At 44.8% G+C, this 71,287-nt stretch overlaps 5 protein-coding genes across 6 annotated transcripts; 3 read left to right on the top strand and 2 right to left on the bottom strand.

The window, feature by feature from the left end:
• The first annotated feature begins 2,866 nt into the window (after nt 1–2,866).
• LOC109752905 (putative disease resistance protein RGA3) lies at nt 2,867–11,966 on the top strand. The gene is made up of 3 exons (XM_045233988.2): nt 2,867–4,041; nt 9,598–11,734; nt 11,819–11,966. The coding sequence occupies exons 1-3, from the start codon at nt 2,974–2,976 to the stop codon at nt 11,854–11,856; spliced, it is 3,243 nt and encodes a 1,080-aa protein (XP_045089923.1). The 5' UTR covers nt 2,867–2,973; the 3' UTR covers nt 11,857–11,966.
• Nucleotides 11,967–15,464: 3,498 nt separating this feature from the next.
• Nucleotides 15,465–16,532, top strand: LOC109752906 (uncharacterized). Its single transcript, XM_020311816.1, has one exon. It carries the CDS (start codon nt 15,465–15,467, stop codon nt 16,530–16,532), a length of 1,068 nt encoding a protein of 355 aa, XP_020167405.1.
• A 27,384-nt stretch (nt 16,533–43,916) lies between these two features.
• Nucleotides 43,917–44,758, bottom strand: LOC109752907 (uncharacterized). Its single transcript, XM_020311818.2, has one exon. The coding sequence runs from the start codon at nt 44,753–44,755 to the stop codon at nt 44,159–44,161; it is 597 nt and encodes a 198-aa protein (XP_020167407.1). The 5' UTR covers nt 44,756–44,758; the 3' UTR covers nt 43,917–44,158.
• A 357-nt stretch (nt 44,759–45,115) lies between these two features.
• Nucleotides 45,116–46,252, top strand: LOC109752908 (uncharacterized). The gene has a single exon (XM_020311819.1). The coding sequence runs from the start codon at nt 45,116–45,118 to the stop codon at nt 46,250–46,252; it is 1,137 nt and encodes a 378-aa protein (XP_020167408.1).
• A 3,829-nt stretch (nt 46,253–50,081) lies between these two features.
• On the bottom strand, nt 50,082–59,630 carry LOC109752941 (villin-3). 2 transcript variants are annotated; one of them, XM_020311865.4, is made up of 23 exons: nt 59,300–59,630; nt 57,658–57,779; nt 57,253–57,352; nt 56,865–56,933; nt 56,529–56,771; nt 56,237–56,414; nt 56,021–56,153; nt 55,727–55,889; nt 55,291–55,438; nt 55,091–55,191; nt 54,762–54,917; nt 54,344–54,412; nt 54,190–54,258; nt 53,940–54,077; nt 53,670–53,798; nt 52,716–52,863; nt 52,581–52,591; nt 52,357–52,497; nt 52,139–52,264; nt 51,982–52,047; nt 51,174–51,492; nt 50,855–51,087; nt 50,082–50,762 (listed from the first exon to the last, which is right to left on the bottom strand). In XM_020311865.4, the coding sequence occupies exons 2-23, from the start codon at nt 57,711–57,713 to the stop codon at nt 50,649–50,651; spliced, it is 2,910 nt and encodes a 969-aa protein (XP_020167454.1). In that variant the 5' UTR covers nt 57,714–57,779; nt 59,300–59,630; the 3' UTR covers nt 50,082–50,648. The 2 variants fall into 2 exon arrangements, with proteins under 2 accessions (XP_020167454.1, XP_020167453.1); XM_020311864.4 differs by lacking the exon at nt 59,300–59,630 and adding an exon at nt 59,049–59,293.
• Nucleotides 59,631–71,287: the final 11,657 nt, after the last annotated feature.

Genomic DNA, 71,287 nt, shown 5'->3' with positions numbered 1-71,287 from the left:
GTGATTTAATAACTCATTATAATGTAAAAACAATCTCTAAGTTGCTACTGTATGAAAATTTGTATAAAGGTGTATGAATACGACCTAAAATTCAAAAGAAATAGAATACGGAATAATAGTAGTAGCGGTTGTTTTCGAAAGCGCTACTAGTAATTAGCAGTAGCGATTGATTTGGAAAGCGCTACTGCTAAGCTTTAGCTGTAGCGCCGTATCAGTAGCGCGCTTACCCGCGCTACTGATAGGCCAAAAACCAGCGCTACTGCTAGGCTTTTCCCTAGTAGTGTATGCAGACGATACAATTCTATTTATGGATCATGACCAAGAGAAGGCTTGCAACATGAAGATACTACTTTCTGCATTCGAGCAACTATCAAGTCTTAAGATTAATTTCCATATGAGTGAGTTATTCTGTTTTGTAGAAGCCCAAGCTATGGAGAATCAATACACCAAGACTTTTGGTTGTGCCTGTGAACTTCCATTAACGTATTTAGGTATATTCCTATTCATTATAGGAAACTGACAATGCTGAATGGAAAGGGGTATCAGAACAGTTCGAGAAAAGACTATGTAGTTGGAAAGGAAAATATCTTTCTTCAGGAGGTTGCCTTACAGTGGTTAACTCGGTGCTTAGTAGTCTTCCTTGTATATGATGTCCCTTTTTGCTATACCAAGGGGTGTACTTAAAAAATGATTATTTTCGCTCTAGATTTTATTGTCAGAGTGACGATCAAAAGAAAAAAATACCGATTGGTTAAATGGAACATTTTGTGCCGCCCTATAGAGGAAGGGGTCTGGGAATTCATGATTCTTTTGCGAGGAGGAATTCATGATTTGGACATGAAGAATGTCACCTTATTAAGAAAGTGGTTGTTTAAGATACAGACAACTAATGGAGTGTGGCAACAGTTGATATGTAATAAGTACTTATGCAGTAAGCCTTTTACGCAAGTCATGTAGTCAACCTGCCACCCATGCAAGTCAAAGCTGATGCAGCATGGATAGGACAGTGGGTGACACGCTTAGAAAAAAATTAGAACCCAAATGTGCATTTTCATAGCATTAGGACTAACTTGACACTCCTCAAATAGTTTTAGGTCTTATGGTGTATTTTACTCTGTTTTGATTATGTCTTGCTGTGTCGCATGACCAACATGAATTATGTCAATGTCATAAGCATGTATGAGGCTGATCACGATGCTGCCTACCAGATGGACCTGTACGCGACTTCATGCAGTGCATGCGACTTATTCCATGTCCCGAGCATCATCGCCAACATAGTGTGCACGCGAGTTATTCCATGCCCCGAGCGTCATCGTCAACATAGCGTGCACGCGACTTATTCCATCTCCCGAGCATCATCGCCGACATAGCGTGCACGCGACTTACTCCATCTAGTTTGAATAAGGTGCATGTTTATACATATATAGTAGAGGTCACACCAATCTGACTCAGCGATGTAGTGGTTCATGAATCAATACAACCCAAAGAGTCATCACTTTGTTCAATATATGCAGTTCTATATGGGTACTAGTAGGTTAGTCAAGATAAACAAACCTTCATATAACATGCACGCTGTCCAGCAGTAGGTAAATGTCTGCATCCCACACTCCTCAGCTAGACATGATTGATTGTGCCAAAATGTAGCTAGGTAGTAGATAGTCGTCATATGTATTGATCTTCTTCTTTTTTACGGGTAGCAACTAGTATATGTTTTGATTAAATAACCATACAGATATGGAAGTTAAGAGATGAATATTGTCATGAGGATTTTTGTATGCAAAGTCTACTTTAGGCTTGACATACGTATACCCAGGTGGCAATTAGTCAAATATCATCCATTTTTTCTTTTGTAAATGAAAAAAAAGCTAGCCGTTGTATCGACTGCTACACATAGCCATCATTTATTGCGTACTTTTAACATGAAGTTATATAAACGCGGATAGTTGAGGGTATTATTGGTGACATGCCCGTCCCATCCAGAAATTCTTGATTAGTGGAGAACCAAACAACTTCTATAAATTTGTGATGCTAGTACTGAGTTGGGCCTCACAAACTATCATACTATCTTCTTGTTTATCAAGATGATAAATCTGTTTCTTTCCGTGTTTTCCATTGGCCACCGGATGAAAATAGTGTGTTGTTATCTCCCTCTTGGATCTCTCTAACTTTAGCGCATTAGGACCGCTTATTTTCTTATTCTCTCATCAACCACTCTCTTAGCAGCTCACGCTACCAAAGTAAGGGGATAGTGTGCTCTGCCTTTATGTCCAAGCCACTGATAGTGATAACAATCTTTATTGCTGTTCCTTATACTAGCCAACCGAGCTTTTGGCCCACTCCCAGGAGCTGTCTACGATATCTATATTTTTCAGCACCTTTCAATATATGAGTGAGGAACATCTATTCTCTTCAACAATTTTGGTAGCCACCAAATCATAAAAGCCTTCCATACAGAGGCAGAATAACCCAAACGAGAAAGCGGCATAATTAGAGACATGTCCTACCGTGCGCGCCCGACGAAACAATTTCTCTCGAGCCAATGATCTCAGAATTGTGGTATAAATAAAAAAGACCTCTAGCTTCGGAATTATCATTACTAGTTTCTTCTTGTGGTCTAATCAAGTCGATGTCACCCCCCCCCCCCCCCCCCCCTACTACCACCACCAATTCAAACCCATCTCCTTTGGATCGAGTCAAATATCATGTGTGGTAGTACAGGCCATGACGTATGAGGGAAAATAAATAATACTACATAGTAGTTGGTGTCGCTTGTCAGCTGGTGCTAGTTTTGCTGAAAAAATGAATTATATCCACGTCGGACAAGCGGCACCTTCCTTTGCTCGCACTCAAACCACACTGGTCAACTTTCTGTTTTCTACAAAGCCGTAGTACATCGGGGAAGCATAGCATACACTTGCCTTCTGAAACCTTGCTCTCCTCTCATTTGGGCTTTGGCTACTTGATTTCTTCATCATGGTGGCCGTCCTGGATGCTTTCGCGGCCAAGCTGGCTATCATCCTAGCAGGTATGGCAAAGACTGAGTTAGAGATGCTCCTGGGTGTACCTGGCGAGATCACCAAGCTCGAGGCTACGCTCGGTGATCTCAGCCGCATCACGGCCGACGCTGAAAGGAGGCGCATCCACAACCCTGACTCGGGTGCAGAGGAGTGGGTCGGGGAGCTCAAGGATGTCATGTACGACGCCGACAACATACTTGACCTCTGCCAGATCTTGGAGGGAGAAGATGCATCCAAAGCTCCTGGATGCTGGAACATCCCAATGTTGTTATGCTTCCACAACCCCGTTGCTGCACACAAGATTGGGAAGAAAATCCAAGCGCTCAACCAACGCTTGCTGGACATTGAGAAGAGGAGCACTCGCTATGCATTCATCTCCCAAGCAATCAACTCTTCATCAAGCAACTCTATTGATAGAGTTGACAGTTCTTTTATCAAAAGCAACCGCACAACTGGATCGGGCATCATCCGGTCTGATATTGTTGGAGAGAAGATCAAGGAAGATACAAGAAAGCTTGTTGATATTCTAGTCAACAAGGAAGAGATTCGTGCTGGATCAAGCAGTGACAGGTTTCCTGTTGTTGCTATCACTGGTGCTGGTGGGATAGGCAAAACTACCCTTGCTAGGATGGTTTTCAATGACACTGTGGTGAAGGATCACTTCCATAAGAGGATTTGGCTGAGTGTGAATAACAATAAAGAGGTCAACGAGATGACAGTCCTAAGAACCGTCTTATATGCTGTTGGAGGTAACCACAGTGACCTTCCTGACAACAAGGCCCAGCTGGAGAGTGCTTTGAATCTAGCAGTGAAGCAAAAGAAATTATTGTTGGTGATGGATGATGTGTGGAGCGCTAAGGTGTGGAATGAGCTACTTAGAGTCCCGCTCAATGATGGTGCTTCGGGAAGCTGGGTATTGGTGACCACAAGAAATATAGAAGTTGCTAATATGATGAAAGCACATCACCTCCACCGAGTTGACAAGCTAGTGGGAGAAGACGTTTGGAACCTGCTTAAGAAACAGGTCAGCATCAAGAACCTTAACCTTTCAAGCATATTGCAAGTTAGGAGAGGCAAACAAAGTTTAGAGTAAACACACGGAGACAACAAATGCTTCTGTGAACAACACAAACAGTAATACCTCCGTGTCCTTCAGTTTTCTCTATCATTTTAGCAATATCATAATACTCCCTGAAGCCAGGTTTTGGGTCCCCTAGTATTTGTGTCAAACTTTAACCATCTATATAATTAACAACATATCAAGTATATGCTACAGAAAGTAAACGACTGGATTTGTATTTGAAAGAGGTTTCCCCAAGGTATAATTTTTGTGACATATCGTTTACATTTTCTTACTTAAATTTATGGTCTAACTTTGTCAGGAAATAAGATAACACCTAATAAAACCAGACGGAACGAGTAACAATAAAGAATTGGTATATATTGATCATTTAGATGTTTTACCCTATTGAAATAATATAACCTCATCCCTTTTTTTGCTGGCAATAATATAACCTTGTTTTCAATTCTATATACTAGCACATATGCCCGTGCGTTGCAACAGAAGAAAAAAATAATATGCATTTAAAGTTAGTGAGAATTATATGTGAAAGCAAAACCCTGTGTGCACGTGAAAAAGGAACATTTAGCTTCTCGGCTTCGCCGGGTGTGAAGTAATCAATCCGCTATTTTTTCATTCATTGATCAAGGGCATTTAAGAGTTTTGTTACGTCAACGTACGCCAGAGAAGGCCCATGAATTATTCAATCGTCTTTTCCTTTCAATCAAGCATATTTTAAGGTATGAAATTTCTGAATATTGTACGAAACATGAACCATTTTTTAAATCCTGAACAGGTTTTTGAAAATTATGTACACTTTCAGAAAAATATGAACAAAATTTTAAACAGGAACATCTTTTCACATTCACAAATATTTGTTGAAAATACCAACCTTTTTTATGAAAGCATGGACATTATTTGAATTCGTGAACATTTTTTTTGAAACCAGAACTTGTCTTGAAAATTCATAACATTTTTCGAAAATGTGTATCTTTTATACGCGAAAATTATTTTGAATTGTGAAAAAATCACTAAACCAAAAATATTTTTCGAATTTGGAGCATTTTTAAAATGCCATTTTCTTTTTAGAAATCTCGAACAATTTTATTAACTAATAAACAAATGTAAAATTTGGAAGCTTTTTTCAAGTTCAGAATATTTTTCAAAATAAGAACCAGATTTTGGGATTCTTAACATTTTCCAAAATTTAATTTTATTGAAACTCTGAACATTTTTTGAGAATTTTGAATTTATGAAATAAATTATATAATAAAAATAAACTTTGACGGGGAAAAGAGATACGGGAACGAGAATAAAAGTAGAAGTAAAACACAGAAAATGAATAAATGGGCAGCCCATTATTGGTTGTCGTGTCAAAGTTCTGACTATTTGTCGGTGCATGCGTAAAATAGTATATTTCTAGCTGCATGAGCTGAAAAATAAGTGGGGTGGCTTTGCTCGGCCACTGCACGTGGCCCACGTATTAATTTCTGGAAAAACCTTTTTTTAGCAGACAAACGCATAAGAATTTAGTACCACCTTGGATAGAAAAAAAATTCTTTTCGGCGGTGAACCGATGAAACATTTTTCGAATTTGGAGCATTTTTTAAAAATGACATTTCTTTTTAAGAAATCTCGAACAATTTTACAAAGTAATAATAAAAATTAAAAAATGGGAAGCTTTTTCATGTTCTGAATATTTTTCAAAATAACAAAATATTTTTGGGATTATTAACATTTTCCAAAATTTGTTTTCTTATTCTGAAATTTATTTGAGAATTTTGAATTTATGAAATAAATTCTATAAGAAAAATAAACTTTAAAAGGGAAAAAGGAGATACGGGAAGGAGAATAAAAATACAAGTAAAACATAGAAAACAAAAAAACTGGGCCAGCCCATTATTGGTTGTCCTGTGCGAAGATCCAACTATTTTATCGCCCTATGCGGAAAATAGAATTGTTCCAGGTGGGGGGGCAGAAAAATAAGTGGGCTGGCTTCGCTGGGCCACAGCTGGAAAATCCTTTATTTCTAGTAGACAAACGCATAAAATTTAGTGCCACCTCGGATAGAAAAAACATTCTTCGGCGGTGAACGTTGAGAAAATTGCCGAAACACACCTTGCTTTATTAGTAGGTATAGATATCGATATAGATTACCAAAGTAACCGAAATCGTCCTTGCAAAGAAGTAAATAATAAACATTATTTCATCAAATATGTTTGTTTATAACACTGAAATGGACAGTTACTTGCAAACTGAAGCCAACATATTAAAATGAGGTCTAACTTGTGGCTAGAGTTAGTATATTTGAAGAACAATATTTTAAGTTAAGGATCCCTTGGGACTCTATCTATGCTTATCAAATTCGCTGCCTTGCCATTTTATAATTAAAAATGCAGGTGGGCAGTTTTCCCCTAGTGTTTCAGAAAAAAAATACTGATTTTCGACATGGATAGAAAAACAAGTGCTAATGCAAGGACAGATCTCGAAGCTAGACCAACTAGATTTGTAAATTTGTGGCCCATGTGTACCATGGTGGTTTTGTAGTTTGAAGAAAAATAAATTAAAACTCACGGGACACCAGTGACAATTCCTTTTTTTCGGGTTCTGTTTGCCACATTTTGCATTGTATTGAGCATATCAACCACGATTTCTGCAAGTTTTTCCTCCCCCCCATATGGACCATTCATATCTATATTATCTCCTACGCAGCATAGATACTTAGTAATATAGTTGATCCATAATTCATAGTTGCTTTGAGATTCATTCTACTTTTCTGGTTGTTGTCAAAATCTATCTCATTTCAAAATGTTCATTCGGTTTTAATGCACTTGTTCTGGATCGGTTTACTGATGCACGATAAAACATTAAGATACACTCTGGAATGAAAAAAAAAACAATGTAACGCTTTGAAATGAGACAAATTCCAAAAACAGTCCAATAAATAGCACGAATCTCAAAGCGTCCACGGACAGTGGATTTTGTGCACAGGATATTCCGTGCACGGTAGAATTGCTTTTCTCTACTTAATAATACTTGGGGAGTTGTGATATACCTTTTAGGTTGCTACCGCCGGTAGTTGTGGAGCCTAGAATATGGAGGCCTAGATCTAGTCATGTGGGGCTCACCCTTGGGTAGGCACAATGGCTTAGGTACGTCGCCGTGGCATCAGTGAGTTCCTAAGTGAATGCTCTGCTATCAGGTGCTGATGGAGGCGATGCCTATGAGTGTCATGACCCTTTTCGAGGAGCCGTTGTGGGCTCCTTGCCCCATGCTAGGGCTTCACATGAAACTCATATCTAGTCGGCGGGACCCAACGGTGATGGTGTTTTGTGGTCTTACCCTCTTTGGGGTGTCATCGTGGAGCTCAATATCTTCTATTTTCAGTGTGGTGGCCTCTTAATAAACGCTTGCGTCATGGTGTAAAGCATATACAGACTTAGCAGGGGATAGTGTTGTTCGCCAAAAAACATCTATGGGGACTCCAATTGGAGAGGTTCATGTAAGGCTTCCATCTGACTGGCAATGGCTTCCGAGGATTGCCAACAACTTCACCAGCTACAAGTGGTGATTTATGGCCCAGTCGTTTTTATTCATCAATGGTTCGCAACAATTACTCATGACGAAGGTTTTAGATCCCAGATGAAGTAAAATACTCATGGGGCATACAGATTTCCGGTTACCGAGGTAACTAGAAAATATCGGGCGGTTACCGAACAATTTTTTAGTATGATTTTTTTTAAATGCTTTTCAAATTCATCCAAATTCAAATTTTCAGAATTTTTGCTCTGTATGGCGATTTCTCGTTGGTTACCAAGATTCACGGTTACCGCTATAGCTGAATTTTCTGCCCAGTAACAAGATGCCTGCTCCTGACATTAGGATTTAAAAATAAATGCATGCCTCCGTAATGATGCTTGCATTGGGAAATATTGAGGCACTTCTTTAATTTTGCAAGGAAATAGCAAAATGCCTGTGGGTCTTTTTGATGATTAGTTATCAGGCCAACTTCTTTGAACTTAGCTAAAGAGGTAACAGTTTCTCGCTAGTCAACAAATCCTCACAACAACGTCTTGATCACGCAGCTGCCACCTCCCCTAAGAAAAGCTTCGGTTTTCTCCGCCTCCCGTCGGCACCGCCGCCCGGTCCACCTCATCTCCGATGGCCTTAGGGCCATGGTGGTGTGGTGGATCCCGACCCTTGCCGGCGGGAGGGCTCAGTTTTTAGATGTCCCTTCGAGTTTAGTTAAGATTTGTATCTTGCTCAGGAAGATGAGATGGCGACGGCTCCCTAAAGAAGGAATAAGGTTCTCCCCGCTAGCGCCGGTCCTAGTGGGGTGTCTAGCATCGTCGGGGGGCGTGTGAGGGTGTGTCTCCGGCGGATCTGTCCTCGGTGGATTTGCTCGGATCTGGTCATTGTACGTCTATGTTTATGTGTCTTCAGGTTGGATCCTTCCGATCTACACCACTCTTCATCGGTTGCGGTTGTTGTTTTGCTGCGCTGGTCCTATGGGGCCTTAGCACGATGATGACTTCCCGTTCATCAATTACAACAAGTTTTGCCCGGGTCTGGCGAGGGAGGGGTGATGATGGCGGCGCGCCTTTGGCTCACTTGATGGTCTATGGATCTTTGTAATTTTTCTTATTTTTGTGCTCGTTGTACTACCATGATTGAGGATGAATAGATCAGAAGTTTTCTCGCAAAAAAAGTTCGAGCTATATAGGATGAGACTTTTTTGGAAACAATATATGCACCACCTTCAACTCTTGCCAAAGACTAGATTACATCCCTCGACTATAAATCCAGAAAAAGTTGAGTTCATCCCTTAATACCAATCACTTCCATCCTTGAGATAATACCATTATAGTTTTGAACGACATGGCAGCTACATGCAAGTCAAATGACAAAGTGTTTGCCATATCAACTATATCCTCAAAAGATATATTAAGCATTCATGTAAACTGAAATACGTTCAATTTTTGTAAAGCTTCTAAATCAAAATAATTTTGGAAAAAAACAAAGAAATATCATAAAAGATCCAAAGTACCCATACTTAGTATTTCTTTTTAGATTTTTCATGTCTAGTTTTGTTGGATTTTCTCTTGTGCTACGTAATGTAGTAGCTTGCTCATGTGGCAGAAAATAGATTGTGATGTGGCCTGCACATAGGTGGCAGATCAGTGAAAATTATTGTGGTAGTATTATCCCACAGATGGATAATGCATGGTGTTGATAACTGCGGAACCAATATCGTTTTGGTTTACAATTATATGTTTTGTTTGTTGTCCTGTAACTCAAACTTATATAGTCATAATTAATGTTGTAGGTAGAATATTCATCTTCTATTTAAAAAAGCTATATATACGTTCTATGTAGACAAAAAAATGTTAGCAAGGGATGATGAGCACCAGAGCTGCGGAGCTATGCGGCAATGCATCAAATAAATATTTGTAGTTTTTATTCTACAAAACCCTGCCTCTCAATCGCCTTTGCCTCTCTAATATTCTAATTTTGTAACAGGTTGTTTTGAATGTTAATGACGAATCTCTTGTTGAGGGATTAAAGGATATTGGGATGGAGATTATAGAAAGATGTGATGGTTTGCCACTTGCAGTTAAGGTGGTTGGAGGACTTTTGCTAAGCAAGGGAAAAACAAGAGGTGATTGGCTTGATGTTTGTAGTAATGTTGCATGGTCAATGACTACAATTAGCGATGATGTCAACCAAGCAGTGTATGTGAGCTATGAGGAATTACCACATGTTTTGAAGCAATGTCTTTTATATTGTTCACTCTTTCCTAAGGATGTATTGATCAAGAGTGCGGATATAGTCAATATGTGGATTGCTGAAGGTTTCATACATATCACAAGTATGAAACAGCCAGAAGATCTGGGAGCGGAGTACTACAAACAATTAGTCTCACGGAATCTTCTAGACCCGGATTATCGTTTTTATGATCAAAAAGCATGCACCATGCATGATGTTATCCGCTCATTTAGTCAGTCTGTAGTGAAACATGAAGGTTTGTTTGTTGAGGAGGGGCTTAATCCAAGTTTTACTTCAGGTACTTCCAAGTTGCGGCACCTGTCCATATCAAAGAATGTAATTGAATGGGCTGCTTTTCACAAACAAGCCTCTCTACAAACATTGATATTATTCGAAAGCCCCAGGGTTGATTTAAAAGGTTTTTGGAACAACCTTTCTCTCCTACGAGTACTTAGTCTACAAGGTGTAAATGTTGTCGAGCTACCTGACTCGATAAGCAACCTCAGACATTTAAGGTACTTGGGACTTGCAGGTACAAGCATATCTGAGATCCCACAAGGAATAGGTGATCTGATGTTTATGCAGTTCATCGAACTTGCAGATTGTGTAAAAATTTCTCATGTTCCAGATAGCATCTTGAAGCTGCGAAAGCTAAGGTATATCAACTTTGCTGGCACCAACATAGCATCAATTCCCCGTGGATTTGGGAAGCTGGAAGATTTGGTCATGATATCTGGGTTTCCAACTCATTCAGATGATAATACAGATCAAGTATGGTCCAGTCTGGAAGAACTAGGGCCTTTGTCGAGACTCACAATGCTTGCCATAGAAAGTTTGGAGAAGGCATCTTCTGGTTCTGTGGCCGCTAGAGCAAAACTTAGTAGTAAAGCCCACCTAAGAATTTTGAACCTGGGATTTACTATTAGGCTAGCACAGAATAGGGAGGTGGAAGAGCAAAACAATGGGGAGCAAGAGAGAATCGAGGAGGTTTTGGGTAATCTCTGTCCTCCAACCTGCATAGAACAGCTTGCCATCATTGGATACTTTGGACACAAACTTCCCCAGTGGATGAGAATGGTGTCAGTCTTTACCTTCTTAAAGCGGCTTGAGCTATCAAGTTACGCTTGCTATGAGCTGCCTTCTGGCTTAGGCCAACTCCCCTCTCTTGACTATTTTTGGGTTGACCAAGCTCCATTCATCCAATATATCGGTCATGGTCTTCACATGCCCTCAATTGGTGGTCGGGGCATCGGCCTAGATAAGATGCTTTCTGGTGGTGGTGTTGTTGTTGCATTTCCCAAGCTGAGGAAACTTGGGTTTCAGGGGATGTTCGGACTGACAGAGTGGGAATGGGAGCAGCAAGTCCCAGCTATGACAACTTTAGAGGTGCTTACAATTGTCAATTGTCAGCTCAAGTATCTCCCTCCTGGACTTGCACATCATGCAAATGCACTGCGGGAGTTGGATCTAAGAAACCTCTCGCACCTGCTCTCCATACACAACTTCCCTTCACTCGTTGAGCTTCGCATAGTTGACAACCGAACACTAGAGAGAATCAACAACAATCCAAATTTGCAGCACATTTACATTGTTAGCTGCCCAGGGCTAAAGGTATTGGAAGATTTGCCATCACTCAAGAGCATCGAATGGGTGGATGTGACTGCTCAAGTGCTCCCAGATTACTTCCGGCACTCAAAGTTAGATAAGTTGATTGTACAATGCTACATAAGCTTGCTCAAACTGATATCCTTACAAGATGCCAACTCTTCGGGATCCGAGTGGGGAAAGATCCAGCATGTTCAGCAACTAAGAGCAACTGGGTACATATCAGCGGAAGAAACACGATATATCTCCTACACCAAGGAGCCCTACTCCTACAAAACAGACATTGGTACGTAAGATCATCGATTAAATTGTTTTCATCGTGATGTTTTCGTTCTTCCTTTAAATATATCATTTCGTTACTTGGTTGCAGAACAACTGGATGAATGTGTAAATGTGGTGGTTCAATAATAGAGAAACAATATCATGAAGGAAGAACCGTCGGCCTTTTTTACTTATGTCGTGACATATCATATTTTTCAAGCGGTGCATATGGTCAAAGGGCATGCATTTTTTTACTGGTATATGCAAAATAGCAGTGTTGTGCATCGTTCTTTTTATGTATTTTGAATTCTCCTTGTTTTGCAGTGTCTAGCTCTTAGGCCCTGTTTGTTTGGGCTTTTGCTTCTACTTTTGCAGCTTTTCCACTTTGGCCAAAAAGCCATAAAAGCTTCTAAATTGGTACTTTTGAAGCTTTTATGACTTTTGATGTATCGATATAACAATATTTAGCTCCAAAAGCCATGAAAGCTCTAAAGCACCTATCTAGGAGCTTTTATGACTTTTTGGCCAAAGTGGAAAAGCTGCAAAAGCAAAAGCAAAAGCCCAAACAAACAGGGCCTTAGTATTGCAAGTGTAGTACTGGACTCACTTTTTGTTTTCTGTCTTAAATATGTCCACAGTGGCCGGTGGCTGTGTCCACGTGGAGGCCTGGAGGGTGATCTTTCTTCAGGCGATAGCAGACACGACCAGGAAGGGTCTCTGCATGGTTTGTTCCCCGTACAACAGGGTGGACGACGCGAGGTTGTGACACAGATAGGTATAAGGATCTCCTGGACATCGCCTTTCATAACAATGTGCTCTATGGATTTACGTACTGTAGATTGTTCACATACATCTTTGAACTGCATGGCAAGCAGGTAGTGGTGGTGATGGTTAGACTGGGAGGCGCCAGCCGCCAGCTATAGAGCCCAGCATGTCGGGCCATGTAATACCACTTGGCCATAAAAAGAAGGGAGAAGGAACATTCTCGATAAACTCGTAGGTTCCTCCAAAACGTCTATCTTCTTGCAAACATGTGTAGCGATTGATAATCCAATGGTCAAAATCTGTAACTAATTAAGTTCAGGTCAGACGTCAATATGGATTGTAAGCATGTGTCTTGGAGGGTGAACAATTCAAAATTTTCAGAGACTATATATATTTTCAGAGATTCACACATACATGGCTTGATAAATATATGATCACCAAATAATAGTGTACTCAGTTTAGCGCATGATAGTTTGGGAGCCGAAGATTGTGACGATGAGTGGCTGGGAGGATGAGCGGGGAAAGATGTGCAATATATTGCACATTCTTTGAGCTCCTCTCCAACGTCGGCAAGCAGCGCCTAGACAAGGCCATGTCCGGCTTCCGGCTAGGATCTATGGTGGACGATGGATGTGAAAGACGGATAAGATAGGGGCACGGCAAATAAGCTTGCCGATGTACCAGATTGAGTCTGGGTCATGGATTTTATTTTGCGAACTAGATTTTTTGAAACCGGCCAGTTTTCGGTAATTTCCGTGAAGTCCAAACATATTGAATAGCTTCCGGAAATGTCACCTTTTATTGAATTTTAATGTCTGAACGAGGTAAAATAAAGCTTGCATGTATACATGACAAAATTAACTTATTGGCCTGGCCCCTTGAAAAAAAATTCTTGGCCTGGTGGTAGATGCGGTATCGAGACTCCGGTCTAGGTAACTAGATTTTCTAAGAGATTATAAGCCATTCTTTTTTCTTTACTTTCTGTAATATAGTTCATGAACGTAGGAGCTCAAATTTTGAAGCTCACAATTTAGTGAAGCATGCACTTACCCTGGGAGTTGGCCGCCATTTTGGTTGGGGCACCCGGGGAATCTTCCGTGCGTCCCTGTAAACATTATGACGAATTAATAAAGCTTCGTGGAATTGTCTCAGAAAAAATGGTAACTAGATTTTCTTTTTATCACTACTCCACTAAATAAAAAAAATAGGCCCACTGCAATAGGCAGGATTCGAACCGGAGCTCTCCAAAGTAGAGTACTCCGGGTGCACCAGGGATAGCAGAGGCGTTGGATGAAATATGTACTTGCATGGTGGAAGCTGAATGCCTCTATCCTGTGAAATTTGTAGAAAGCACCTCATATAAGTACAAAACAACTATAACTCTCTAATAGATTTGCTCCAAAAGATTTGCTGCCCCAATGTTGGAACAGAAAGACACGCATCTGATGTTCCTATGTACTGGTCGTTTCATGCTTATGCTTTAAGCTTCATCCAACAGATATAAATATGACAACATCTCTACAGGTCACACAGATAGGAGCATGTATTTTCAAAAATGATATAAAAGAATAAATACCGCACAAACATTTAGCGAGCTGATTTAACAAAGCTAATTGAAAGAAAATGAAAAATTATTAAGCCCCTCCCTTGCCGGAGCCAGGCAAACCTTGTTCTAGTAGATAGTCAGGAAGTCGTCGTGCTAAGGCCCCATAGGACCAGCGCACCAGAGTAGCAACCATCGCCGATGAAGAAAGTCATAGATCAGAAGGATCAAACATGTAAACACCCAAACAAAGATGAACAAAGACCGCATCCACGGAAGACCAGCACCGAAGACACTATCTTTTCCTTTACGGGTCGACAATGTAGTGATGTCCACCCGGCTAAACTCTATGGAGCCTAGTGTCTTGGGTGGACTATGTAGTGACTAGTCATTTTGTTTTCCTTTACGGGTCGATCCCCATGGATTGCCTTGGCAGTTGTTTGTACCTGGCAATGTATAATCTACCGTGAAGGGATATCCTGTGCATGCATCTTTCTGGGACATGCACTATAGTTGTGTAATATAAATGGTATAACCCATTGCACGTATCTCCATTTTCTCTCATCCACTCCATTCCTTTTCCAAATTTTTTCCATGTTAGTATTATTTATATCTTTTTATATCAGAAGTACGATTTTATGATCTCTTTGCATATTTGTATTCCTGATGACAGAGCTTGGAAATGAGACCAATGTCGATTTTGACAAAATTTGAAATATAAATTTTAAAAACTGATGAAATTGTATGAAACTAGAAACAACAATAGAAATTTGCCTAGCAGATTGTACTTAATGTATCAAAATGTCACATAGGGATTTATTGTGTGTCAATGAGCATCGAAGTGATACATGGAGAACTTGGGAACACTTGGTAAATGTGCTTCAAACACACTATTATGAGTTTGCATTTAACATTCGTTCTTATCAAGTTTCTGTATAATTTTTCGTGTTCTAGAGTACATCAGTGTGTTCCATAGAGTTTAGCATGTTGCATGAAAAGGGCATAAGTTGTCAGCATTATGCCAAAAAGGTTCAATGTGGTTCTTCATGTTCTAGACAATATCAAAATATTTCTTTCGTATCAGTGTGCTTCAATAATAATATTGCGAGTTTGTATTAACATTCGTGCTTATCAAGTTTTATTAGTGTTTGACGTGTCCTGGAGTGCATAATCATGTTTCATAAAGTTTTACCATCTTTTAGAATTGAAATTTAAACTTTTCAAAATTTATCCAAGAGTGGTATTGCTTCAAAGCTCTTATTTTAAGGAACACAAACATTCAAACCGTTTATATACTAGCCTCTCTGTTTGAAAGATAAAATGGATTCAAGCTTGAAAATCATATGATAAAAGCATGGGTGGGTGGAGCATAGCTTGAAATCTCTACCACAAAGTTGTGGAGGAAATGTGGATATGCATGTAATCGTATCTCCTTATTAATACCAATATGGCCAGTGCCGTCGCGCGCGCGGCGCCTCCCATGCCACTGCTCCCGTGGCTTCTCCTATCGAAGTACGACGGCAATATAACCAAGTCGGCTTACTGCCCTGAGGACGGCACTGTCGTGACGGTGCCCAGAAAGTCCGTGGTGTGTTGGATCATCGGCGGCCATGACGGCGGCTGGCTTGTCTACTACCTCCTGGCTCTAAGGATCGTGAACCTGTTCTCCGGCGTAGAGGTGACGCTGGCCGAGAAGCAGAGGCAGGTCGTCCGTGCAACCCATGTCCATCTTTTGAAAATTGTATTCTCCCAGGCGCCAACCTCGGGTGACTGTATCCTCGCCGCCATGACACTCAGCTGCGGCGTTGCCCTCTGTAGACTTGGTTGTACCGAGGGCGGATGGACGATACAAGGATCTCCATCGGGAAACCTTGCCGACATCACCTTCTGCAACGGGAATCTCTATGCCCTATACTATCAAGGTGTACTCGTCAAGTTTGAGATTGGCGTGAACAAGGACGGTGCGCCCATGATCACTGCTGCCTATCCGTTGGTGGTCAACCATCCTAGCAGTATAGACTATGTCAAAGATTACCACATATTCGATATGAATGGAAAGCTTGCTCTAGCCTTCAAGACCACATGGTCTATAAGCTCGGAGCCTTTCTTCAAGGTGTTCCTGCTTGTTGACATCCATGATGATGGATCCAAGGCACATTACAAGCACAAGTGGCTAGAGGTGACAAATTTGGATGACTACGCCTTATTTTTAGGGAAGACATTCTCTAAGGTGGTGCACGTGCCAGCGGATACACATTGCAACATAAAGAGAAACCGCATATACTACACCCGTCATGGTTGCTTAGATAAACACGGTGTCATCCCTAGAAGCACCGTATTCTTGGCAACCTGGAATGACAGCGACCACCAGATATACTACATGGAAGATGACATGAAGAAAGACGTGGCTGGTGATGACCTGAAGAGGATCAGGTCGATACAATACTTCATGAAGGGTAGTACCAGTAGGTCCAGTACAAATGGTGGCATGTGGGTTGTGCCTCCGGACATATAGCTAGCGCTAGTCTGGACTCTCTGGCTTTAGTGTATTGAGCTGTCTACAAATGTCGCGCTCACAAGTTATGAGCCTATGAAGGAATAATCTGCATTATTAGCTTCCTTAACCTTTAGTCCTTTCTTAGATTGTTAGTGTTTTTCTTAAGTATCGTAAGGAGTTATAGGAGTAGTATCTTCTTTCCTTGTTATAGAAAAACAGCAATCTTGGAGGATTGATCAGTGAGGTAGGAGCTTTGTCAAGAGAGAGCGGGCTTGCTGGGTTGCTGTTCACACATAAATGTTAGAAAGCTCACACGATGACTGAATGTAGTTATATTTTTTTGCGACAAAGGCACAAAGCCAAGTGTTAAGGAGCCGTACTAGGCTGGTAACAGTCTTCCAATAGTAGAGCTCTCAACTCAGTGGGGACGTCAGCAAGAAGCACCAGATGACCACATCCCCATGCTTCCTTGCATGCGCAGCCAATTCGTGAGCAAACTTGTTATTGCTCCTTAACACTTGGGAGCAGTCAGACTCAATGCAGAGAGGGCCTTGTTAGACTCGCTTCAATTCTGTCAGCCCGATTTGCACAGCCAGCGCCTAAGCCTCCTCAACTTCCTGACAATGCAACAAACTCCTGCGGACCGACAGCGCAACATTATACCATCATTGTTCCTGACAACAATTCCGACACTAGAACTTGAATGGCCTGCGTCTTTGATGAATGATGCGTCTGCATTTAGTTTTCATACTCCTGCACTCGGTGGTGACTGGTGACCACTGATTGGCCACATCAGAATCATCATCATGCACTGAGATTTTGCATTGTAGCATCCCTGTCTTCCGTCGGGAGTCTCCCTTCAGTGCTTGAGCTTGATATATCTCCTCCACAAAACAGATCACGAAGTTTTCTGAAATGGTCACAGATTCTTTACCATCCTCATGTACACAAGTGTTTTCTTTTTTGGGAAACAACAGGACTCTGCTGCGTATATTTTTTTAATTTTCAAACAAGAGTACAATGTAAAATAAAATAAACAAGAGAAAGAAAGAAAGAAAGGGCTATACACAAGAAAAGAAAAGCTAGGCTACCCTAGGGAGAAGGAGAAGAAAATACAATACAACAGCAAGGACCCAAAGGCCCATGAGGGGAGCTATCTAAAAGCTTCAGCCTAGGCTTCAAAGGTTGAATTCTTCTTCCTTGTAGCTGCCCTGTATTTAAGCCATTTGATCTCCTCCTTGAAACGTTGCCGACATATGTAAAGACTACGGGTGATGCCATTGAAGATGACACCATTCTTGTAAGTCAAATAGTCCAAGAGGCCAGAATACAATTTCTAGGCTGAAAGGAACCCCTATTAAAGTCTTTAGTGAGCAATTTCATCCTGAATTCCAGTGAAAGTTGGAGACCAACTTCGAATGAGATAAGTATAACAGAGCTTAGCAAACGAGCAGTGGAAAAAGAGGTGATCCCTGGTTTCAAGATTCTGCATGCTACACATAACACAAGAGTGGTTGGTAGACAGAAGGTCTATCTTTGAAGCATAGCACGAGTGTTGAGCCTATTGTCACTACTGGGAAAAGGCTGGTAGTTGGGCTCGCATTAGTTGCGGGTGAAGTTTAGCTCCTGCTAGGGGTTTAAAACCATGCCCGCTGCTTTGTCCTGCCTGCAATATATCGTCCAGATGAGGTATTGCAAGAGCAAAGTAATAACAAGAGAAACTGAGGCAAAGGGTAACCTGCCATTTTGTTCGGCTACAAAAATTTGATTTAACAAGAACCAAGAATACAACTTTGATTGCAGACTCATGTCAGATAATTTAACCCTGAGCGACGAGCACGAGAATAGAAGTTCAACTTGAATGTAACAAAGAAGACCAAAGAAATAATCAATCCAAAGTAGAATACAATACAATAGAAAGGAAAATAAGCTACTCCCTCCGACCCATATTAGTTGTACAAAATCAACGACAATTAATATGGATCGAAAGGACTTCATTTGAATTGGATAACATGCAACATTAACTCAACATCAATCGATAAAATCAAGACATCTTATATGAAGATACAGCTGAAAGCAGTAAGGATACAGCGTAAGCAGTGGTGCAAGCAGATTTGACGGACCAATTAAACAAGGAGAGAACATAAATGTTCCCATAGGTCCTCACGACCAGCATGGAAAAAGTGGCCAGCCAACAATGGAGAACCAGGATATCAATCTCCGAGCACTATGATGACTCCAATGCCATGAGAAACAGAGGAAAAGGGTAAGCGGCCAATTTTCTCGTCTAAACTATCACTAACTACCCACCTAGCCAAACCAAAAACAATCAAATATAGAAGTAACTTTGGTTGCTAGTTCAATTATAATCATTTTCCCAATGAGAAGGCCGACAAGAAAATCGGTGTGTCAAGCGCTCAATGAATTCGGCTAAAAATATAAACAGTTTCTAGGTACACAAACTGAGAGTAGACCACTAACATATTTTCCAGGTCAATGTGAGTCCAAAAGAATTCAAATAGTAAATAGAAATGAAACAGGGTAACCATATCCACAATACATTTTATTAATGCCTATCATCATAAAATGTGTATCAACCATGACTTTAACATAGTACCAATCTTGATTTGGGAACCTTATGACACTAATTGCTGATCTTGTAGTTGATAGTTCATACAAAAATTAAGGCCCATGGGTTATTGATGCAGTAATTCATGAGTTTCTGGATAATGCTGGGGTTGACCTATTCATCATTGATTCAGGACAAATCAATAGGATCAGAAGTGATCCACACTACTCTATTTCGTTGTTAAGGTTGTACATGTAGACACCGATGCCGTCTTCTATTCCGCAGAAGTAAAAAACACAATTGTTGTCGATAGAAAGAAACTTGTCGGCGTCAACATACACACACACCGGTGCCAAAGAAAAGTGAACGGCCAGACAAACAACTCACAGGTTCGACTGCCTTTCATTCAGTGTTCACCTTGAAAACGTTCATGCTGGGAATTGAGGGTTCATGATGAGTGAAAAGCAACATCTCCACTGCATATTCGAGGATGTAATACCCATTGTCATACACGAAATACTCTACATGGGTTAGATACGGTAGAAAATGCGTCTGGCTGAGAAGAGGTTTGATGTCCTCACGTGAGGACCAACCATCTCCTAATCTTGGGAATCAATGCCCCAAATGGTGCTTAGCACGTCCAGCAGGTTGTGCTCCACCAGGCTAAAACACTCGGCGCAAGGCTGGCCAACTATGCTGTATTGAGTCGTAGGCAACTGTGCAAGACTAGAGTTTGGTCGTATGACAATAACGGCCGTTATTGGGGATGGACGCCTTAAAATTGATGGATGAGACCATGAAAGGGTTGACAACACGCACCGTATGCCGAGCCACACCGCTAGCAAGGACGAGGAGGCCGCCGATGGACGTGACAAAGTGTTATTCGTGAAGATGTGGGAGCTCCATGTGGATGTAGCAGGTGGTGATGGTGTTGAGGAAGAGGCAGCTGTAGGAGCTTCCATCGTCGTCACTCCTGAAGCATTGCTTAGCATGACCCAACGCCATAGGTGGCAGCTAGGGTCAGTCGGCCTGGCCTTGGGGTTGTTGCTGCTGGCGTGCTAGTCATAGCATACATCACGCATGTCCATGACCAGTGACCCTTGCTTCAACCTCTAGCGTTGGGTCATGCTCCACAAGCAATGTTCTAGGAGTGACGAATACGGAAGCGCCTCCAGCTGCCTCTTCCTCAGCACCATCATCGGCCGCTACGTCCACAAGGAGCTCCCACATCTTGATGAATACCACTTCGTCGCGTCCACCGACGCCCTCCTTGTCTTCGCTAGCTGTGTGACTCAGCATACAGTGCATATTGACAACTTTCATAGGCTCATCCATCAATTTCAAGGCGTCCATCCCCGATGACGACCGTTACTGTAACGCCTATCTCCTCCGGGTCGACGACCAAACCCTAGTCTTGCACAGTTGCTTACGGCCCAATACAACGTACCTGGCCAACCTTGAGGCCGAGTGTTTTATCTTGATGGAGCACAACCTGCCGGACATACTAAGCACCAATTGGGGCATTGATTCCTAAGATCAGGGGATGGTAGGTGGTCTCGTGAGGCGCATCAAGCCTCTTCTTGGCCGGACGCATTTTCTACCGTATCTAACCCCTATAGAGTATTTCGTGTATGCCAATGGCTATTACATCCTCGAAGCTTCAGGGGAGATGTTGCTTGTCACTCATTGTGAACCCCCAATTTGCAGCGTGAGTAGTTTCAAGGTGAACGCTGAAAGAAAGGTTGTCGAACCTATGAGTTTTTCGTCTAGCCGTTCACGCTTCCTTAGCAATAGGTGTGTATGTGTTAACGCCGACAAGTCTCCTTCTATCGACAATAATTGTGTCTACTACTTCTGTGAAGGAGAAGAGGACATCGGTGCCTACATGTACTACATTACCACCGGAATAGAAGAGTGGATCACCTCTGATCCTCTTGATTTGTCTTGGATCAATGATGAATACATCACCCCTAGCATTATCTAGACTCTCATGAATTAATGCATCAATAACCCATGGGTGTCAGTACTTGTATGAAGTATGGACTACAAGATCATCAAATAAACCTCGCTCCTTTCTCATAAACATTGTCCACAGCAATGGAGGCAAGACTCCAACTCCTCAAGTCACACGGTGGCTCGTTCTTAGAAACTTAGTAGAGGTATGGAATATGTTTCGACTTAATGTAAAGTAGAGATCATCAAAACTCTTAATTATGCAGCAAAATATATGGTGAAATGAATAACAGGGTACTGACTGCTAAAACATCACAAAAGCATGTATGGCCATATGACTACCCCACAAACCAAACCCTACCATTGAAAGTACCAAGGCTGGAAGGCCATGGTCTTAAGTCCAAGTCGGCGCGACGGCCGGGCACCATGTTTAATTTCTTAGCACGTCGTTGCAACCAATATTTAGCCAATACAGTCAAGGGGTACAAGTAACTGGCACCACAAGTTGTCTAAGTCAAAAGGATTACTCATCAAACCTCGCAGAAAGTTAGGGACAAACCTCCAGTCAGCAGACCATCAATCCTTCCATCACATATTCCCAGTATTTACAATGGACAAATTTGCAGCTGCAAATTATCAAATTGCAAATGCAGAATGAGATTATTGTAAGTGCACCCTATACACTCGAGTTTCACAAATACGGTTGGACTACTAATATGAAGCAAGGGATAAAAATTTAAGGGCATTGAACCACATTTATAGTTTAGCATGACTAAAACTTGAAGACAAGTCAAGAGTTTCAGAAGTAATGTTGCCCAACACCATACAAACCAACAGTAAAGGTACACGACAATAAAGCAGTAGTAGCGGTACACAGCAATGAAATGCTGGCATTGCAGGACATTTCTGTAGATTCCTATGGGTGTGTGTGGGTGTGTGTGGGTGTGTGTGGGTGTGGGTGTGGGTGTGGGTGGGTGGGTGGGTGGGTGTGTGTGTGTGTGTGTGTGTGTGTGTGTGTGTGTGTGTGCGCGCGCGTGTGTGCGTGCGTGTGACACATTTTAAACAAGGGGCTAGAATAGCGCGTCGTTGATTAGAAATTTCAGAAACTTTGACACACACACTCACAAAAAATGGGCGTATCATGATTTAAGTCTTAACATATTGTGAGACACCACAAGTGGAGAAAATGGACTAGTTGGTACTGATTATCAATAACGCACTACAAACAATTCGTCGCAGCATATCCCAGTGACCTGATTTAGCATCCAGATATTTGGCCAGCACACGTCATAACCCTGACTTAGCATGCATATATAGTGACCGAAGAGCGTCAAAGTGGGCACTCACATCCTCTGTAAACAATCGATGGAGATACCCTCTATATTGTCGATGGAGATGTGATTGTCGTGCAGGAAACAATCGGCTTGCCCCAGCCAATGAGTTCGTTGGAGATACCCTCTATATTGCACTCATCTCCCACAATACAGTACCTGCACAAAATATGCATAACACGTAATGCACTGTACCACTTGTGTGGATTAAGCCAAAAAAAACAAGGTCAGAATATTACATGTAACGATCGACGACTTTGCTGCCGGACTTGTTGAAACGAGCAGCCATGTGCTTCTTAGCAAGTGCCAACCTGACCGCACTCAGGATACCCTGACCAAGACCAAGAGGACCTGCATAAGCCAAACAAAAGTCAAAACTTCAGCTTTGTTATACGGCATTGCAGGTCAGGGTTACTTTAAGCAAGGTAAGGGGAATGAACAAACTAGTGGTGACTTCAACTCGAGGAGTTCTTTAAGTTCTCTGGATGGTTACAAACAAGGTCAGTATTCCTCCTATATGGGAACGCCAGAGAAGCTACTAATGGGATTCGACAGATTCATACTTTAAATGTTTGAATGGTTTAAGCATCATTTAATTAGTTGCACAATAAGTTATACCGGGATCCACTATACAGCAGGTTGAATATAGAAGGGAATGCTACAAGAAAGGAAGATACTGACTATGGTGTCATCTGTATTTCGTCAACGACGCGCTCAATACAACACTTTATGTTGTTGAGTGATAAGAATTTCCTATAATATCTTTCTTGGTATGGCTTGCATGCATAAAAATTGTGTTTGGACTTTGAATCAATATTAGGTCACTCGGCATGTACAAGAGCAGAATTGCTCCTATAATATGCAGCAACAGTTACCAGAGAAAGCTACTGATGGGATTCAACAGATTCATAATTGAAATACATAAAAGCTTTCAGAATCATTTAATTAGTTGCACCATCCGATAGACCCGGATCAATCAGACAATAGGTTGAATTAAAGGGAATGCTACCACCAGGAATGATACTAGCTAATGGTATTCCGTCAAAGATGCACTGAGTACAGCATTGGATTTATGTAGCATTACTGGCTGCTAGATGGGTGGGAACAACACAACTACATACATTTGCATAAGAAAGATAGACGCTGAAAACAGCATAACTGAACAACTGGGCCATGGAACCAAAAAAATCTCACACTCTTTCCCCTTGATCTTGTCCATGGCAGTGGAGGCAAGACTTGCAACTGTGTCAATCTAGGACACCTGCTGGCTCGTTCTTCTGAGGCTGCATCTCATGCGACCGGACAACTGAAAAAGAAAAACATCTGTTAATTCTACAACACATCAGATTATGAGGCTGCATCTCACGCAACCCGACGACTGGAGAAAAAACCAGAGGAGGGTGACTAACTTGCTGTTTCTAGTGCATGCAATGAATTTAGCAGAGGAGGCTGCCCCCTTGTTTCTGTCCCCTCCCTGCGCTCGCAGATACAAGTTCATCGCCCAAAAACACAGAAAACCAACCCCGGTGCGTGGAGGTGCTCAGCGCCGACCCACGTGAATCGGCTGCGTCTTGTTGGTGATGAATCTGGCGCCGAGGAGAGGAAGACGAGCACGAGCGGATGTGCGCGCGGCAGCCGCGCCCGTGACCCGCGTCGGCTAGGTTTCGGATCGCATCCCCACTGCCGTCGTCACTGGTATGGTAGCCATCCGTAGCCGTGGTCCTGGGTCCGGCTGCGCCGGGAGCGCCATGACCGCCCTGCCCTTGAAGCCCGTGGCCTGCGTGCTCCATCTCCCTCCCTCTTCTCTTCTCTTCTCTCGTCTTCTGACGAGGAGGAGGGGAGGCGAGGGGGAGGGGTCGAGAGCGGAGGCAATTGCCGGCGGCGAGGTGTTAAGGAGGGAGCGGCGGCGAGATGTGGGGAGGGGAATCGGGAGCGGTGGGCTTGGGAGAATGCTACCTCTTGAGCACTGCATTAGTTTTTCTTTGAAGTGGAAAGGGTGATGCAGTAAAATAGCGTAAGTATTTTTCTCAGTTTTTGAGAACCAAGGTATCAATCCAGAGGAGGCCACGCTCAAGTCTCTCGCACCTACACAAACAAATAAGAACCTCGCAACCAACGCGATAAAGGGGTTGTCAATCCCTTCACGGTCACTTACGAGTGTGAGATCTGATAGATATGATAAGATAATATTTTTGGTATTTTTATGATAAAGAGAAATAAATATGCAAAGTAAAATAAAAGGCAAAGGACATAGCTAAGTGTTGGAAGATAATATGATGGAAAATAGACCCGGGGGCCATAGGTTTCACTAGTGGCTTCTCTCAAGAGCATAAGTATTACGGTAGGTGAACAAATTACTGTCGAGCAATTGATAGAATTGAGCATAGTTATGAGAATCTATATATGATCATGTATGTAGGCATCACGTCCGTGACAAGTAGACCGACTCCTGCCTGCATCTACTACTATTACTCCACACATCGACCGCTATCCAGCATGCATCTAGAGTTAGTTCATAAGAACAGAGTAACGCTTTAAGCAAGATGACATGATGTAGAGGGATAAACTCATGCAATATGATATAAACCCCATCTTGTTATCCTCGATGGCAACAATACAATACGTGCCTTGCTGCCCCTGCTGTCACTGGGAAAGGACACCGCAAGATTGAACCCAAAGCTAAGCACTTCTCCCATTGCAAGAAAGATCAATCTAGTAGGCCAAACCAAACTGATAATTCGAAGAGACTTGCAAAGATAACCAATCATACATAAAAGAATTCAGAGAAGATTCAAATATTGTTCATAGATAATCTTGATCATAAACCCACAATTCATCGGTCCCGACAAACACACCGCAAAAGAAGATTACATCGAATAGATCTCCAAGAGAATCAAGAAAACTTTGTATTGAGATCCAAAGAGAGAGAACAAGCCATCTAGCTAATAACTATGGACCCAAAGGTCTGAGGTAAACTACTCACACATCATCGGAGAGGCTATGGTATTGATGTAGAAGCCCTCCGTGATCAATGCCCCCTCCGGCAGGACGCCGGAAAAGGCCCCAAGATGGGATCTCACGGGTACAGAAGGTTGCGGCGGTGGAATTAGGTTTTCGTGGTACGTAGGTATATATAGGAGGAAGAAGTACGTCAGTGGAGCAACGTGGGCCCCACGAGGGTGGAGGGCGCGCCTGGGGGAGGTGGGCGCGCCCCCCTACCTCGTGCTCTCCTCGTTGATTACTTTACGTAGACTCCAAGTCCTCTGCATCACGTTTGTTCCAAAAACCATGTTCCCAAAGGTTTCATTCCATTTGGACTCCGTTTGATATTCTTTTTCTGCGAAACTCTGAAATAGGCCAAAAAACAGCAATTTGGGCTGGGCCTCCGGTTAATACTTTGTCCCAAAAATAATATAAAAGTATATAAATAAGTCCATTAAACATTCAAAACAGAATAAATAATAGCATGGAACAATCAAAATTATAGATACGTTGGAGACGTATCAGAGGGGAGATAAGAGGGCGGTGGTCTGGTGTGGGTGTTTCGTTGCCGCTTTTTGTTTCGCTGCTCTTCCGTTCCATTGGTCCATCAACTGTTGCCACGGATCGATCCCCTATTGAGTCGATCTATGGCCTCAATCCGTTCAGAACCAGAGACTTGGCCGCGCGATGACATTTCTTCTCAACTCACACAATAAATCAATCGAGTTGATATAAATAATATTTTTATAACCTCTGTTAAAAAACAATATTCTTATAACCAAAAGTTGTCAGTGTTTTAAAAAAATAGCAAGGACACGTACCTACTACCTTAACGCCCTCGGCTGTTTCCGATCTCCGCGTGGTTCGATCTGGCAGCAATCGGTTCTGTCAACAAGCATGGAGGAAGTGACCTCCGCGCTTGATGCCTAGTAACGCCGGCGCTCCTCTTCACCATCACTCATGTGTCGGCAAATTCGTCGTTTTGGGTGCCTCACGCATTAGGCCTTCAGGCCCCCATACTCCATGCTTCGGGGCGGCTGTGGTGATATGCCTATTGGGGAACGTGGTAATTTCAAAAAAATTCCTACGCACACACAAGATCATGGCGATACATAGCAACGAGAGGGGAGAGTGTTGTCCACGTACCCTCATAGACCGAAAGCGGGAGCGTTAGCACAACACGGTTGATGTAGTCGTACGTCTTCACGATCCGACCGATCAAGTACCGAACGCCCGGCACCTCCGAGTTCAGCACACGTTCAGCCCGATGACGTCCCTCGAACTCCGATCCAGCCGAGTGTTGAGGGAGAGTTTCGTCAGCACGACGGCGTGGTGACGATGATGATGTTCTACCGACGCAGGGCTTCGTCTAAGCACTGCTACAGTACTATCAAGGTGGACTATGGTGGAGGGGGGCACCACACACGGCTAAAAGATCAAATCAATTGTTGTGTCTCTAGGGTGCCCCCCTGCCCCCGTATATAAAGGAGCAAGGGGGGAGGTGCGGCCGGCCAGGAGGAGGCGCGCCAGGAGGAGTCCTACTCCCACCGGGAGTAGGACTCCCTCCCTTTTCCTTGTTGGACTAGGAGAGGAGAGGGAAGGAGAGGGGGGGAAGGAAAGGGGGGGCGCCGCCACCCCCCCTCCTTGTCCAATTCGAACTTGGGGGGGAGGGGCGCGCGGCAGCCCCTTGGCCGCCTCTCCTCTTCCACCAATTGGGCCCATGAGGCCCAATAGCCTCCGGGGGGTTCCGGTAACCCCCCGGTACTCCGGTATATATCCGATAACCCCCGGAACCATTCCGGTGTTCGAATATAGTCATCCAATATATCAATCTTCATGTCTCGACCATTTCGAGACTCCTCGTTATGTCTGTGATCACATCTGGGACTCCGAACAACCTTCGGTACATCAAAACACATAAACTTATAATATAACTGTCATCGAAACTTTAAGCGTGCGGACCCTACGGGTTCGAGAACTATGTAGACATGACCGAGACACGTCTCCGGTCAATAACCAATAGCGGAACCTGGATGCTCATATTGGCTCCCACATATTCTACGAAGATCTTTATCGGTCAGACCGCATAACAACATACGTTGTTCCCTTTGTCATCGGTATGTTACTTGCCCGAGATTCGATCGTCGGTATGTCAATACCTAGTTCAATCTCGTTACCGGCAAGTCTCTTTATTCGTTCCGTAATACATCATCCCGCAACTAACTCATTAGTTACAATGCTTGCAAGGCTTATAGTGATGTGCATTACTGAGTGGGCCCAGAGATACCTCTCCGACAATCGGAGTGACAAATCCTAATCTCGAAATACGCCAACCCAACAAGTACCTTCGGAGACACCTGTAGAGCACCTTTATAATCACCCAGTTACGTTGTGACGTTTGGTAGCACAGAAAGTGTTCCTCCGGTAAACGTGAGTTGCATAATCTCATAGTCATAGGAACATGTATAAGTCATGAAGAAAGCAATAGCAACATACTAAACGATCGAGTGCTAAGCTAAAGGAATGGGTCAAGTCAATCACATCATTCTCCTAATGATGTGATCCCGTTAATCAAATGACAACTCATGTCAATGGCTAGGAAACATAACCATCTTTGATCAACGAGCTAGTCAAGTAGAGGCATACTAGTGACACTTTGTTTGTCTATGTATTCACACAAGTATTACGTTTCTGGTTAATACAATTCTAGCATGAATAATAAACATTTATCATAATATAAGGAAATAAATAATAACTTTATTATTGCCTCTAGGGCATATTTCCTTCAATGCCTCGTGCACCGACCACCACATTGGGGCCACCACGCTCGCCTCAATGATGGGGCCACAAAATTTCAGGAAGAATACATGTTTCATTTTTAATACTTTGTGTTCATTTTTACATTTTCAAGTTGCAATGCCTACAGAAAAGTCTATAAAGTTCAACCCGAATAAAGCAGAATTTTGTTTTGTTTTGAATAAGATTGCATTTTCGTCTTCACAAGTGTCAAAACTGAAAGTGACACAAAACACATACGTGGTCAAAATGTTCTGTTTGTGATCAAGTCTGCAGCACTAAAGGATGCCAGCACGGATGTGAGCAAAGAGGTGAATTAGGAAGCAAAGTTTGCCCCGCTAGATGATTTGACAAATGAACACCCACGGATAAGTTGTGTTTTATACGAAAGAGAAATGTCCGAGCTCACTGTGGGATGGGTGGTACTTGGTACTATGTCGAGTTGGTTACAGAACCCTAGAGACATACACATCACCGGTATTTGAACTGGTACTGGGTCGTTGAATGAGGGGATGTGTAGGGAGGCATGCACTTATAAATTATAATGCATATCGAATCCATGGAAGCATGGTCATTGTCGTGCACAACGTCGTACCGACTGGTTGTGAGCACTTTTGGACGGTACGCCGCGCACCATACGATCATGGTATCGAATGTTATTTTATGAAAGAAACGGTCCAGCTTACTACAATGTCACATGTATCCCCACTGGTAGAAAAAGAGGCTTCCATACGCCCCCATTAATCCCCAAAACAATCGAACCGCGACCAAAAGGGTCTTTAGTCGCGGTTCGGGAGAAGACCCGCGACCAACTATCTGGGCCCAGCGCGCTCGGTCGACAGCTGGCGGACGGGAGGGGCTTTAGTCCCGGTTGGCCTGGCCAACCGGGACTAAAGGCCGTCCCCGAAGGCCTTTAGTCGCGGTTGGCCAGGCCAACCGGGACTAAAGGCCCATCCAGCTGGCGGACGGGAGGGGCTTTAGTCCTGGTTGGCCTGGCCAACCGCGACTAAAGGTCCCCGAAGGCCTTTAGTTGCGGTTGGCCAGGCCAACCGGGACTAAAGGCCCATCCCTATATATAGGACTCAGCTCACTTCACTTCACTCAGCTCACTTCACAATTTTCAGAAGGGGGTGTTGGGTTTGCTTTTGGTTCCTCCTATGCACACAAGGTGTTTGATGAAATGCCCGAGAGCCTGAAACAAACATGATATGAAGTGTCCGAGCCACACTTGAGCTTTCTCATTTATTTTTCCTCCACGATCGCGGTTAGCAACTTGAACCTTTCATGTGTCATTGATAAAATATGCATGTGTGTAGTTCATTGTTTAATTTGTATTATTTCTAGCTAGTTAGTTTAACAAATGCATGATGGTTAATTATATACTTTATATAACAATAATACAGATGAATCGACAATGGATGTACGGTCCCCGACTCTCCAGCGAGTTCACTACGGGTTTGAAAGATTTCCTCGTAGTGGCAAATGCGAACAAGCAGCAAGGTTTTATTATCTGTCCATGTGCTGTCTGTAAGAATCAGAAGGGTTACTCCTCCTCAAGAGACGTTCACATGCACCTGCTTCGGCACGGTTTCATGCGAAGCTATAATTGTTGGACCAAGCATGGAGAAAGAGGGGTTAGAATGAAAGAAGATGAAGAAGGGGATGATATCGATGACAACTATCATGATCATTTCGGTGATACTTTCATGGAGGATGATGCTGAAGGTGGGGAAGGGTTAGGTGAAGGTGAAGAAGAGGCACATGATGAGCCCGCTGATGATCTTGGTCGGACCATTGCTGATGCACGGAGACGCTGCGAAACTGACAAGGATAGGGAGAATTTGGATCGCATGTTAGAGGATCACAAAAATTCGTTGTATCCAGGATGCGATAATAGTCTGAAAAAGCTGGGCTGCACACTGGATTTGCTAAAATGGAAGGCACAGGAAGGTGTAGGTGACTCATCATTTGAAAATTTGCTGAAAATGTTGAAGAATATGTTCCCGAAGAATAACGAGTTGCCCGCCAGTACGTACGAAGCAAAGAAGGTTGTCTGCCCTCTAGGTTTAGAGGTTCTGAAGATACATGCATGCATTAACGACTGCATCCTCTACCGCGGTGAATACGAGAATTTGAATGAATGCCCTGTATGCACTGCATTGCGTTATAAGATCAGAGGCGATGACCCTGGTGACGATGTTGAGGGCGAGAAACCCAGGAAGAGGGTTCCCGCCAAGGTGATGTGGTATGCTCCTATAATACCACGGTTGAAACGTCTATTCATGAACAAAAAGCATGCCAAGTCGTTGCGATGGCACAAAGAGGACCGTAAGTCCGACGGGGAGTTGAGACACACCGCTGATGGAACGCAATGGAGAAAGATCGACAGAGTGTTCAAAGATTTTGCAGCTGACGCAAGGAACATAAGATTTGGTCTAAGTACTGATGGCATGAATCCTTTTGGCGAGCAGAGCTCCAGCCATAGCACCTGGCCCATGACTCTATGCATCTACAACCTTCCTCCTTGGTTGTGCATGAAGCGGAAGTTCATTATGATGCCAATTCTCATCCAAGGCCCTAAGCAACCCGGCAACGACATCGATGTGTACCTAAGGCCATTAGTTGAAGAACTTTTACAGTTGTGGGCCAGACCTGGTGTACGTGTCTGGGATGAGCACAAAGGAGAGGAATTTGACCTACGAGCGTTGCTTTTTGTAACCATCAACGATTGGCCTGCTCTCAGTAACCTTTCGGGACAGAAAAATAAGGGATACAATGCATGCACGCACTGCTTACATGAGACTGAAAGTGTACGTTTGGTTAATTGTAAGAAGAACGTGTACCTGGGTCATCGTCGATTTCTTCCCCGAAATCATAACGTAAGAAAGAAAGGCAAGCATTTCAACAGGAAGGCAGATCACCGGCCGAAGCCTGCGGAACGTACTGGTGCTGAGATATTTGATATGGTCAAGGATTTGAAAGTCATCTTTGGAAAGGGTCCTGGCGGACAATCAGTTCCGCGGGGAGTTGACGGGCACGCACCCATGTGGAAGAAGAAATCTATATTTTGAATGCCTGAGCAGTATGAAGGTCCCGTCTGGCTTCTCGTCGAATATAAAGGGAATAATAAACATGGCGGAGAAAAAGTTCCAAAACCTGAAGTCTCACGACTGCCACGTGATTATGACGCAATTGCTTCCGATTGCTTTGAGGGGGCTCCTACCGGAAAATGTTCGAGTAGCCATTGTGAAGCTATGTGCATTCCTCAATGCAATCTCTCAGAAGGTAATCAATGCAGAAGATCTACCACGGTTACAGAACGATGTGGTCCAATGCCTTGTCAGTTTCGAGTTGGTGTTCCCACCATCCTTCTTCGATATTATGACGCACCTCCTGGTCCACCTAGTCGAAGAGATTTCCATTCTCGGTCCTGTATTTCTACACAATATGTTCCCCTTTGAGAGGTTCATGGGAGTATTAAAGAAATATGTTCGTAACCGTGCTAGGCCAGAAGGAAGCATCGTCAAGGGCTATGGAAATGAGGAGGTAATTGAGTTCTGTATTGACTATGTTCCTGACCTTAAGCCGATTGATATTCCTCAATCGCGGCACGAGGGGAGACTAAGTGGAAAAGGCAAGATCGGAAGGGAATCCACGATATGTATGGACGGTCATTCTATGACTGAAGCACACCACACAGTTCTGCAAAATTCCAGCTCGGTGGCTCCGTACTTCGAGCAACACAAGAATATTTTACGCTCGGACAACCCGGGGAAGCCTGAATCCTGGATTAGAAAGGCCCACATGGAGACTTTCGGCAGTTGGTTGCGAAAACATTTAATGAATGACAATGATGTTGGAGATCAGCTGTACATGTTGGCCAAGAAACCATCTTCGACTATAACGACTTTCCAAGGGTACGAGATAAATGGGAATACATTTTACACCATCGCCCAAGATAAAAAGAGCACCAACCAAAACAGTGGTGTCCGCTTTGATGCAGCAACCGAGAATGGGCAAAAGGTCACATATTATGGTTACATAGAGGAGATATGGGAACTTGACTATGGACCCTCCTTTAAGGTCCCTTTGTTCCGGTGCAAATGGTTCAAGCTAACAGGAGGTGGGGTAAAGGTGGACGAGCAATACGGAATGACAATGGTGGATTTCAACAATCTTGGTTACCTTGACGAACCATTCGTCCTTGCCAAAGATGTCGCTCAGGTTTTTTATTTGAAGGACATGAGTAGCAAACCGAGGAAACGGAAAGATAAGAAAACGATCAGTACATCATGCGATGATCCAAAGCGCCACATTGTTCTTTCAGGGAAAAGAAACATCGTGGGAGTGGAGGACAAGACAGACATGTCAGAAGATTATAATATGTTTAGTGAAATTCCGCCCTTCAAAGTGAACACTGACCCAAGCATTAAGTTAAATGATGAGGATGCTCCATGGATACGGCACAATCGTAAGCAAGCAGGGACACAAGGGAAGAATTGATGTGTAATAATTTATTGTACCAAACTTTGTATTTGGTCGATGAAGTGAATGATGTATCAAACCTTTTGTCAAACCTTCAAGGGATTTTAAAATGAATTAGTTTTATTTTTCTGATTTTTTTGATATATAATTGTATTTTTAAGATTTTAAAATGAATTAGTTTTATTTTTCTGATTTTAAAAGGAAAAAGGAAGAAGAAGAAAGAAGGAAAAAGGAAGAAAAAAAAGAAGAAAAAAGGAAAAACAGAAGAAAAAAACAAACAGAAGAAAAACATAAGAAAAAAACAAACAGAAGAAAAAAACAGAAGAAAAAAGGAAAAAGGAAAAAAGGAAGAAAAAAAGAAGAAAAACAAAACAAAATAAATAAAGCAAAAAAGAAAACAAAAAACAGGCAAAAAATAAAAAATATGCCACCTACTGGGCCACCACGGCCTGAATACGACTAGAAACTCATTAATGGGCCAGGATTCAGGCCCGCAGAAGGCCCAGTAGGCCCACAGGCACATAGTGACAGAATAGGCCCGTAAGCCTGCATTTGAGAGGAGCTCGAAGTGGTGAGCGCAGCCGCGCTTATAAACCACTGTCGAAGCCTCTCGGCTAGCGAGGTGGGACTAAACATCCCACCGCACCGCGCCAGTTCCAGCACAGACCCTTTAGTCCCGGTTGGGGAGGAGGACCGCGACTAAAGGGTACCCTTTAGTCGCGGTTGTTGTCCCCAACCGCGACTAAAGGGTCTTTCTGCGCGGGAACGAAAGCGGCGCCAAAACCCTTTAGTCCCGGTTGGGGAGGCGGACCGCGACTAGAGGGTACCCTTTAGTCGCGGTTGGTGTGGCCAGCCGCGACTAAAGGGTACCTTTAGTCGCGGTCCGCCTCCCCAACCGCGACTAAAGGTGCGTCTATAAATACTGCACTTAGCAGTTTCGCCACTTCCCATTCTCCTCTCTCTCGACGCCGAAGCGCTGCCCCGACGCCGAAGCCCTGCCCCGACGTCGACGCCGACGCCGAAGCCCTGCCCCGACGCCGACGCCGAAGCCCTGCGCGCCGCCGCCCCCGTCCCCAGTGAGCGCCGCCTCCGCCCGTACCCTGCCCTTGCCCGCCGCCCGTGCCCTGCGCCCTTGCCCGCCGCCCGACGCCCTGCCGCCCGCCGCCCGCTGGCCCTGCCTGCCGTCCTCCGCGCGCCGGCAGAAGAAGAAGAAGGAAGCAGAAAAAGGAAGAAGAAGAAAGAAGGAAGAAGAAAACAAAAGAAAAACAGAAGAAAAACAAGAAAAAGGAAGAAAAAAGGAAAAAGGAAGAAAAAAAGAAAAAGGAAGAAAACAACAGAAGAAAAACAAAGGAAGAAGAAAAAAAGAAAGAAGAAAAAAAGGAAAACACAAGAAAAACAAACAGAAGAAAAAAACAAAAGAAAACAAAAAAACAGAAGAAAAACAAAGGAAGAAGAAAAAAACAAAAGAAAACAAAAAACAGAAGAAAAACAAAGGAAGAAGAAAAAAACAAAAGAAAACAAAAAACAAACAGAAGAAAAAAAACAAAAAAAAGGAGGAAGAAAAACAAAGGAAGAAGAAAAAAAGAAAGAAGAAAAACAAAGGAGGAAGAAAAAAAAGGAAGAAGAAAAAGAAAGGAAGAAGAAAAACAAAGGAAGAAGTAAAAAAGAAAGAAGAAAAAGGAAGAAGAAAAAAAGAAAGAAGAAAGAAAGAAGAAAGAAAAAGGAAGAAGAAAAAACAAGAAAGAAAAAGGAAGAAGAAAAAAATGAAAACCAAATGAAAACCAAAAGAAAGAAGAAAGAAAAAGGAAGAAGAAAAAAGAAGAAGAAAGGAAGAAGAAAGGAAGAAGAAGAAAGAAAGAATAAAGAAAAAGGAAGAAGAAGAAAGAAAGAAGAAAGGAAGAAGAAGAAAGGAAGAAGAAGAAAGAAAGAAGAAGAAAGGAAAAAGGAAGAAGAAGAAAGGAAGAAGAAGAAAGAGGAAGAAGAAAGGAAGAAGAAGAAAGAAAGAAGAAAGAGGAAGAAGAAAGGAAGAAGAAGAAAAAAAGAATTTTTACTTAAAGAATCTTATTTTTAATTCCTCCTCCTCTATGTCCCCTTAATCTTATTTTTTAATTCCTTTATACTTAAAGAATTTTTACTACATGCAGGAGTGACATATGGCGGACGATAGAACCGAGCCGCTTAGGGATCCGGAGGCTGAACGTTATTTAATGGGCATCATCAACAACGAGATTCCTTATGTGCCGGGCTCAGAATATGAGCAACAAGAGGATGTAGTCTCTTCTTATCTGAACCTTGACGGTGGAACAGAGATTCTCGATGATCAAGAAGGTGAAGGAACGGACATTGTCGACGGAGGTCAACCGTCAACAACCGACGATCTCGAATTGCAAGTAGCAACCACCTCCGGCGAGGTATATATATACATTGAGCCTCTCGTGATACAAACTTACTGAAATGTGAATACATATGTATTAACGCGCGCGACTCTCTTTCTTTTTTTAGCCCTCCGGATCGAGTACGACAAAGCGTGGCAAATCCAAGGCGATGAAAACAGGAGAAACATATGCCATTGAGTTTGTCAGTGAAACCGGCAAGCCCCTACAGCACACCTCAAAGTTTATCAACCAATGCGGAGTCGTTGTTAGAGACAACGTCCCGATCACCGTCCAGGAATGGAAGGAGCCAAAGAAGGCACGTCTTGGTTTCAGTTTTGTCGACAAGAGAACGAAAAAGGATTGCTGGAGAAAGCTTATGGAACATTTCATTCTACCTCCGGAATACAACAAAGTCGATGAATTCGGTAACGAGGTTCCGGGTGGACGTCAGAGGAGGAGGCTAGTTAAAGAGTTCGCTCTTCAGAAGATGGGCGAAGCATTCCGGAACTTCAAGAAAAATTTAACCCGTGACTATGTCAACAAGGGCAAGACTCCGGATTTCAATGGACAACATGAGAAACTGAAAGATGATTGGCCAGAATTTGTGAGGCAAAAGCAATCGGAGCATTTCAAGGAAATATCAAAAAAAATAAGGATAATGCGAGTAAGAAAAAGTTCCATCATATTATGGGGCCAGGAGGATACCGCCTTTCGGAGCCTAGGTGGCAGAAGATGGAGGAGGACCTGAGGGTGCGAGGAATCCCTCTAGGTACAGAGGGATGGGACCCAAGGGCCAAAAGCTGGTGGTACGGGCATGGGGGGTCGCTAGACCCGGAGACAGGGGTGTGTGTTCACCGGCAGAGACAGTTTGCTCCCACCCAAGCCCTTATTGACGCAATGACCCAAGCTCAAGAGGGCTTGATCAAGTTCAACAGAGAGAAAGACGCACTGACAACAGCCCTCGGGAATGATGAACACGGAGGACGTGTACGAGGCAAAGGCAAAGTTCCGTGGAAAGTAGGGTTTTCCCAGGACAATGACCCGTACTGTTACAGAAGCCGTAAGAGAAAGACGGACCGGGATGCAGATCTTATGACGAAGTTTGCATCGGAACTCATGAGTTGAAGCAGACCGTGCATGAACTAGTGAAAGAAAAATCGGCTGCAGGGCCGCATGAAGATCATGAAGCGGATCGCGGAAGCCAGCAGCGGAGAAGCAGCGTGGCTTCCACGGATGCCCCGCCTGGTGCTAGTGCACCGATGATCGAGATTCGTGCACCGGAGCCTCACTACCCCGTGGATGATGTAAAGGAGATGAAAGAATGTGATCTGCATTATCCCGTGGGGAACGTTTCCACGAAGGTAGCTAGCGGCAGTGCTTTACCCTGTACACCTGGAGCACTCCACCACAACAACCCCATTGCATATGGCTATGCTCGTGTCACGGTGGAAGACATAGTCCAAGGGTTTGAGGACCTGGAGATTGACAAACCTACACCCGAAGGGGAGAGAAGACTTGGAGATGTCAAGCGCCAGTTCATTCTATGGAAAAAGAAGTACATAGTGTTTCCAGGCGAGGCGCCAAGGCTAGCAAGTCCACCCCCCTCCGATGGTGGTGGTGGTGGTGGTGGCGGTGGTGGCGGTGGTGGTGGTCGTGGTGGTTCACCTACACCTCCTTCACGCCATTCGACGCCGTCCCCCGATCCACAACCTCCGGCGGGTACGACGCCCCCCAATCCTCCTCCGGCGGGTACGACGCCCCCCAATCCACCTCCGGCGAAGAAGCAGAAGCAGGCGGACAGCAAGGAAACCCGCTCCTGGACTATTAACCCGGACCCTTATGTACCTAAGACCACAAGGGTACCGGAGCCATCACTGAAGCCTCTCCTCCCAAGGCCTGGGGAACTTAGTGAAGCTGAAACCAAATTGGCCGCGTCTGCTGATTATGAGAAATGGAAGGCGGATATGAAGGCAAAAAAAGAGCCTGAGCCCAAGCAAGTATTCACTGAGAAGCAAAAGAAGTGGGCTAAGGATTTTTTGACGACACCGTCCCAAGCCGAGCTGAATATGCCTGACGACTATGGACATGAACTTCGTAGGCAAGCAAAAATATTGAAGGAGGAGAAAGAAGAAAGTAAAAAAAGCGGGAAACAAGTTGACCAGCTCGGGATGCAGAAGAAACAATCGATCCCCCCGCTCATAGTGAAAGCCGGTCCGAAAGAGGACCCCGAGATCATAGCAGCTGCGGCAGCACTTGGATTGACTGTAGCGGGTGCCATGAAACAAGCGTCCGAGATGGGTTTGACTCTTCGTGCCTTCTTAGGCCTTGAGGATGCGCCAGTATGTGAGATAGCATTACAATATGTGCGGAATGGGCCTCTCGTCGAGCCTGCGCGGGAAAAGAGTCTACCACCACAAATGCGAAATCTGCTACGTTGGTACAAGCAATTCATAACATGGGCCGACAAAGAATATGTTTATGCGGATGTTACAGATGAGCATCACACCAAACGGTACTCTGTAGAAGTTCATATGAGTGAATTGTTCCAGCTGTTCAATCTGCGCGACCTCGACAAATCTATGCTGAGTTGCTACGTTCTGTAAGTGATTTATTTCTACCTCATCTCGTTCTTCATTGCCTGCACTATATATATATTGTCCTAACTATATTGTTGCGTACGCTATTATGCAGATTGAAGATTTAGAAATGCAAAATAAGAAACATCCATGATGTTGGGTTCATTGACCCACATATCGTTAATGGACATGTGTTACAACATCACCCCGAAGACGTGGAGAAAGACCTGTACAAGTTTCTTAGAAAGCATCAACTCAAAAGTCATATTCTATTTCCTTACCATTTTGGGTGAGTGTTTCTCTCTTGTGCCCATTCTCTTTTGTTTACTCCATGCATGGTATGTCTAATCGATGAGTTATGCATGACTGTGCATGTAACGTGTCCGCAGGTTCCACTGGATTCTGCTAAATATTGAACTTCACACCTCCAGAGTTCTAATCATGGACTCTATGGATTCGGATCCAAAGCGTTGGGCCGACATGAGAAAAATGCTGCAAAAGTAATTATTTTCAATCATTTGAGCTCTATATCGATCGGTCTTTTTCGTTCATTTCCTAATATCAAGTAACTAATAACTGCCTTATTCATTTAATTTTCTTTGCCCTGTAGGGTTTGGAGACGGTTCTCAGAAGAAATTGTCGGTGAATTCAAACATGAGCTAGATTTCAGAAGGTTAGTTAATGTGGATAAGCAGCCACCGGGGACCAATCTATGTGGATACTATGTTTGTGAGAACATCCGAAGACACACCTCTGAGCGGAAGGCATCGGAAAGCGTGCGGAACACGGCGGATAACTTGCGGAGGAGGCTTAGTCCAGAAGCTCGCTTCCGACCAATTCAAGAAGAATTAGCAGGATTTTTCATGAGGGAAGTCATCAATCCTAAAGGAGAACAGTATACCGAGGACGAAGAAATTTATATGCATACCCGAGATTGAAACTTGTACGAAGTTGTATATGGTCATCCATCCTAATTGTGTATGGAAACTTGTTCGAAGTTGTATATGGTCACCCGAGATTGAATATATATTATATATTCCTCTTGAATTCTTCTTGTTTGAAATTTCATATACATGTATATAGTAGCGTAAAATATGTGTACTGAAACTTTATCAAAATTAAAATAAAACATAAAATATAATATAAAAGAAATAAAACACTCTAAACTAAAAAGAAACCAGGTTTAGGGGGGCTAAAACCCTAAACCTGCGGAGGAGCCCTTTAGTCCCGGTTGGCCACGAGAACCGGGACTAAAGATCCTCCGCCCCGATGGACCACGGGCGCCCACGTGGACGGGCCTTTAGTCCCGGTCAGCCACAAGAACCGGGACTAAAGCCTTTAGTCGCGGTCCGTAAGAGGCGCGACTAGGGGGGGGGGGGTCTTTAGTCGCGCATATTTAGTCCCGGTTGCACAGCCGGGACTAAAGGCTGTTGCGAACCGGGACTAAAGGGCTTTTTTCTACCAGTGCCCGCTCGTTTCTCTCGCCCAAGTATGTCGTTTGTATTGTGTTGTGTTAACAAAAATACATTTGCTTTTGTTTCACTCATTTTTGCTATGCATTTTGTCAGTGGAATTGCTATTTCACTATTATTTCTTTATTTGATTTCTTTCATTTTTCTTATCATCGCCTTTAATTCTTGCATATTTTATTTCAGTTCCGTTTACATTATGTACTTTTTGTGTAAAAACATGTGAATATTTTCGGAAGATAGATCGTGAACCTTTTCTTCTAAATGCAGTCAAATACAGTTAAACGTGCATACTGATCCTTACAATCAGCTAGTTAATTAAATATTAGGAGGAAGAAGCCACCTTCACGAAATACTCTACCGACATGATCTTCTCTTCATCATCAGTGACGTTGCTCCGGTCTTCCTTTTTATACTTAAGGTTACTGTCATTGTTCGAGATCATCAAGAATACCGCATCGCCATGGACTTCGGCATTTAAACTTCGGCGGCCATTTTTACTTTTTGAGCAGTAGATGCGGTTTCTCTCTATTTCACCACACATGTCTGCCGACACGTGCACCGCTTTGGAGAATGTTTGCCCCAGAAATAAAGCGTGGTCGGCCAAGCACGTCACCTCGACCCATTTATAGTTGTTACACGTCATCGCCCCTCCTCGACGAGCTCATACACCTTAAAGAAAGGCTCGTGACGAAGATTCCATAGAGCTTACCATTGCAGAAGGCAATGTCTATGAATTCCTCCGCTCGACATCCACCGTCGGGGCAGCCAACCCTGCATAGCGCAATGCCGCAGTTCTCAGTCATGGCAGCCATGATGCATGTGTCTGAGGTAGGCGGCTCACAGAAGACAATCTTCGAGACGACGACCGGGCCGCGGGTATCACCGCGGCCATGGTCGCGGCGCGGGCAGGTGATCCTGCGCTGCTTCTCGGAGAGCGCGACCTCGGCACATATGAAGAGGTTCACGATCCGGAGCGGCGCCGGCTCGGACGAGACGACCCAGCCACCGTCGTAGCCGCCGACGAGGCGCCTCCTGACGGCTCCGCGCGGAACCTCGAAGCGCATCGCGGCGCCGTCCTGAGGACAGTGCGCGTGCCTTGTCCTATAGCTGGCGTCGTGCGGCGAGAGGAGCAGCCACGGCAGGACGGGCACCCTCGGCTCCGCGGCGACGGCGGTGCTGAAATTTGAGATGGCCTCTAGGCCCATGTAGCAATTTCTGAAAAAATCTCTAAGGGCCCACGTGGGTTATATGGCACTAGGTGTAGTGGGAAGTTTAGTCCCATCCCGGAAGTGAAAAAGGAGTTGGACCTCCTTATAAGGGTTTCTCTTCTACATGCTATTGGAGCTTGAGAAGAGAAGAGACCCTCGCACACTCCTCCTCCCGCGCGCGGCGCCGCGCCGCGGGTTGCGGGATTGAGCCGAGCCGAGCTCACACCTACGCGCTTATTTTTGCCAGTCACTAAGGGAGAGTTCTCTGACAGCTGGGCCACGATCTGAGACGTCGGATCGTGGGCTGTCACGGACTCGGACGTGGGTCGAGGCCACGTCTCTCCACGCGGCTGCGCCTATATAAGTGTGCGGTGTCTCCTAACCCTAGCCGCCACGAACAGATCACATCTGCTTCACGCGCACGCCCACCGTCGTTCCCTTGCTGCTGCTGCCGCCGGTGACTCCATCCCGTCCGCCGCGTACACGGTCGACGGGAGAGCAGGTCTCCGAAACCACGCCCTTCTGGTTCCTGTACGGGGTGAGGGGCGAATAGGTTTTTGGGCAGCGATTACGCGACTGCTCACTTCCGATCGTCTACTTCCTCTACGTCCGCGTCGCCTTTATCATCACCATGTCCACCGATGCCGAACGTGCCGTCGCCAAGAAAGCTGAAGCTGACAAGAACGCCGCCGAGGACGCCGCTGCTGCCACCAAAGCCGCGGCCTCTGCATGGCCTACTGGAGGGTATAACTCGTTTATCCCGCTCCTACTGTTTTCTGTTTTAACCATGCTAGCGTTATACGTAGATCTTTCTGCAATTAGCGTAGTATGTGCTAGTTTGACTGAATATCAGTATGCGATTATATGTGTCAATGCCATGCTAGTGATTTACTCATGGATTAATTTAATCGAGAAATTGCCTATTTACTCAACAGGCGGCACGCCACGAACTGCAGACGGCGCGGCTGCTGGGGTAGTCGGCCAGAAAGCGGTAGATGACGACGAGGATGTCGTCGGGGAGCATTGAGAATGGCGGGCAACGCCGCCGCTGCACGGTCCTGGATGCGCCCGTCCGCCGCACGCGCTTCGTTCCCCGTTCGTCGCCGGAGGTGGCCATCCGCGTCGGCATCTCGCCAGCCAGCAATCTATCGATCACGAGGAACTAAACGGGTGAAGACTAGGGATATATATTACAGTATGTATCACGAGAGGTACGCTCGAGTCGGGATCAAATTGGATTGTAACCGGTTACGGCTTCCGACCATAACCAATACTCCTATGATAAAAATTTACTCCTATGATCAAAGAGGGAGTTGCTTTTGCACACGTATACGTGACATAAGGACATAAAGAAAAAAATTAGGCCAGTGTGCTAAGGCGCCGGTCGGCCCAATTTTCGATCGGTCACCGATTCGAACGCTTCCGGCCATCAGATCAAGTACCTGTAGTATCGTCTTTCTATAGGCGACCAACCAACCTCGTCGTTGGTCGCCGCCCTCACCCTCCTTGGAGCGTGCAACATCTGTCCTCGCCGCTTCTAGCATGGCGCCACTGTCGTAGCACCACCGTGCTGATCGTGGTAGCAGCAAGGACGCCACAACACCGGCGGCCGTTGTCTCTCGTCGGTGCCGTCTACAGCTCCGACGATTGCTTGTTGCAGCATCCAGTGTAAAGTCGCTGGCCGTAGCATCATCGCTTGCTGGAAGTAGCGTCGAAGGACGCCGCTTACAACATCTGCAATCACCCAGGGCCGGCCCTGAGGGGGGGCAGGGGGGGCGGCCGCCCCGGGCCCCTCTCGCCTAGGGGCCCCCAGCTAGCTAATGTGCGCGATGGCCTGTATGTACCGCGCACGGCCCGAAGCAGTATTTAGCACTAGGGTACAACAGGCCCGCGGGAGGAACGACGACAGCCACGCCGCCGCGAGATAAATCGCGACTGAGCGCCTAGAGATCGATCTCCATCTTATAATTCTTTCCAATCGATCTGCATCTCCGTTTCTCCTGATCTCTTGCCCTAGCTAGTTGTACCTGATCGCTAGTCAGGGGCTAGCAAGCCTCTTCTGCTCCCGTTTTCTGGAGAATGGCCTTTCGGCCGGAGACGGGAGACACCCCATCGGATGAGACGCAGCTATGCCCAGGGGTGGCCGAGTCGCTTTACAGAAGATGGCATCGTGTGATGGCTTATGCGATTTTATCATGATAAGGGGTAAAGATTTACAAAAAGATTCAGTATTCTTTTGACCTCACCAAAGGTACGTCTTCAGTGAAGATTCAGTATTGCGTCTCGGTTATTCTAATAGTCATTGATAATGATTGGATATTGTTTAGGGATATACTCCCTCTGTAAATTAATATAAAAATGTTTAGATCACTAAAATAGTTATCTAAACGCTTTTATATTAGTTTACGGAGGGAGTAGTATATATCAGAGATTTGTTCCTTGTGAGTTAAACTTGGTAATCAGTAAGATTTTATTGAGTTGGTCTAGTACCTTCATAACTTTACACTAGTTTGGAATAACCAATTTCTTCTTTAAATTTTATCACATTTATATCATCCAAGTATGCATTCAAAAATTTATTACGAAAAAATATTATGGTACTTATTCTCAAAAAATATATTAAGTATTCATAAGTTATCTTATATATATAACCATTTGGGAAGTTTCTTGGTAACATATTATATATACATGGAACAATTATTATTATTGGTATTTATATTACAGGGCCCCGGGTTATAGTTTCGTCCCGGGCCCATGAAATCTCAGGACCAGCCCTGCAATCACCGGTAGTAGCAAAAACGTCGTCATCCCACTGTTGCATGCATCGTCAATAGGGATGTCCATCTATTTTAAGGCGTAATTGAAAGGGTGGCGGTGTACGGTTTATTTTTCCTTGTGTGGTTTTTATTGGGAGGGAGAGAAAAATCAAGTGGGAGGGGCTGGTGAGAGGTGAGGCGAAAGAAAAACGTGAGTACTGGTCTACCAACTCCCTCTTTAGAAGTGGAGATGAACACCTTCGAGAGACTCAACGGACATATCATCTTAAGATTGATGAACCCTACTCCTATGAACGCCTCTGATAGACTGAGCCGACGCATCATTTTAAGATTGACGAAGTCATCACAGACGCCTTCTTAGTCGACGGGAACATCTCATCCCACAAAACGCATTGCCGTAAGGCCCAAAATAAATCCCGAAAATTGTCCGGGATTTGGACTCTGGTGGGCACCTCCTAACCATCCAACTATAGATTGGTTCGTCACTGAAGCAGACTTTGATTATAGTCTATTACTACTTTTTTTCTAAACAACCCATTGACCTATTTTAAAAATATTTTCCAGTAAAATATCAGCTAAATACGCAATGTTATATAACGAGATTAAGTTTAATTATTTGATTATATATTGACAAGGAAAGAAAATTAAATATACTAACTTTGACAGGGCAGCGCGGCGGCTAATGTACGTACGTACATAACCGAGTAGGAGAGCATCGGCGATTTCCAATCATTGATTCATGCTTGCCTCTCTAGTACACGTAGGTAATCGATAGATCGTGAACGATGGCCGCCGCCGGAGACGAACCGGGAACTAAGAGCATCTCCGGTTGCGCCGCGCGATTAAAAATTTATTTGCCGCGCGTCCTTCGTCTGGTTTGGCGCGCCCAGCAACGCTGGCTCCAGCAGCTGCGCTAAAATTAAACGCGCGCGTAGCTCCAGCGCCCGCGCTAAAATGCAGCAGGCGCTAAACATTACGTACATTTTTTTAATAAAAAACAATAAATAAAATTCATAGATAAAAACGATACATAGATATTTTACATAGTTCCATAGCATAGATAGATAAAAAACTACGGTGCAACGACATAAAAAAAACTACTAGATAGTGCAACTACAGCCTACTCCCAGTCATCATCATCATCATATTCATCACCATCCTCGCTGGTCTGGTCCGAGGTATCGAGCCAAATGTCCTCCCAACAGTCATCATCAGACGAAAAGATCGTTTGCCCACCATTTTGAACGATTTCGCACTGCGATAACGCCAGGGCCTTCCGCCGACGCCTGTCCAACCGCTCCACGCGGCGCTTTGCCGTCTGCTCCTCGCGGTGCCTTGCCCAGAAGGCTTCCTCGTTGGCGACGTCCTCCGGGTGGCGCCGACGCCACTCCGCCATGGCCCGCTCGTCCTCCTCGGCGACGAGGAGGCGGCGCTGCCGCCGAGCGTGCTCTGCACAGTCCTGGTCCATGATAAGACGAGGCGGAGGGGCGACGTCCTGCGCCTGCTGGCGCGTGTGGACATCCTGGAAGTTCATCTGCTGGCGCGGCCTGTCCAGGCGCCACGCCACCGCGTCGTAGGCGCGTGCGGCCTCGTGCGAGGTCTGGAACGTACCGAGGCCGAGCCGGACGTCGCCGGACCGAATCTCGGCGGAGTACCAGCCGTTGGGGCGCTGGCGGACGCCGCGGTAGCCCGACGCTCCTCGGCGGCGCGGCGGCATGGTGGCACGGCGCTGGCGGGGCGCTGGAGCGGCGAGGAGAGGAAGCAGTGGAGACGCTGGAGCGGCGAAGAAGCTACGAGGCGCGCGTGGCAGTGTGGATAGGCGCGTGGCGAGCGCCGCAATTTATAGACACGCCTGAAGCGGCGCGCCAAAAGTAGCGCGCCAGCTGCCGCTCTTTCCCGCGCGCTTGTTTCCAGCCACCGCTGAAGCGCGCGAAACCGTCCAGCACGCGCTAAAAACCAAGTTTACCGCACGCGCGTCTTTTGATGCGGCTGTTGGAGATGCTCTAAGCGCGCGCATACGACAGGGCAAAGCTGGTCGGCCACGTTTCCTGACGATCTCCTCGCAGTCGTCTACCACATGATCGCCTCCCAACTCGGCCGTGTACGCTTCGCCGCCGTCTGCCGGTCGTGGCGTGCCGCCGCGCGCTGCGCCCCGCCCGTGCCGGCACTCCCGTGGCTGCTCCTCTCGCCTCGGGACTGCAGCGGGACGAAGGCTCTCCTTCACTGCCCCGAGAATGGCGCCATCGTGCCCTTACGGTTCCAAAGCAAGGCCGTGGTGAAGTGCATCGTCGGCTGCCACGATGGCGGCTGGGTCGCGTCCTCCCTACCGGACCCGTTCAGGATCATGAACCTCTTTTCTGGCGCCGAAGTGACGCTCAACAAAAAGCAGGCGGTTATCTCCTGCACGAGCCGGTACCTTGGCTCCGGCCAGGTTCAAATCTTGAAAGTTGTTTTCTCGGGGCCGCCCACCTCAGGCGAGTGTATCCTTGCCGCCTTAACATACAACTGCGGCATCGCGCTCTGCATAGTTGGATGTCCGAACACTGGGTGGTCGGTGGAAGGATGTCCTAACAAGCCGATTGTCGACATCTTATTCTGGAACGGCGAGCTCTATAGCCTACTCTACGATGGGCACCTCATCAAATTCGAGATTGGCGTGAATGAGGACGGTGCACCAGTTATCGCGGCTACGCATTGGTTAGTCATTCAAAGGATCGGCCGTAGCATCAGCGAGGGAAACTACAGGGACTATGTTAGTTACATCTTTGATCTAGAGGGCAAGTTTGCCATGGCACTGAGGCGCCAGTGGTTGCCAAACCATGACCCTTTCTTCAAGGTGTTCAAGCTCGTCGACATCCATGGACCATATGCATGTTACAAGCACAAGTGGTTGGAGGTGACAAGTTTGGGTGACCATGCACTGTTTTTGGGGGAGACATTCTCGAAGGCGGTGCACGTTGCAGGGAATATGCCAGGCAGCATAAAGATCTACTACTCACATAATTGTTGGTTAGGTCAGAACACCGTTGTCTCTAGTGACAAGGTATTCTTCACAATCTCGAATGACAATGTTGACCACACATACTACAAGAGAGACGACACAAATAATGAAGTCACTGACGATGGCGATTACGCCAAGAGGATCAGGTCAGTAGGATACTTCAAGAAGGGCTGTTTAGATGGTGGCATGTGGATTATCCCTCCAAATTTATAGCTAGTATTGACTTTGTGGTATTAGCCCATAATTACCTATGAGGTTGATATAATAAAAATGCAAGACAGATAACCAGGTTGTGTGTCACTTCATAGACAGCCTATAGTGTTATAAGCTCTCTTTTTTGAAGAGGGGCAAAAGATTTGTCTCATTCATTAAATAAGAGGAATAGAGTTTATGTTCGTGTTACAACACAGACAGCGCCGCAACAACTGAAAAAAAAGGTGACCAACTACTCTCGCGTCATCAAGTATCCCAACTTTCTAGCACCCGCAGTTACCCAAAGCGAGGCCTCCTTCTTGATGTTGGCGAGTAGTACCGTCGGTGGAGCACTCTTCTGACGGAACACCCGCGCATTCCTCTCATTACAAATGGTCCAGGTGACGAGCATGGTGAGCGAGGCCATCGCCTTCCTGTTGGGGGAAGATGTGTCGGAGAGGCCCACCCACCACTCTTTGATGTTGTCTGAGAGGTGCCATAAGGAAGTATCGATGCAAGCTTATGGAGTATTTCTTCTTTACTTTGTACCCCCTCGGTTCAAAAATATACTAGTATCTGTGTTTTGTCTCATGCTCACAATTAAGTACTCCCTCTGTTTCAATTATCCTAAATCAGAAAAATAGGTTTGACCAAGTCTATTGAAAAATATACCAATATACAACACCAAATTAGTTTCATTAGATTCTTCATAAAGCATCTTTTCAAACATATGGCGGACGGCTTGGCGATTCGAAGACTAGAGGAGGCCATTGGTAACGCTCGTGACCAAATAAAGGTTGCTGAAGGGTAGCTTCGCGTGCTTTTGTACCATCCGTCGGGTGCGTGTTGTGTTGTGTGTGGTCTCTGTCTTTTTGCCTTTTCCCTTTCTGTGTGGCTGCTTGACCGGGTTATTGATTGCAGCTTGGTTCCTAGCCTTGGATGAGGAGGTCATACGGGCTTCGTTGTACCTTCAGCAGCTCCATGACGTAGCGTACGTGTTTTCCTCCCAGAGACTATTTTTCTGAGTGTGTCGTCCTGGGGCATGTCGTCGATCTACTCAATCGCGCTCACCAGGTTATAGGCTTGCAATGCTGGCGTAGACTCAAATGGGAAAGTTGATGGCATGTATCTATGTAGTGGGGGCTGCTCCTAAGGAGGGCATCTTTGATCTGTCCGTCCGGCTTGGCTAGGTCAATGCCGAAATGGTTCGACGGTGATGATTGGCTACATGTGAGGGAGCTCGGATAGCTTTGGCGCACTTTAAGGACATAGACTTCCACCACATCTCTTGGATGACGTTGTCCGATACGGATTGCTTCTTCTAGGAAATCTATCGACAGGCCTTAAAGGGAGAGCAGCGTTGCAGATACGAGGAGATCTTGTATATGCAGTGAGCTGAACGCCCCATTTTTGTTATTTGGTGGCACAGGAAAAACTGATGGCAAGTTTGGGTGTTTGTGTTTTTGAAACCCTATAATTCCTTAATTGTTGAGATCACTTCCTTTATCTTTGATTCGAGTTCGTTGGTGGGCATTGATAGAAACACAATGTGCCGAAAGACCGGGCTCACATCTCCAAACACGTCGACCATGTGTGAGTGCCTGGCTTGGCAGGCGCGTCAGTCGCATCCTGCAGGATGTTTGGTCCATGCCCGGTGGTTGTCAGGTCGTGCCACGGCCTCTTGCCACCGCATGCCCTTGGCAGGATACCATGCTTTCATATGTCTGTCCGGTATTTGGACTTTGTGATCTGCCCGGATGCTCCCGAGTAGTCATTTAGTAGTTTGGAGTATTGATACCCGATTTCGATGGTTCGGGTCGCGTATCATCGGGACCGTGGCCAGCCTTTCTATCGACCAGCTCGTTCGGTTGCCCTGATCGGCCAAAGAAAGACATGCACAACGATCGTCTTTTTTTTGTCATTGGTAAATATACAAGGCAGATACATATGCAATACGAACATACTCACTTGCAGACCATTCACGAGAAACATCCTTGAAATAGCTAACCTAATTTTTTGCTGGTATTAGATGCTTCGCTTCTTTGCTGAATTTGGTCTTTGTGTCGATGGTTGCAGTTGTTTTCCTCAAATAGTTCACTTAACTTTCATTTTATGTTTCAAATTCTTTACTTCCGGGCAGAAGTTGGTCTTTCCGCCAATAACGCAGCAGGCCATCTGTCAAAAACAAATCATTAAAGAAAGCTATGGGCAATGATCATTGTCAAGGAAAATAAAAATGTAGTATGAACATAATCATTTGCAAAAAAATTGAGGACAAAATTCTTCAAATAGTTTGCTTAACTTCTGGAATGCAGTTGGTCTTTGCGCCAATTGGTGCAACGGGTCATCTAATAAAGTAAAAAATGGAATATATCTCGGAATGGCTATGAAAATGCCATAATAGGTAGTATAGTGGATGTTTTGAGGGGATAGGTGTTTTATGTACATGAGAACAAGAAGGGGTTCTTCCATAGAGTTTGGATATACCAGCCACGATTAGCACCATGTCTCGAGTTCAGAGCGGGCGATGCACGGTACCGTAGAGGCTAGCAAAATATGGATAAGTGGAAGTGTGTAAAATGTCAAAAACTCATATTAGTCATAAAGAACTTAAATACTTATTGCAGGAGCCTAATAACCCCGAAAAGGTCAAAAACTTCGCACGCTGTTGTTTCTAGGGGCCGGCCCTTTTCGGGGTTTCACCCCCAAACGGTTTTGCGAAGATTCAAGAACTTTCCCTCCACCGGGTTTTTCTATTTTTCTTTTATTGTTTCCTTCGGCTTTTTCTTTCTTTTCCTTATCTCGTTTTTCCTTTTTCTTTTTGATCATTTTTCTCTTTTCTTTTCTGTTTTTCTTTTTAATTTTTATTATTGTTTTTCAATTTTCAAAAATCTTTTAAATTCATGATTTTTCAAGTCATTAATTTTTTTGAAATGATGAACATATTTTTCGAAATCGTGGTTTTGTTTTTACAAATTGGTGAACATTCTCTTAAATCATGAACATTTTTTAAACTTACAAACTTTTTTTTGAAATCGTAGACATTTTATAGAATTCATGAACATTTTTTAGAAATTTGTGAACATTTTATTAAATCATCGACATATATTTGAATTTGTGAACATTCTTTTGAAATCATGAACATTTTTTTGAATAATGGACATTTTTTAATTCAAGACTAATTTTTTGGAATCATGAAATTGTTTTACAAATTCATGAACGTTTTTCGAGTTTGCAAACAAATTTTTTTTTGAAACCGTGAACATTTTTAAAATTTGTGGACAGTTTTTTACAAATTTGTGAACATTTTTTTAATTCCCAAGCATCTTTTTGAAATCATGAATATTGTTTTAAAATCATGTTTGTTTTATTCAAAATTAACCACTTTTTCTGAAATTTAGAACTTTTTGATATCCCAAATTATTTAAAGAAAGGGAAAAACAAAAGGGAAAGAAGATAAAAAAAACAGCCGGCGGCCCGGCCAGCACATGGGCTGGCCCAGAAGGGCGCAAGGGTAGCCAGGGGTGCGCGCTGGCTTCATTCGCAGCGCGGTATGCGCGCTCCCCAATTATTTTCTTATTGATATTCCCTTCATATGATTTGCCTCTACTTTAGTCCAATTTTATTTATAGTATGGAAGTAATATTGATCAGAGGGAGGGAGTAATATACTTCTGCCATTGTTTCGAGCAGCATCTAGTATGCTCGATCTTTTTCACGTGCAGTAGAATCATGGTGGGTCTTACAGTATAAACCACAGAATCTGATAACAAAATTTGCACGCAGGAATCATAATGAGGACTTACGAGAACAGAGGCTTACTGTAAATCTGATTACAAAATTTGCACGCATGAATAACTAATTACCACTTAAAAGATCAAATTCCGAGGGCAAGACGCCCGTCTCCCGTACATCGCCTGGATTTTCCAACATAAGGGGCGTTCATCCCGACCCATCCCATCACCTAACTTCTTACACCATATATGTAACATAATTATTTGTGTCAGGAAACCATACACAGCATGAAAGAATGAAACAAATGGTGAGGTTTCAAAGAGGGCGAGGAAAAAGCATTGCAAGCTCACAACCAAACCGGTGACCTTGGAAAGGAAAAAATTAGGGTGTGTGACCAGGACCGCCAATGCAGCGACCCGGCACACGACATGGAGAATTCGTCAGTGGACAACACACAATTCGGGGGCATGGGCAGCTCAAAACTCACTGCTCCAGCCCCTCAGACGCCTACTGAGGGTCCCCTTGACCCAGATAGGCTTACACTTACCGATGTCTCTTCTTAACATTGCGACGTGTGCGAGAGAGATCTTCATGTCTGAGATTTGCCTTTGAAAACCAATCTCGCCGTCCTTGCTTTCACCAACAAGCAGACATAACTACTGCATATTTGACAGCATAAGATTTTAAAAGAGCTGAAGAGCGATCTTGAGCCTATTCTGCTTCCACTTTGGTAGCTTTGCAAAAGCCTCCTTTGTCATGCCAAACTTCTCCCTGAACTCTGCCGAAGATAGATACGTCTGCAGATAAATGTGTCAGTGCCGTAGTGTTAGACTGTTAGGTTTGGAGGAGGCTTTTAGATGATTGAGTCAGAAGAACAGCAGCAGCATACCTCACGCCTGGTACTATCAATGTCTGTGACAGGATTGCTTGAAGATGTCCTCAAGCGATCATAAGGATATGTAGGAAGCCCTTCCTCGTCTTCGGGCTGATCCTCCTTTACATCTTCCTGTATTGTCGGAGTCACAGTTTGCCCATCCTTCACAGCAGGGGTACTTTCTTTGGCGTCTTCCTCTGGCTTAGGTTTGCTTGCTTCAGATTGTGGTTTCTTTACCTCAGGACTCGCTTGACATCAAAAAAACATAGCAGGTAAGAGAATTGTGCTTGCGACGCAGAAATGTATCTACTACTTGCTGAGGATGTTAGCATACCTTTAATTGACTTTGGTATCAGAGTTTGTCTAGGCCGCTCGAAAGAAGCAGACATTGCGGCGATCGAGGCAGCTCTCTGGGGTGGCTTCACAGGATCAGGGGAGGAAGACTTCGAAAATGATTTTCTTGCAACTGGTGGAGGGGTTGATAGATTTCGGGCATTTGAATTCTCAAAGGTGGCAGCCAATGCATTGAATGCCGGTGACCTTCCTCTAACTCTTACACGATCGGGGCTGAAAGACGTACTTCTCCGCTGAGATTTATCAGGCACACTTGATCTTCCAGTGTGCGATGATGTTGTTGTTCTTCTTTTAGGTTTCTGCAAATTATATAACCAAGAGTTAACCTTACTCTAAGAGAAAAAAAAATTTGGCTATTGAGCTGATGAAAATGCATGCATTTGCCACCTGATAAGGCCAATCAGTCACCTAGTATGTTTATACACAATACAAAGTGGCCATTAAACGTTCAAATGTTACATCTGAAGATAGCATTTTTATCCTGGCATCTTTGTGGGTTTGATACAAAAAATGTATAAATAACTAGCAAATAATAGACACTCAAAGATGCATGACCAATGGCATCATGAGGTTATTTCAATGAGTTATAACTAATGAGTACCACCAGTCAATATCCTTTCCTTACTAATGTACCAATGGGGAATGCTGCAATAACTTGGGAGAAATATACGACAGCTATGCTGGACATGCAGATGCAGCCAAGCTAGCCTTTGTTCACAACCACCTAACATACCAGGTTGAGAGACACTTTAGGAGGTTAAAAAAAATCAGAAGGTACGGAATCTTACATCTCTTCTTGGTTTTATTCCATCCTTCAATATAGACAGCCTCCTTTCAAATGAGTTGCCATGCATCTGAGACGATTTATAAGACAAAACACAATGAGGTTAGCTCCTGAAGTTACATGAAAGAGAAAACACACAAACCTACAAGGGAAAGGCTTACGGCTGTTTTTGCAGAATCCCAAGTGAAGAACCTGGTGAAAAATTGGGGCTCACTTCCTTCATTGATCACATAAAGTGGTGTTTCTCGTGATAAGTTTTCCATTGGAATGTCAAGTTCTAGAAATTTCTGGCAGAAAAGTAAGTTTTATGAATCCAACATAAACTAAAAAAAAGGAAATTTGCTTTCTCCACACAGAAAACCATGAAATTATAACGTACCTCTCCAATGCTCAAAGCTTGTGCACGTATTTTTGTGTCCACATTTTGTCCAACCCATATAAATACACATGAATGACAGTCCAAAATAAATATGTCCTCTGTCATCATATCATCTTGTGTGAAGTTGAATATCTCTCTAACCTGCAATATCAGGCGACTGCCATTAAATTTCATCACATTATCTTATTTTAGTCAAAGTACATATGAACTTTAGAATTGCTCACCTTAAGCACCCCTTCATTAGCCCAATGTACGCCACAGAGAATACCAATTCAAAAGGAAAACACAGATAAGCACATTACATACTGAATGATAATGAAGACAAATGGATGCAAGAAATTTTATAAACTCTTTCTTACCTTTCAAAAAAGTACAACAAAATAAATGAGCGTCACTTTCTGGATCTCTTGCAATCTTCTGGCTGGAGTACTCGGATTTTATTCCAAGTATCTTCCAGAACTGATCATATTCTGATCCTTCCTTGAGCATTCTGGATTGGAGATTTGGCTGCACATAATATATTGGATGAGAAGGATGGGAATAATCGAAGTTTTGGTATATTGATAGTGTGGAGCAATCAGAACTGAAACCATGCTAGCATAAAGTACAAACATACATTACCACAACAACATGCATTTAAGGTGATACTGAAGTTGGCCAGATATGACTAGGAAGCACATGTCAGATGGCGAATATTTACTGCAATAACTACATAAAAATTGTGGAAAAAGCACCAGCAAAATCAGGAAACATAATTTATGTTTTATGAATATGTAAATCACACTGTACTCACTCCGTTCTTTTTACGCTGCATATTAGGTTTGTCTGAATTCAAACTCCAAAGTTTGACCAAGTTTACACAAAATATTATTAACATTCACAATACAAAATATATATAATTATATCCATCATGAAACATATTTTTTCATATTATATTTATTTGGTATTGTAGACGTTGATATTTTTTAATATAAATTTGTTCAAACTTTACAAAGTTTGACTTTTGACAAATCTAATACGCTGAGTAAGTAGAAACTTAGGGAGTACAAGATAGTCACATACCAAAGAAACAAGAAAATATGAATAATTTTAACATGACATAGATGGATTTTAGTGACTATAGTATCCATATTATTTTAAAAAATGTTTATTCGCACTGATGATCATGAACGCTTAAGTTATGTACGGTTGACAAACAAAAAACTGTCATATTGAATATAAGTCGATCAAGTTGATGTGGCAACAGCTACATGAACGATCAAATGCATTTGCATGAAATGATTATATTGAAGGGCATTTCCCATAAGTCATACCTTGATCACATCTAGTTGCCTCTCAGCGAGCTCTTGGTCCATTGACGAGCTTAGATTCCCAATCCACGTAAATACCGTATCTCCATCATGCAGTATGTAACAGTACGACGAGTTCAGGGATGGTGCCACCTGGTAAGAAAAACCATATCATAGTTAAACATGTACAAGTACGGGCTAAAAAAAGTGGTCATAGCATTAGTTACAAAAAGAAGTGGTCATAGCATAAACACAATGCCCTGTGCAGTGAAGATAGACCGAAACAGAAAGTACCGCATCAACTTGAATTGCTTGCATATTATCTGGTCCTGAACCTTGAACCCGGAACAGTGCAACCCCACTTTCTGAATATGTATCATCCTGACTGCCATTTTCTGAGACAAATTTCTTATACCCAGTACTAGCACCACCCTGTGTTATTGAGTTTTTTCAGAAAAAAAAAAATGTAAAGGTGTGCAGCAGAAAGATATGTCCAGCAAAAGGTAGCACAGTGAAGCTTAACCAAACAAATTAGAAGGCTGACCTTGAATATAACCAAATTCTGAAATATTGGGAAAAACTCAATGGGCTCCTTTCCTTCATAAAGGCGAACCTGTGATAACCAGATTTATTGAGATTGAGAGCCAAGCAAGATTTTACGGATTTTTGAGTCTCAAACAAAGCTGAACTTTATTTACCAGAACTGCCTGGAATTTTAGAGACTCAACCATCTTATTAGCAAGTGAAGTGGCTGCAGCCCTCTCCTCCTGTCCTCACCAAAACAAAACATGTGTTTAGATAATTATTCACCAGCTTGAGAACTTGAGAGTACAAATGTGGCACGCTCATATTCTCATTACAAAAGAATGCTAAATACATTTCCATTTAAAATAGAATGAAGGCATCTTTGATACAGTACTGGTTTGCACAGCATGACAAAAATATATCCGAATTCGCAAAGAACAGAATGATTGCTGTCATAAATCTAGTAGATTATACTGTACTATACAAAGAGAAAACAAACCCGGGAGTCAACATAACTCACTATTCACTGATTCCTCTCAATCAGTCATCTATCTAGTACATTTACAAAAGATAGTAAATGTTAAAGATTACCTCAATACTCTTTTTTCCAAACCAAGTACCAATAAGGCATTCCTCCCCATCATCACCAGGGTAGCTATATTGGAAAATATAGCAATCTCCACTGTAGAATTTGCATTGTTCGGAGAATGAAAGAAAAGTTTTTTCGCTGTCATTTACGCGCCAAACCTGTAAGATTTACTCAACTTCAGATTATGTATGTCGAAATGGAATTTTAGCAACAATCTTGTTACAGGGTAGAAGTGTTTTTCTCACAACAGTTCAACAAACAAGAATGCGACAGCAATAACTGTTTTGGGTCTGGTTGCAAAACCATTAGCAAGAAAGGAAATTCAACTGACCTGCAAGTTCCCTGTGCAGTCAATCTGAGGTAGAGGCTCTTCCTTCACAGGAGCAGATTTTGCTACAGCCTTAACATTAAATCCTTGGCGTTTAAGAAGGGCTACAAAAGGAAATTGATGTGTCAACAAGTTTTAATAATGATAAGGAAAATAAATAATAATAACCTTGACTAATAACAAAAATAACCATCAATGCTAACCTGCAACTTTCCCTCTGCTCTCATCTGACACAACTGCCTCAGCTTTCTTGGGCCATTTATTAAACTTTGATCGGAATATAACCGTCTCAAATCCTTCCATGAGACGAATAATGTGAGATTTTGGTCGATCTCCTTCACGAAGTAGTTCCTACAGAAGTGACAATACACCATCATGGAAAAGTGGATACTTGCCAACGCAAAAATCAAATTACAAATGGGCCTAACCAAAGCAATACGCCGCCACAGTTCCAGAAACAAAATGTTTGGTACATCAGCATAGTGATGGCATGTCTATCTTTTCTTAAGTTGTGGTAACCAATTATGGCTATGAACCAGAATTTCTGAATAATGTATGGCATGACATTAATTTGAGCTTGTAAATTATCAGCAACCATCAAAATCGTCCTGTTCAGAAGCAGAAAGGAGAAAATCTTACCTCAGCTGCCAATCCTGCTTGTTTCCGATCTTCGAGCGCTGTTTCTCTACCCATCCAGACATAAATTTCAGATCCGCAATCTAGAAGGTAGCATTTTGTTGAATCTAGCAGCGCTTTTGTTAGAACTTCATAATCCACAGAAACTGTTTGGCCCTTGTTGACCCTGAAAATATCAAAGAATGGAATATTGTATCAGAAGGGAAAACAGATACACAACAGAACCACGTGTTTAGAAGAGAGTGCATTGGGTAGAAGAAATGAAATTTCTGGGATTTATTTCCAGTGATATATTACCAGAGCAGCTTTGGAGGGAAAGCAGTATCTTTTCCATTAGGCTCAGAAAAGGTCTTTCGGGGAAGAGGAGCAAATCCCCCAAAGAGACCCCAGAATTCACCAGCATCAGCGTCTGCCATCAACTTTCCATCCTCTGTTTGAAAGAGTAAATTATAATCCTGGAAGAAGAAAATTACTTTGTCCATTTAAGAAGTGTTTTCTGAAGAGTGAACTTACCAACTGCAGCTACATCACATTTTCCTTCATGGTTGGTGTCTTTGAGATATTGCACAACCTCAAGGGCTTTAGCCCTCTCTTGAATACTAGAATTCGATCCATTGAATTGGAATATCTTGGACTTTGTATCTAAAATAAATATGTCATCATGGTTGAGTGATGATCTTGCAAAAGGAACCTGTTGAGGAAAAGCGCAATGTGACATACATATTTGGTAGTCATCACGATGAAAGAACAGAGTGACAAATACATTCAGAAAAAAACTACAGGGAACACAGAAAAAAGTATCCACCTCTTTGACATGGACTGTATGCTTTCCTCTGCAGACAAATAATCGTGTTACATGCTCCCGTTCATTGATTTCAGTGTGCCTGAAACCAGATGCAATTCCACCTTCCTCTGGTATAATACAGGGTTTAAAGTAGGAAAGAAATTTCTCAGTCTCATTTCCCTGTACTTCACGGTATTGAACACCACGTCCGCCAAGAGCAACATCCAATTCCACAGTCTTGATTGCAGCTGTACCAGATTCATCCTGTTCATTAATTAAAATGCAACAAATAAGTTTGCTATTTCATTAGCTAGGGTATCGACAAAAAGGATGAAAGCTTAAAATGTAATAGCATACCTGACTGGTATCTTTACCAAGCCAATAATGGATATCATGCTGAAAAGAACCATTTTTACGGGCAGTTGTCTGTTCCAGTGACAATGACAAAATAATTATTAGTCTTAATCAACATTATTACGGTGATGACATTAGCATCAACATTATTATGTTGCATACATAATATGCAGAAATAAATAAAAATAAAAGGGAAATAATTCCTTTTAAGTATAAAGGATCACATCATTATGGCAAGAAAAGATGCAGGATAAATCAATATTTAGTAAGGTTACAAGTTTATAAAAATGAAGGGATGAGACCAGTTGAATTGCTGACATCAAACAGCTCTGAACAACAGAACTAATCATGGACTTGGGCGCGCCTATAATTTGAGAAGGAGTAGTAGTACCTTTAGTATTATGTAGGAATCTCCTGCGAAAAATTTCCCATGTGATTCTCTGGGAACAGGAACGGCTTGCAACTTCTCAATCCGCCATATTTCCAGTCCACTGAGGGTTGTTAAGAACAACTAGGCAGGGACAACCTATATGTAAGCAATTTCAACACAATGCTGGCCTAACATATTCACTTACTTTCAGTGCAATATTTCCTCGCAGACTTTCATTCATCAAATGTGAAGCTGACCTATGTGTACTAAACATTCCCTACTGGGTGTGCATCATTAATTTAGAACAATTGTGCATGACAGTAATGAGAGATGGAGATATATGACATTCATAGGATAGAACGATATGGTAAAGATAAGTGAACATGACAATGTAAGCCGGTGGCGAAATAGGCAACCGAAGGATACTCTTTTTGACCAGCCCCTTGAAAAGCAGGATCTACATCCCTCATTGAAATCGCCATAGTACCCCTGGATCTCGGCGGACTAGTCTTTCCTGGTTTTTGCTTCAAGAGCGAAGAGAAGGTGTGCTGAAAACAGAAATTCATAAATAACTTAGTAGAAATTCCATTTTCAATAACAACAGATTTACAGCTCCAGGCAAGATCATTTACAAAAATCTTGAAGAAGAATATCCATAAAGAATGTAAACTACATTTTTATATATATTACTAGCTAGTAAAATAACCCAGATGAGGCAGACAACAGATGAATGGAAAAGCATACAATTGTTTCCAACTCAAACAGTTAACCAAGAGAAACAGAGCACCAAAAGATTGAGATAATAGGGGCGGGCGGGCAGCAGTCCAGAAGACATCCTTGGATATAATAAAATGTTTGGCAATTGCTAAACATCAGGCCTGCTCCAATAACAGGAGTTGGCAATTGCTAAGCTTCAGGCCAGCTCCAATACATCCCCTGAGATGCTGTAGGTACCGTACAATCAGATCCAATGTCAACCGACTTGAAGCATACACCAAGAGATGCTCTGATATCCAATTGCTAAAATTCACTGAATTATTCCAGACAGAAGTGGGCATCCTTGGCAGTGTGTCTGTAACACAGACAAGATGTGAACGCATCTCCAGTGTTCAATGAAGCTGCTTCAATCAGACTCTGGATATCCTTGTGCTGAAGCCAGAAGGTATACCCATTCCAGAAGCCGAGTTTGATCAATACAAGGAAGAAAAGTCAAACCAAGCAATGTGTCGTTGCGCAACTCCAAGGCAAAATCCAAGTAGGCACTAAGCATGGCATCCTAGGATGTGACAAGCAATCCATCCACGTCAATCTCAGTAGTAGATAAGAAAGCCAGCCACGAGGAAAATGGGAACCACGCAGTACATGATCCCGGTGGAAGCTCCTGAGCACAGAATCCTCCTGACGGAACCATCTCTGCTCCTGGCGCGGTCCTGAGTTCCAGACGGGCAAACCAGATGGATAATGAGCGGAATCTGCGCGCCAGACGAACAGGGGCGGCGGATCTGGACCCGGAAACTGCGGATCGAGGGATCGATCCAGGCCGATGGGGTTTAACAGAGTACAGCCTAGCCCATTGCGGGCAGCAGGGCAGGAAGGCGGCGCCGCGACGAGGAAGAGGGGACAGCAGCAGCGGAGAGGCGGCGGGGTGGCGGGATGGAGGGGGCGGGTTGGCGCTACGGCGGGGCGGCGGTGGACTACTAGAGAGGAGTGGGGGAGAGATTCGGAGCGGCCCGGGGGTGGCAGATCAGGCGCCCCCGTTGACACGGCAAATCACGGGAGGGATCGCCGCCGGTACAGACAGACAGACGCGCACGTACCTTACTGGCGGACCCCGGCGCGGCGGCGGCCATGGCGGCTCAGATCGGGCGGCCCCGGAGCAGAGCAGCAGCAAGGAAACTCCCCGCAACGGCCGGCGCGGCGAGAGATCGAGCGGGCGAGCTGGCTGAACAACGCCCACCCCGCACCCGGCGCTAAACAAAACAAATCTCCCACCCCATTCCGGCCCGAGTATATAAAAAAAAAGGAGGATCAGCTCGCGGGAGGCTCGGATTTGGTCGCACGCACGCACCTGGGGAGGGGCCGGTCGTGGTCGAATCGTGGTGCGGAGTTGCGGTTGCTGTCGCTGACCGCCGCTGGCGCTTGGTCGGTCGGGTTTACCCCGTCAATCATCCACCCATGGGTCGGGAGGAGGAGGGGGGGGCGGGGGTGGCGAGTTACTGGGGGGTGAGGTGAGGCGGAGGCGTGCTCACCACTACGGAGGACGGAGGAGGACGACGAGGGGGTGGCAGGACAGGTGGGGTTGGGGGTGGCGGAGGGTGGAATTGTGCGGGGCTCTGCGCTGGAATGGTTTTGGTTTTGGGAAGAAGAAAACAAAGAATAGAACAGTGTGTGGAGTTGGTGGAAAAGGGCTTGCCAAAGTGAAAGAAAAAGGGGTTGTTGGAATTCTGGAAGTGGGAGGAGAAGGCATATTTTTCATGATACAAAAAAGGCTTCACCAATTTGGTTAAAATTGTTTGGATACTTCTTAACATGACATGTGCTACCATGTTAGTCAGCATGACCCCCAAGACAACCGCCGGCGTGACACAGCGTCAGAGTCGGTTGGTCCGGCGTGAGAACAATGATGGCGATTGCCGGCCGATGTGTGGTGCTTTGCGCACGACGATGCGGCTGGCATGGCGCGGAAACACGGCGATCATCGACGTGCATCGGTGAGTGTGCGGCTGCCCATCACACGCGTGGCTGGCATGGGGCCAAACCACGCCCACAGCTAGTGCCTTTGCGGTCCGTTGTTATGCGGTTAGTAAGGCGCAGGAAGCAGTTTAAAGCTAGTACGAGTGCTGGTGTCAAAATTTATGGACAACATTGCTGATACATGATGAACGGTTGGGCTCCTGTCGACTGAACACTTGGACACGACATTCAGTGGGCATCAATTCCACAACTATGTGTTAATGGCGCGAAATCTAGTCTAACCTTGGTTGGTAACCATTGAAAATTTTGGAGCGGTACCTATCCGTCAAAATAACGAAAAACAAAAAACACCATTCACGGTCGCCTTCCTTCGGCATAGATGTGGTGTTAAATTGGATCAGTTTCAACTTGATCCGTTGTCTCTGCTATTATTATTTCGTAAACAAATATTCCGAGGATCTCAAATTTTTCAAATGCGCTATGAAATCTTCAACGACGTTTTTCATTCATGTAAGGATTACCCATGATAGGTGGGTTTATAATTACATTGTAGAGCTAACACCTTGAAGATATATAAGGGCATCTCCAAAGCGGACCCTGAAGTCACCCGCAACCGTTCGGAACATACGGTCCGGACGTGTTTTACCATTCCACCTGGCCCTGTATCGGTCTACTGGCTCGTCCGGACGACCTTTTTCCCGCAAACCAAAAGTGAACTAGGGGGCTTTGGGAGAATCCGGTCTGCAGCCACTAGGACTCCAACACCCTCGGCCCACCCAAAACCCCTCCCGGCCCCCGCGTCTCCATCTTTCGCCTTTCTTTGCATCTATTTTCTCTCTCGCCGACGTCGCCGCTGCACTTCCCAGGTCGCCTGCTAAACCCTTCCCGGAGCTCCACGACCTCCATCGCAACACTCGGCTCCCACGCTGCTTTTCCTCCGCTGCCGGTCCACACCTCTCCTCCATCCACCGCGCAGGTACCATCCGCCTCTACGATACTCACCATGCCCAACAAAAGTGTTTTGTGAAATGCATGTGCTAATTCTTTTTGTCCCTGATTCGGATATGGAGTACATATACAAACACTTCATTGAGTCATCCGACGAAGAGGATCAGGCGAATGAGACAACGATGATGCAAGCGCTCCTTGCAGATGCGGGGCGTGCGAAAAAACATGTTCTCAATTTCAATGGGTCGATCTAAAACGTGGGCTTTTTACAGTATCTGTTTGGGCCGGGTTTTTTTCCCCGGATACCATAAATCTGCTAGTAGAATTTTATGGGCCGGCGAGCTTTTACGGATTTGCTTTGCACAAGGCTTGATTAATTAATTAATGAATTAATTTTAGACAAACAAGGCTTGATTAATTGGTCGGCTGGTTTGTTTTTGCTTTCGATTGATATGAGGTGGCTAGGCTTGTGATTGCCAAGGAAAGCAAAAAAGAGATAGATGCGCTGGATGGAGTGGCACCGCACCGTCGTGGTGAGCTGAGCTGTTTGGGCCATCAATTCATTCAATCAAAAAGGGAGAGGGAGAGGAAAAATGGTGCGGGACGGACGGAGCCGAAAGGTGGTGCTGGAGTAGGAATTCATTAGTAGTAGGCCGTGCGTGCGTGCGTCCATGACTTGGACCGAGAGACACTGACGTTGGCCAATCTAACTAGAGGGAGAAAGATGATAGGCCGGCCACCGGCCACCGCCCACACGGAGGCGACCGAGAGCGACGGACAGGCCGCCGCCCGCGAGAGAGCTGATGATGATGATGATGAGCAGAGAATAGATTTTGCGCTTGCCGGTGCGGAACAAATCCCGGGTGCTTGGGTTGGGTCGGCTCGTTGGGTTCCGCACCACAACAACCGACGCCCGTCGTGTTTCGCATGGATGATGGTCGAACCAACGTGCGGCCATGTCCACCCCTGCTCAAAAGAAAAAACTTTCCCCACAAAAAAAATTTGTTTTTTATTTTTATAGAAAATGCTGCCGTTCCTTGTCGTGCCGCGTTGAACACTTGAACCTGTGGATACCAGCAGCTGCTCTGCTGGGTACTACGTATGTCCGGTAGTTGGTGCCAAAATTTGCCCACCCGAAATTTTGACAGCCGACTCTTTGCTCGGTTGGCTTGGCTGGGTGCCCGCTCGTTCGTACTCCTACTCGTACTCGATCCAAATAATCAAACCCACTGACTATTTGGAAGCCAGCGCCATAGGACCATGCATCGACTCATCAGGCATCATGAATGAGAACTGACAACTCCAGGGCCAGGCGAGGCCGATGCCGATCTGCCGGTCCTCGACCCAGTATGTTCGTACTAGCACGTGATATTGCTACGGCGACCCACCTAGAACTGGCTGTAAATGCCAGAGGAACGTACGTACGTGGCCAGAGAAGTATTAACCAAAAATTAATTTAAAACTATCATCTCCATCTTTTCAGGCAAACTACCATCTTGCATACACAAAAAAACAAAAGGGATGGCAAAATTTAGGATGCTTTCTGCCAAAAAATAAGGAAGACGCAAAATTAGGATGCAAAGAGAAAACAAATATACGACACTGGCCGGCCCCGTAAAGAATTTTTTTTTTGAGACGAGCCGGCCCCGTAAAGATGAACGCGGGGTGGGAGCATGGTTGGAATGGGCCTTTGCTACTGCAACGAACGAGCGAGTGAAAAAAACTGAGCATGCATATTGGCCCATAAACTCTACGAGTTGAGCCAACTCCGCCAAAATGATGTTACTCCCTCCGATCCAAAAAAATGTCGCTTTGAACTAAGGTTGAACAAACCTTGGTTCAAAGTTACGGCACTTTTTTCCAATCGAACGGAGTAGAATTTCTACTTTTGAATAAAAAAACATTTGGTTATTTCACTTAAAAAAGCCCTTCAATATTTTTGCGGGAAAACAATAACCATTGTTAACGGGTCGCCTGAGTATGTTTGTATATATTTTTTAAAATACAGCAACTTAGATAGTTATATTTCTAAAGTAATGTTATTTAGCTTTTTTTGGTTCGTCCTCCCTCCTGGCACTCGTCATCAGAATTCTCCGTGCCCAAACTGTGTGCGATAAACTAATGTTCGATGCTTGGTAACCATATTTTGTTTTTCATTTAGAGTCCCATATATATCCAACTCCACAAAGTTATATTTAGGACAGTAACACCCTGTTCGGCATCCCTCCGCTCTGCAACTCCGTTTCGGAGCGGAATGGCATGCAACTATAATTTAGGGAGCGGTTAGAACCGAGCTCCGCGCGCTCCGCTCCGTGGATGGTTTCCGAACAGGGCCTAAGACTGCCCCTAATCCCTGTTCCCTCGTGCCATTAGCATCTAGATCCGTCTGATTTTCTTTTTGGCCGTCACTGTCCATTGGATGAGCGTATAATTATCTTTAAGCACTACCGTCGCCACTCCTTGCAAAAAAAAAAAAACACTACCGTCGCCACTACATGAGCCTAATAATATCCAAAGGGCAACTATTATGGTGCTGTAGTTTTTTTTAGTATTGTGCTTGATTGGACTATGTGGGCCGTTATGTGTAGCAAGCCCATCCGAGCAACCTGTGAGAGCGCGTCTCACGTCTCAAAGGAGAAAAAAAAGGCCAGGCTGAAGGAAATATGCCCTAAAGGCAATAATAAAGTTATTATTTATTTCCTTATATCATGATAAATGTTTATTATTCATGCTAGAATTGTGTTAACCGGAAACATAATACATGTGTGAATACATAGACAAACAGAGTGTCACTAGTATGCCTCTACTTGACTAGCTCGTTAATCAAAGATGGTTATGTTTCCTAGCCATAGACATAAGTTGTCATTTGATTAACGAGATCACCTCATTAGGAGAATGACGTGATTGACTTGACCAATTCCGTTAGCTTAGCACCCGATCGTTTAGTATGTTGCTATTGCTTTCTTCATGATTTATACATGTTCCTCTGACTATGAGATTATGCAACTCCCGTTTACCGGAGGAACACTTTGTGTGCTACCAAACGTCACAACGTAAATGGGTGATTATAAAGGTGCTCTACAGGTGTCTCCAAAGGTACTTGTTGGGTTGGCGTATTTCGAGATTAGGATTTGTCACTCCAATTGTCGGAGAGGTATCTCTGGGCCCACTCGGTAATGCACATCACTATAAGCCTTGCAAGCATTGTGACTAATGAGTTAGTTGCGGGATGATGTGTTACGGAACGAGTAAAGAGACTTGCCGGTAACGAGATTGAACTAGGTATCGAGATACCGACGATCAAATCTCGGGCAAGTAACATACCGGTGACAAAGGGAACAACGTATGTTGTTATGCGGTCTGACCGATAAAGATCTTCGTAGAATATGTGGGAGCCAATATGGGCATCCAGGTCCCGCTATTGGTTATTGACCGGAGACGTGTCTCGGTCATGTCTACATAGTTCTCGAACCCGTAGGGTCCGCACGCTTAACGTTACGATGACAGTTTTATTATGAGTTTATGTATGTTGATGTACCGAAGGAGTTTGGAGTCCCGGATGAGATCGGGGACATCACGAGGAGTCTCGAAATGGCCGAGACGTAAAGATCGATATATTGGACGACTATATTCGGACTTCGGAAAGATTCCGAGTGATTCGGGTATTTTTCGGAGTACCGGAGAGTTACGGGAATTCGTATTGGGCCTTAATGGGCCATACGGGAAAGGAGAGAAAGACCCCAAAGGGTGGCCACACCTCTCCCCATGGGCTAGTCCGAATTGAACTAGGGAGGGGGGGCGCACCCTTCCTTCTTTCTCCTTCCCCCTTTCCTTCTCCTACTCCCACAAGGAAAGGAGGAGTCCTAGGGAGTAGGACTCCCCCCTATGGCGCGCCTCTCCCCTTGGCCGGCTGCCTCCCCCTTGCTCCTTTATATACGGGGGCAGGGGGCACCCCAGAGACACAACAATTGATCCTTGAGATCTCTTAGCCGTGTGCGGTGCCCCCCTCCACCATATTACACCTCGATAATACCGTTGCAGAGCTTAGGCGAAGCCCTGCGTCGGTGGAACATCATCATCGTCACCACGCCGTCGTGCTGACGAAACTCTCCCTCAACACTCGGCTGGATCGGAGTTCGAGGGACGTCATCGAGCTGAACGTGTGTAGAACTCGGAGGTGCCGTACGTTCGGTACTTGATCGGTCGGATCGTGAAGACGTACGACTACATCAACCGCGTTGTGATAACGCTTCCGCTGTCGGTCTACGAGGGTACGTGGACAACACTATCCCCTCTCGTTGCTATGCATCACCATGATCTTGCGTGTGCGTAGGAATCTTTTTGAAATTACTACGTTCCCCAACACAGGCATCAAAGGGTCTTCTCTGCGGCCGCGATTTGGAGAGGAATGGAAGCGTCGTAGATGAAGAGACGCTCCGACTGGTGTTAGTATACATAGTTTCTACAACATTTGTAATCAAATACTTATTCGTGGTTGTCAACGTTTCACCATAGAACATTGTTTGAGAATGGTATTTTGCATGCCTTATTTCAGTGAAGATCATACTAATATGGCGTTGTAATTAAGCAAATGTTATTTTCCGTGTACAAGCGGGTTGGTAAGGCTGGAACTTTACCAATTGGAAAATCAGCAAGGACTAGCGAATTAAGGTTTCCTTTTTTAGTTGCACATAAATACATAATTCTGCTGCTCAAATGGTATTCAGCCACTCCTTTGATAGTGAACAGAAAGAAAAACCTTTTTAGCTGACATTATGTCCTTGAGAATTGCATCTAATATTTGGTATAAACCAGGGGAATGGGTTCTTTCTTGGATTCCACACAATAGTTTTCTTGTTTATCTTGTGTGACTTAACTGAGGATGAAACATTTCATGTGGTCTACTTCCAAGCCAGCTATTAATCAGACAATCTCAGCCTTCTCAGGAGAGAATACGAGACTCCGTTGAATGAAACATGCATGTCACTATTCATGGATAGAACATGTTTTCTATTTCATCAAGTTGACCCACTGATATCATGGGCCTTTAAGAGGCCGAAAGCTTAGTACAGGCATCAACGGGCCGAATTATACAACAGGCCTTTAACAGGCCCAAAGTCACGTTGGGCTGGATTGTTGCCACCTTTATCACGGGCCGTTAGTGGGCCGGATGTCGCGTCGGACCATATATGGCCCATGGGCAGCACGGGCCATTCCCAGGCCGAAAGACACACCAGGCTGAAATGGGGCCATGTCTACATCGGGCCACTAACAAGCCGAAAGTCACTGGGCTGTAATTGGGCCCAAATATTCGGCCAACAATTAACGGGCCAGATCTGGCTTCGGGCCGCAAATGGGCCTTTATTAAACAGGCCGTTATTGGGCTGGCCCACTAGTACCTGAGTAAGTACTATGGGCCTTTGACTGGGCCGGCCTTTTTAACCTATATGGGTCTCTGTTGGGCCCTGCTGTTAGAGTTATAATATAAGTCATGTATACCCCTTTGTATTTATCCCGTAGTATAAGGGGTTTCCTGCATATGTACCACACCTGTACATGTATATATATCGGCCTATGGCCTCATGGGAATACAAGTTGCTTATTCCTAACATGGTATTAGAGCTTTAGGTCTCTTTTTCGCACGCGCAACTCGTGCTCGATCCCGTCCCCGCCGCCGCCGTGATTTTTCTTCGCCTCGGCGTCGCTGCTCTGCCCCTCCAGCCAGTCTCCGCCTCCGCCGGCCGCCAGGTGCCCCTCCAGCCAGTCCCCGCCGGCCGCCAGGCGCCCCCCACGCTAGGCGCCGCTCCCGCCGCCCGCCGGGTGCCGCCGTTCCCGCCAGGCTCCTCTCCTCCCGCCAGGCGCGGCTTCTCCCTCCCGCCAGGTGCTGCTTCCGCCAGGTGCCAGGGCTGCTCCCGATCGCGCCCTCCCGCCAGTTGGATCGCCCAGCCCCTCCCGCCGTTTCGATCTCCTCCTGATCGGCTGGGCTGCCGTCTGCGGTCTGCTGCGCCGTCGTCCTCGTTCGGATCTTTGAAAAAAAAAACAACATGTCTGCTGCATCGGGCTATGTTTCTGTCCCTCGCTGTCCGGTGATCTTCGATGGTACTAACTACACCGAGTTTGCTGGCTTCATGCGCATTCACATGCGTGGCATCCGTCTCTGGGGTGTTCTTTCTGGCGAGGTCTGCTGTCCGCCACGTCCGGTTCCTCCGGTGACCCCTACTCCGCCGACTCCACTGGTTCTTCCTCCGGATGCTAATCAGGCCGCCAAGGATGCGGCTCAGATTGCTGATGAGGCTGCTGATCGTGCCTATGATGAGAGGGTTTTGGCTTATGAGGAGGCTCTTCAGACGTATCATGGTGCTTTGTCTGTTTATACCCAGTGGCTTGATGATGATGCTCGTGCTGCAGCTGTTCTCACTGCTAGTGTTCTGCCTCAGTTTGCTTCTGAGTTTCTGGGTCTTCCTACTGTCTTCCAGATGTGGACCTGTCTTCGTCAGCGCTATGAGCCCTCTGGTGATGCCTTATACCTTTCTGTGGTTCGTCAGGAGCATGCTCTTCAGCAGGGTGACTCTACTGTTGATGACTTTTATGCACAGAGTTCTGCTATCTGGCGCCAGCTTGATTCTCTCCGCAGTGCTGGTTGTCGTACTTGCCCCTGCTGCCAGGCTATCCAGGCCGATTTGGAGTTTCATCGTGTCTATGAGTTCCTGTCTCGGCTCCGTAAGGAGTTTGAGCCCCGGCGTGCTCAGTTGTTTGCTCGTGGCCGTATTTCTCTCATGGAGGCGCTTTCAGAGATTCGTGCTGAGGAGACTCGTCTACGTGGTGCTGGTTTGCTGGAGGTTCCCTCTGTGCTCGCTACTCGGGTTTCTTCCACTCCACCTGCTGCACCGCCCCATTCTCGCTCGAGTGCTCCGCCGCTCTTGCCCACTCCTTCTGGAGGCTCAGGTCGGCCCCGTTCACATTGTGACTACTGCAACAATGATGGTCATATTGAGTCCCAGTGCTACACAAAGCGGAAACACCTGCGCAAGGCGCGATCATCCTCCTCAGGGACTTCGTCATCTCCCTCGCCAGCTTCAGCCATTGCTTTGACCGAGCAGGATATTCTGAGACTTAAGCGTCTGCTCGCGGCTTCAGGTTCTTCCTCGACGGGTACTGCTGGTTCTGTGACTGATGCTTCCCGCACTGAGCACCCGCCCTCTACACAGTCAGGTACATCCCCATGGGTTCTGGATTCTGGAGCTTCTTTTCATATGTCTTCTCATTCTTCCGCTTTGTCTTCTCTTCGCTCGCTGGATTCTCCTGTTCATGTCTTCACTGCTGATGGTACTCCACTTTCTGTTGCTAGTAGAGGTCATCTTTCTACTCCTTCTTATTCTGTTCCTGATGTTGCTCATGTTCCTCGACTTACCATGAATCTGTTTTCTGCCGGTCAACTTACTGATTCTGGTTGTCGTGTCATCCTTGATGTTGACTCCTGTTCTGTCCAGGATCGTCGCACGCACACTCTGGTTGGGGCTGGCCCTCGCCGCCATGATTCTCAGGGTCTTTGGGAGTTGGACTGGCTTCATGTTCCTTCCGCTGCCACCACCATCGCCAGTTCCTCCGCTGCTGTCGCTTCTGTTACTGGTTCCTTCAAGCAATGGCATCATCGACTTGGTCATCTGTGTGGTTCTCGATTATCGTCTTTAGTTCGTCGAGGTCTTCTGGGGTCTGTCTCAGGAGATGTCTCTTTAGAGTGTCAGGGTTGTCGTCTTGGCAAGCAGATTCAGCTACCATATTCTCATAGTGAGTCAGTGTCTCAGCGTCCTTTCGATTTAGTCCATTCTGATGTATGGGGTCCGGCTCCTTTCACTTCGAAAGGTGGTCATAAATACTATATTATTTTCATCGATGATTTTTCTCGTTACACATGGCTTTATTTCATGACTTCACGTAGTGAGGTGTTGTCTATTTATAAGCGTTTTGCTGCCATGGTTCATACTCAGTTCTCTTCACCCATTCGTGTTTTTCGTGCTGACTCCGCTGGTGAGTATATCTCTAAGATGTTGCGTGGTGTCCTTGCTGAGCAGGGTACTCTTGCCCAGTTCTCTTGTCCTGGTGCTCATGCTCAGAATGGTGTGTCTGAGCGCAAGCATCGTCACCTTCTTGAGACGGCTCGTGCTATGATGATCGCCGCCTCTCTTCCGCCTCATTTTTGGGCTGAGGCTATCTCCACTTCTGTCTATCTCATCAACCTTCAGCCATCTGCTGCTTTGCAGGGTGGTATTCCTTTTGAGCGTCTGTTTGATCGCTCTCCCGATTATTCGATGCTTCGCTTGTTTGGTTGTGTTTGCTATGTTCTTCTTGCCCCTCGCGAACGCACCAAACTGACCGCTCAGTCTGTTGAGTGTGTCTTCTTAGGCTACAGTGATGAGCATAAGGGCTATCGTTGTTGGGATCCTGTTGGTCGTCGGATGCGTATCTCTCGAGATGTGACTTTTGATGAGTCTCGTCCTTTTTACCCACGCCCATCTTCCTCGGTCTTTTCAGTGGAGGATATCTCTTTTCTCACTTTTCCTGACTCCCCTATCACTCCCGTCGCGCCTGTGCCTATTCGTCCCACTCCCTCTGCTTCTCCACCCCTCGTCGATTCACCGCCACCATCTTCCCCGGTCTCCTCACCTAGCATGTCACCGGATTCTACACCTTCATCTCCGGTGATTTCTTCGTCGCCACCCCCTGATTCTACCTTGGCGATTCCTCCTTCTCTTGTTCCATCTCTTCCTCAGCATTACACTCGTCGTTCACGACCTGTGGATGCTTCCTTGGATGAGTCGTCCTCTTCCTCTCAGCCTACTTATGGCTTGCGTTCTCGTCCTCGTCCGCCTATTGATCGCTTTGGATTTCCCACCGCTGGTGCTGCTGTTCTTGAGCCGACTTCTTACCGTCAGGCTGTTGTTCATCCTGAATGGCAGTTTGCGATGGCAGAGGAGATTGCTGCTCTTGAACGCACTGGTACCTGGGATCTTGTTTCTCTTCCTCCCGGAGTCCGTCCCATCACTTGTAAGTGGGTCTACAAGGTTAAGACTCGCTCCGATGGTTCTCTTGAGCGTCACAAAGCTCGTCTCGTGGCTCGTGGTTTTCAGCAGGAGCATGGTCGTGATTATGATGAGACTTTTGCTCCTGTGGCCCATATGACCACTATTCGTACACTTCTTGCCGTTGCCTCTGCATGCCACTGGTCTATATCTCAGCTTGATGTTAAGAATGCCTTTCTTAATGGTGAGCTGCGTGAGGAGGTGTACATGCAGCCACCACCTGGGTATTCTGTTCCTGATGGCATGGTGTGTCGTCTTCGTCGCTCTCTCTATGGCCTTAAGCAAGCCCCTCGCGCCTGGTTTGAGCGTTTTGCTTCTGTGGTCACTACTGCTGGTTTTTCAGCAAGTGCTCATGATCCCGCATTGTTTATTCACCTTTCTCCTCGTGGCCGGACTCTTCTTCTTCTCTATGTTGATGATATGGTCATCACTGGGGATGACCCCGAGTATATTGCCTTTGTAAAGGCCTGTCTTAGTGAGCAGTTTCTTATGTCTGATCTTGGACCTCTTCGCTATTTTCTTGGGATTGAAGTCTCTTCTACCTCTGATGGCTTTTTTATATCCCAGGAAAAGTATATCCAGGATCTTCTTGCTCGTGCTGCTCTTTCTGACGAGCGCACTGTTGAGACTCCTATGGAGCTCAATGTTCACCTTCGTGCTACTGATGGTGATCCTCTCCCTGACCCGACGCGTTATCGTCATCTCGTTGGCAGTCTTGTCTATCTAGCTGTCACTCGTCCGGACATCTCTTATCCGGTTCATATTCTGAGTCAGTTTGTTTCTGCTCCCACATTGGTTCATTATAGTCATCTCCTTCGTGTTCTCCGATATCTTCGGGGCACGATCTCTCACCGTCTCTTCTTTCCTAGCTCCAGTTCTTTACAGCTTCAGGCCTATGCGGATGCTACGTGGGCTAGTGATCCTTCTGATCGCCGTTCGCTTTCTGCTTACTGTGTTTTTCTTGGCGGTTCTCTCATTGCCTGGAAGACGAAGAAACAGATTGCAGTTTCCCGTTCGAGTGCTGAGGCTGAGTTGCGAGCTATGGCTCTTTTGACGGCAGAGGTGACTTGGTTACGGTGGTTACTTCAGGACTTTGGTGTTTCTGTCACTACACCGACTATGCTCTTATCTGACAGTACAGGTGCTATTAGCATTGCGCGTGATCCTGTGAAGCATGAGCTCACCAAGCATATTGGTGTTGATGCTTTCTATGTGCGTGCTGCTGTGCAGGATCAAGTCGTTGCTCTTCAGTATGTGCCTTCTGAGTTACAGTTGGCGGATTTCCTGACAAAGGCCCAGACTAGAGCACAACATGGCTTTTATCTCTCCAAACT

The sequence above is a fragment of the Aegilops tauschii genome, chromosome 3 (assembly GCF_002575655.3).
Source record: "Aegilops tauschii subsp. strangulata cultivar AL8/78 chromosome 3, Aet v6.0, whole genome shotgun sequence".
NCBI classification, from domain to species: Eukaryota; Viridiplantae; Streptophyta; class Magnoliopsida; order Poales; family Poaceae; genus Aegilops; species Aegilops tauschii.
This window is presented reverse-complemented; position numbering and strand designations above follow the sequence as displayed.

Excerpts from the sequence above, each read along its gene's own strand:
- LOC109752906 (XM_020311816.1), top strand. The coding sequence starts at position 15,465 with ATGGCCAGTGCCGTCGCGCGCGCGGCGCCTCCCATGCCACTGCTCCCG.
- LOC109752907 (XM_020311818.2), bottom strand. The coding sequence starts at position 44,755 with ATGCCGCCGCGCCGCCGAGGAGCGTCGGGCTACCGCGGCGTCCGCCAG.
- LOC109752905 (XM_045233988.2), top strand. The coding sequence starts at position 2,974 with ATGGTGGCCGTCCTGGATGCTTTCGCGGCCAAGCTGGCTATCATCCTA. Across the intron at positions 4,042-9,597 it reads GGAACCTGCTTAAGAAACAG|GTTGTTTTGAATGTTAATGA; the intron begins GTCAGCATCAAG and ends ATTTTGTAACAG. Across the intron at positions 11,735-11,818 it reads CTCCTACAAAACAGACATTG|AACAACTGGATGAATGTGTA; the intron begins GTACGTAAGATC and ends ACTTGGTTGCAG.
- LOC109752941 (XM_020311864.4), bottom strand. The coding sequence starts at position 59,081 with ATGGCCGCCGCCGCGCCGGGGTCCGCCAGTAAG. Across the intron at positions 52,265-52,356 it reads AAGCTTTGAGCATTGGAGAG|AAATTTCTAGAACTTGACAT; the intron begins GTACGTTATAAT and ends CTTTTCTGCCAG. Across the intron at positions 52,048-52,138 it reads GGGATTCTGCAAAAACAGCC|ATGCATGGCAACTCATTTGA; the intron begins GTAAGCCTTTCC and ends AAATCGTCTCAG.
- LOC109752908 (XM_020311819.1), top strand. The coding sequence starts at position 45,116 with ATGATCGCCTCCCAACTCGGCCGTGTACGCTTCGCCGCCGTCTGCCGG.